The following is a 72,089-nucleotide window of genomic DNA, read 5'->3' on the forward strand; positions in this document are numbered from 1 at the left end:
TAAGATGCTAATTAATTAAGTCAATAGCAAACATTAATTAATTAATGGACATTTATATCTTAAGCGTGAGAAATAAATAATAAACAAAGGGGAAACCCGGATTACTTGTAATTTCGGATTTGGATGGGGAGAGTTCAATATTACTTCTGTAGTGGCTGCTCGTAATTTTCCAATATAAGCTTGTATTAAATTGTTGGTTCAATTTAATTAGTAAAAAGCTAATTGGGGGAACCCATATCAAAAACCTTCCATAGATCCCTGTCTGGGTCCAAAATGAACTTAATATAAATAGGAGAATAAAGGAGACAGAAAATACATTATTATTTTCTTGAAAATCACGCCACTCCCAAAATTAGAGAGGGAACGATTTTTTCTATTATTCTCCTCCGTGAGGAATTTTTCTGTCTTCTTTATTTAAGTCCTAGTATCCCGATGAGATCAGCCCACCCCGATATCGAGATACAGTTCGGGAACCAGAGAGAAGATCCGTGGTCTAGTATTGAAGATCATCACGTGGAGAAGGCGCGAGCAATCGACGATTCTTTGGAGAATCAAATCGGTAACTCTAAACCGTAGAATTCATGTTTAGGATTTACTTTCTTTGAGCATGAATTATTTGCGTTCTAGCATGCAATTATCTACTCCTCCGTCCCGCTTTAGCAGTCCCATTGACTTTTCTGTCTTCTTTTTGTAAAAATGATAAAAAATAGTTAAAGAGGTGAAATGGTAAATTAAGAGAGAGAATAATATAGAGAAGAGTCTTATCTACATTATTGTGTCTCTTACTTTACCATTTCTCCACTTTAATTATTTTTTATTACTTTTACAAAAAGATGGCAGAAAAGTCAATGGGACTGCTAAAGCGGGACAGAGGGAGTATTTAACATGTGAATTGATTGATCCCATAATCGGTCAAATAGATCCGTGTCTGATTTATTTATTTTCTACAAGTCTTCCGCTGTGCAAGAGGCACCAAACCCCAACAATTGGTATCAGAGCCAATTTTTAGCTCTGATTATGTGGATTAATTTCATGTTATGTGAATTGCTTGAACGTTTGTGTTTTCGTTGCTTATTATATGATTTTATAATATGAGAACTTCGAAAATCCTTCTTCTGATTGATTATGGGGAATTAATTCTCCAAGTTATTAATCATTAAGTTTACGTATTATGGTTTCATAATTCAGTTCATGTAAGTAATCATTACCTTGGTGTATAGATGGTTATAATTCGTTGTTGCAACATGAATCGATAGAATTCTTATTTTTTTGGCAAATTATGTGATTGCTTTTGCTTCGACGGCTACGACATCAAAATCAGTCACACCGCAGTTTCGGCTGCTTGAATTATCAATCGGCGGCGGTAAGACTTCGAGTGGGAGTCCTTCATAGGCAGTTTCCCGAACTTGAGGTGGATGACGCAGCTGAAGCAAGCACGCTGGGCAGGCTGCGTCGGCAGCCCATGCCTACGGGCTGGGAAGTTTGCGAGACGCACGGACTGCAGCACCGGCGGAGTTGCAGCGACGCAGCAGCGGTGTCTCCGTGCAGCAGCAGCGTTGAGTGGCAGCAGCAACGGCGGGCTGGCCAAGTTGTGTCGGCAGCCCATGCTCTCGAGCTGGGCAGTTTGCGCGACGCAGAACAACAGCAGTGGTTGTGGTGCGAGTGGGAGCCCTTCGTGGGCAGTTCCTGGACTCGTGTTCCGTCGCCTCGCATAGCTCAACGTGTAACCGCTTTCCAAATTTTGATTAGGATTTCCAAATCCTTGGATTCAATTTTGGAAATAATTTAAGATTAATTTAGAATTAAGATTTGAATATATAACTTGTGGATTTTATATATTATATAAGATTTGATTTAGTATTAAATCATGGATTAATGGTAGATTTTATCCTTATTTTATGGATTTGTAGGGATTTAATTCCTAGATGAATCTAGTTAAATTTGGATAATAACCCATCTAATTTTTTTTTATCTATATCCTATGGATTGATGCGGATTTATCCTAGACAAATCCTAGTTGTATTTAGATAATGGTAATATTATTTTATTATTATCCTATGAGTTTATATGAATTATATTCATAGATAAATTCTATATGGATTTGGATAGTGGTAATATAATATTTTATTCTTATTTTATAGATTTTATGTATTTGTTCCTAGATAAATCTTTGATAGATTTGAATAATTATAATGTTATATTACTATCTCACCGATGGTATCTACCCAAGGTGGTCGACTTTCGTGAAGACATTCAGCAATCCATAAGAGCCGAGACGGATTCTTTTTGAGCAGCGTCAAGAGTCTGTTCGGAAAGACGTCGAAAGCGCTTCTGGGGTCCTTCAAGGCTGATTCAACATTGTGAAGTCCCCTTCTCGGCTTTGGTACGTTAAGAATATCGCCGACATCATGTACACGTGTATTATCTTGCACAACATGATTATAGCTGACGAAGGACCGATGACGGCTAACTTCAAGACACACAATGCGCGATACAAGAGCCCACATTGAGCTACAAAAAGATCTAATTAATCACATATGTGCGAAATTCGGCAACAAGTAGGGGGTCTTTTTAATTTTTTTGGATTTTAATTACGTAATTTTTAATTTTTAGGATTTTACTTATGTAATTTTTAATTTTTAGGATTTGAATTATGTATTTTTTAATTATTTTGTTAATTTGTAAAATATTCCGGATATTTTTAATGCATTTTAATATTGTGGAAATGTTTTTATTTAAATTGAATAAGAGAATGGTGAGACCCTTGAGCTTTTCCTTAGCTAAGAGCACGGATGTGGTTGTTGTGCTCTTAGCTAAGGACAAGGAGTAAAAGTGGGTCCGGGCCCACTTCCGTGCTCTTAGCTAAGAGCACGGATGAGGATGCTCTTAAGGTCAATTTACAACAAATTAGTTGTAACTAACTTTTGAAAAATATCCCATAACTTTAAAACACATATAACTTTCTCGATTTAAATTATTTTTTCACACAACATGTATAAAATTAAAGATAATTTTATAAGGATGATAACTTGCATATGTTCCGATATCAAAATTTGAAAAAAAAATTCAAAAATTTTCAATTTTTTCGTACAGCAACAAATATCAACATAGTATATAAAATATGTAAATATAATGCATTGTGTTGATATTTTCAAAACACTATATTGACATTTTCATGCAAAATTCTAATTTGATATATTTTTTAATCTTTTTCAATTTAATTACTAAAAACAAAAATTATCGTGACAAATTTTAGACCACTAAATTTCTAAAATCCTATGATCTGAGTTAACAATTGACCAGCCTAAATAAATTACATATATAAAAAAAATAAATTACATCTAAAATAAATAAATTAAACATACGGATACATACCCGGATGGCCGGGTATGTATAGGGTTTCACTCAGAAGCAATTTGCCGAACTCAGAAGCAACACACAGATTCCTCCTCACTCTCAGAGTCTCACTCACAGAAAAACCTCAGAATATCTCTTCCACTCTCTCTCACACACGCTCACGAACTCACGGAACGGGATACTGAAAAGCCACGAGATTGATTATGGCTGAAGCCGACGGAGGAGGGGACGCCAAAGCACCGTTAAGCTCTTCCATCCCTTCCGGAAAGGACACCACCTGGTTTGATGTCTCGTCTCTCCTCCATCGTGCCTGCCACGGTCCGTTCCTCTCCATATGTGGTTAATTCTATTCAATTGCTGTATGGATTCCCTTTTTCCGGTGTAAACGATGAATTTTGCTGGGGAATATTTCAATGTATATGTATGTTTTTTCGATGCAGCAAAACTAAGCTGAGAAATATTTTTTGCTGGGGAATATTTCAATGTATATGTATGTTTTTTCGATGCAGCAAAACTAAGCTGAGAATTAACTCGGAGACATATTTTTAGTTTCTTATGTAACTCCGTTCTGCACCTTCTTCTTTTTTTACCCCTTCCACGCCCAACTTGGTGTGATTGATTTAATTTTCTACTTATATGCGCTCGCTCAATTCCACCCCCATCCCCTAGAAAAATTAATAAGGACCGCAGCATCTTAATGATCCTTTTCTTGTAATTTATTTTACAGATCTTCGAAATGATGAACTCATCAATGGGGAGAATTTCAATCTGTTTGCTGCCATGTCAGCTTTAGAGGTAATACTACTCTTCTTTTGAAAGACCTATGTAATTACTCCTAAGGTATATTGCAAGTACGATAAGGTAGAGCTCAAGTGATTCAGGAAAAAAATGAGAAATATCAGCAATGGATGTCAATTTTATTTGGTGAGAAGAGAATGTCAATGCAGCATATTTTCAGGAAAAAGAATGTTTTTATTATATTATATTCACAATGATAAATAAAAGGTGATATTTCTTTTCTCATTTCATTAGAAGTTATGATGATATTGTTTTTAGAAAGCGAATTTACAATTATCATGTGACATGACACATGAGGCTAGAGAGTGTATCCTGAACATGCTCCTATTAATTGGTTGAGGCATGAGGTTTTATAAATGTTATTTTGCCACTTTTAGATGATTGATGCTCTTTAAAACTTTGGTTGTGAGCTGTATTCAGCTATCCTTGTGCCTCATTTAAACTTCAGGTATCGATATGTATTCAGCTATCCTTGTGTATTCAATATAAGGAAATCCACACCCGAGGACTATTCAAAGAAACTTTGGAGGATAGAATAGGTACATAAGATTTACTCATGGCTACTGCCCTAAGTCGTTTCAATTTGGGAGACAGTTTTTAAATAACTATTTTTCAAAAAAATGTGTGAAGAAAAATTATGTTATCATGTCAAAAGTGGTTAGAAAGGCACATTAACTTTAGTTATTTTCTTTGCTAATGGTAATTTGGTAATTTCATCTTGCTTCATCTGGTTTTCCTATCCTCAAATTGAATTACATTACATCTAAATGTGCTGGGTTCAAACTTTAATGTAGCACTAGCTTGCTATAAACTTGTAGCAGTGTAATTTAGTTTATTCCGGTCTTCTTTATTTTGTGATTCCTTATCTTATACTTTTATAATAGAGAAAAAAAGTACCAACAGCTTATTAGCACATCTTCTTGTCATTGGTATGCAAGAGCAAGACTACTTGTTCGTCGTAACTCATAATTATAGAGGACATTTTTTCCTTTTCATGTTAAATAGCATGAAACATGTAATTTAGCACGATCATAATAATCTCTGTAATAGGCTGTAGTTCCTACTCTATTGTGTTATGTTTTATTGATAAAATTTCTTTTTTTACCAGATAATGGACCCAAAGATGGATTCAGGCATTGTATCGACTTATTATTCTGTTGATGAAGCCATTGAGAATGGTGCTGCTCCTATTCCACTGAGCTTTGATAGAACAAGTGATGTTCAATGTGTTATTGATATAATGGACCATTTTCTTGCTTGTGAGGTATTGTTGCACATCTTCCAGGAGAATCAGTAATTCAGCAGCCATTCTAGATAGCAGTCTATAAATGGTTACGATTATACTCCTCTTACTTTATTTTCTATTGATGCAGGCAACATGGCATAAAGGAGGTTCGTTAGCGCAAACAGTGTTTTCTTGCATCTACCTCTTGAGGCCTGAGAGAACATCATCTCATGCCCTGCTGCATTCTTTCTGCAGAGTTATACGTGCTACTTGCAGTGCTCTTGTTTCAGCTGTTTCAGAGGCACGCACAAATGAAGTAAAGTACTTCAACGAATCTTTGCTCATTATTTTCTAATTATACTCCTAGTACTTCAATATTTTGGCTATTGTTTCATAAGTACATAATTGAATCTTCAGCTCTTTTTCTCATGGGGATAAAATTGTCAGAAGTATCTCGCTACCTCATTAGCCAAAAAAAGAGTAAAGTTGTATGGGGATTGGGGGTAATTGTTTCAGCACTGTGAGCTGAAGCGCTTTTGAGTGTCAAGAGGAATACCTAGAGAAGGTATGGTATAGGCTAGGTTTTGACTAGCTTGGTAGATGTCAAATCATAATGAGCTCCAAGCCTATTTTGTATCAGATTTAGAGATGGAGTTCTATCATCTCAATAGGATGATATTTATATTTTGAGGGAATAGGGATGACTCGTACCTTTTCTTGCCTTTATTCTCAGTAATAAAAATTCTTTGTTTCTAATTTTATATTTTAGAAGCTAATACATTTAGCCCTTTTTGTGGCATCTTCTTCTCTCATATCATAAACTACCCAATAGGAAGAGAAGCAGGATATTGGTACTGGAACATTATTTTGTGTGTGTCTACTGCATCATTCTTTTAGTCTAAGTTACAGCCCTTTCTGGTTTTTTTTGGTATCATGCTCTGGTCTCCAATTTTTCACCTTCTGGATGGGTTAAAGATATGGTATTATCAGTCTTTGCTTCTTGTTTTCAGCAGTGTTTGTGGCCTGGTTATCGGTCCTTGTATTATTTTCCATCTTAAGTGTATTAGACTTTCAGAGTGTATATTTTTAATTCTGTCTAATAACAAAGTATGGTTGTACAGGAAGAAGATATTTTCACCATGGCTTATGGTCTACCATTGAAGGTCAATGGAGATGAAAAATGTTTATCAATGATACATGCAGTGGATGAAACACTTTGTCGACAACTGAAGGCATGTAAAGCACCAGTGTCGAAAAAGACGGTTCTCGAAGGTATGGACCTCACATTTCTTAGTGATTTTCAAGAACTATCAGAGAATTACTAGACTTCCAGTATGGTTTTGTACTGGCTTCTCAGTTTCCCTGGAAATAATTGTATATATGCAAATTGGCACACTGAGCTACTTCTGGCATAAGAAACATATACAAGAATCAGAATTATAATAGTAGTATGCTTTTTCGAAATGGTTGAAATAATTTAACCAAACTACTATATCTAAGTTTCATGGTAAATTTGGTTGCTTTGTGCAGATGTAGAGCCCCTGCAAACTCATCTCGATCTTGAAGAAGGCTTTTGCAAAGCAGTTTTGTGCCGCATACGTTTTCGTAAGGTCTTATCTTGTATTATCTTAATTACCAAGTCCATAGTATTTCCTTATTGTGAATGTGAGATGCATTTAGATGCTTTTGAATTTATTGCACATTTGCACTAGAATGCTTCATTAAGTGCCCCATGATGGATTTAGGTGCTAGCCATACCTGTTTAGTGGCTGGCTCCTGGGGAAGAATGGCCACATGCACATGCCTGTCATGCCCCCAATGCTCTTTATAAGTTACCACATAAACTTGTTTTCCTACCATTTTCCTTTCTTCCATGCCATCAGTATGTTGCCACATTGAAACATGTGGTAAGATGTTCTTTTGTCCTGAATTCTTTGCTTTTGTCATATATGTTTTTCAAGTATTGGATTTGTTGTCCTTTTGTCTCATCTGAAAATATTGCTCTTTCCTTTCCTAATGTGCTCTTTCGTGTGTTCAGCACTTTTACCATGTACTGACATGCTTGAGGAAACCCCAAGGAAGAGGCTTGGAGTTAGCAAAGAAACATATTATTTCCTGCTTATCTGAGCTAGATTCCATGCTTAGAACTGAGGAATTTCTGAGAGACAACTCTGCATGTGGAACTGTCGAAAATGAAGATGAGAAAACAACTGCCTCGGGTTGTCAACCAGTTGGTTTCGATTCTACATTAAACAGCAGGTCAGCAGCCCCAACTCCACCCCGTGCAATTAAACTACTAAGCTGGAAAAAGGTTGGTTTCTGTTGCTGTTATTTAACCTTTTAATCATCCATTCCAGACATGGAAATAACTTTGATATATTTTTCTCTTCTGTTTCTGTCAGGCAGTTGATTATTTCAGGAAGCTTCTGCATGATCTAGATGTTATATGTTCCTACTCATTGGATCCTGTTTTTGAAGGTGCCCTGCGCTTTGTGGTTGATGTGCAGAAGTTTCAACCAGATTTGGTTGCTCGAGCTCATATGCAGGTTCGAATCTGGCACTTCTCTTCTTCGTAATTTTGTTTAAATATTGATATTTTGATCCCAATATTTATAACTGTACCACTCCGAAAGAATAATAAAAATAATCATTAATTTATTGAGAGGGTTTCTTACTAGATAAGGTACTAGATAAAAAATGTCCAAGGCTTGTTGAAACGTTCTTACTGAAAAACATGGTTAAGGGAACATATATTGTGCAGCATTAATGCCAAGTATTGCATGGGTTCCATAAGTGCTTGTAACTAAAATCTAGAGTCCAGCATAAAGGAAGACTAGGATCTTGACGGCACAAGATAAGCAAGTACAATCAGAATGTTTTATCAGATGACTGCCTGCTAAACTTATAGCTATGGCACAGTTGTTGGAGCAACATCGAAGATATATGATAAAATGAATACTTGATAAATATGTGATACATCGGGTGGTGGCAAGTGCATAGTATGGCTGAAAGTTGTTATCAAAAGTAATGCCTGTCACCCAAACTCTTTCAGTAAAGCCAAGCTCACTCTCTCTCTCTCATTTGCCACTTTCTGCAAATATCTTGTTTAAAACTGTTCTGGAGTTCTGGAAATGGAAACCTTTCAGGCTCTACACTTTTTGCCTGCCTGTTATGTGGAATGCAAGCTCCAAATACTCCCTCAATGGCTCTGTCCCACTTTGAGTGAAACATTTCCTATTTGGAATTTATGCAGTTGTGCTTTGTGAGTTGAGTGGAGAGAGAATAAAGTAGAGATAATGAAGTTTCCATTTTAGGAAATGTGTCAATAAGAGTGGGACATCTGAAAAAGGAAAATGTGTCACTTATAGTATGGTTTTGCTGTCTCTTATTTGGACTACCCATCCGAAATCCCCTAGTATCTACATAACTTGAAAGTTATCTAGAATCCTACTTAGGGTCATTAGTTTTTACATGGAGCACAATTGCATGGTGATCTTGAAACAGGCCTTTAGAACATTTTTTGATGGAATAATGTCAGTGGAGATGATAATGATCAGATGATCTCATGGAAAAAAACAAGAGAATGTTGGTCAAATTAATACATACTATTAGTAAGTGGTTCTTGATGGTTGGTTGCACTGTTGCAGGTATATGCATTGACATTGTTTCGTCGCCTTTTACATCTGTGGTTTTTTTATAGTCCTTCTGGAACAATTCATAGATTGCTGTAACTGAAACATGGAGAAAGGCTTTAAGAATGTGACCTAAGATTTCCTGTAATTGCTTATTCAATTGTGTGCGCTCCTTAATGAATCATCTTTGTAGTAAAGGATGGGGGATTGCGAGGTTCAGTGTGGTACTTTTACAGAATGAGGCTAATTTTTTTGGAACACGTTCGTACTCAGACGTTGGAGTCTTTAGGTGAAGAAAATTGTCTTGAAACCAATCTACAAATTTGCAGGTTATGACAGACCCCTGCTGTCTGACTTAACGCTACTAAGTGAGCCTAGCTACAATTTAGTCAGTGTCCCAGGTTTAATTTGGGTGGTGGTCATTGCCTCCCATTTTTTTCAACCTTGGTCCATAAAAGTAAATTTATTGGTCAAGGATTTGTATAGAAATATACTGAGCATACTCAGCCAACACAAAAAGTGGCCAACTCAATACAATGATGCAAATGGACAACTTAGAATGTCCCTAAGCAACAAAAACAATGGAATAAAGCAAAAGTGCCTTAACTAACCAAGTGAGAATGTGAAATTTGTCTTCTTAAAATGCCCCTAAGCAACATAAGTCAATGGATTTAGCAAAGGTGCCTCAGTTGAACATGAATGCTTTCAAATGTTCATGATGCCTATGCAGATGCACATTGATTATGTTTGTACTATGTGGAAGAAGATATTAATTTAAAATACTTACGTTTGGGTTTATGAATTGGTTCCTTTTTATGCTCTTGTTAGACAATATATAATATTCTTATAAAGAGAGATCTGTTTTACTTATATGTGGTGGATTCATGATCCTGCCATTTTATTGAGACTTCTTTCTAAATAATGATTTATGCCTTATATTTCATTTTCTTATTGAATCTCGTTTTTGAATAGCGAACTTTAATGAGTTTCGGCCCCTTTGTTTTTCATTCATGCATGATATATGTTAGTCTTCAATAAGATTGTCCTTCCGCAATTCTACTGATTATTGATTAAAGTCGTATGCCACTATGCCTTATGCAATGTTTCCTAACGCGGATAGCTAATGAACAGCTTCTGCTGGTACAAGATGGGAAGCTTTATGGACGGGAATCTTTATTTGCTGTCATATGCAAGGCTGCCCTATTACCTGAAGGCGCAAGGAATCATGATATCCAGAAGAATGAGAGTGTTCAACAACTAGGGCAGGTAGAGTGCAACTTGTCTTCCTGATAAAGCTTTCCCGTGTATTAACAAATACTGCTACAATCTGAAGTTTAGATTGTATTTTAGGAATTTCTACTACATAACCAAGCTTCAAAAAGTGTTGCATGGGCTTTTAAAAATAACACACCCCCCCCCCCCCCAACAACACTGTTAGTCTCTAAACTTTAGCTGAAAGCATACCTTGTCGATGCTGTTACTTATCACTTTGTTCCTTCCCATATTGGCATAATATGGGCTTTTATAAATATCTTTCTCCTCAACCTTGTTAGCCTCTAAAATTTAATGAAAACATACCTTGTTGATGCAGTTACTTACCACTTTGTTCCGAGTCCTATGTACAAACACTGCATGGCAGAGGCGTAAACTAGGGAAGATCTTACAGGATTGGCGAATAATATATGTACAGGTTTGCTGATATTCACAATAAAACTATAGATCACAATGTATTGGTTCCATGAATCTGCTGTTTTTTTCCTTGTATTGTTTTTGTATCCATGTTCCATTGTGAATCTTACCTTTGGTTCATAACTCCTAGACTTGCAGGTTGTAGCTAAGTTATGGTATTCCAGAAATGAAAGCATTTTATCTGAAGTTTTGGTTTATTTAGTTTGAAGTGGTTGGTGCCAAGAAGAGATAGACATTTCTTTCCTAGAGTGGGTTAGTTGGAATAGGTGTATCTGAAGTTCAGAACTGATTAGATGCAGGTGTGATAAACAAGTTGACAATGATTGTTGTTGAAATTATCCAAATCCTGGGGTGTCCAACCTGAACTAAATCGTATTCTCTACCATCTTGATGTATAATTCAATAAATAGCAATGTTGGCCTTGTTTAATGTATTTGGTTGATGACTAGAGTTAATGCTTCTTCAGCTTCACAGCTTTATCTGATTGATTACCTATAATTGTGGCTGATTAATATTTTGTTTGCATTCTTCTCAAACAGCTTGAGTTGGCTTTTAGAAAGGAGTTTGGGGAGACTGCAAGCACTTCAGTTGAACAGGTCGATGTCTGCATATTTGTGATCATCATGTCGCATGTTATTTTCTGCACCAGTGCATGCCCGTTCTTTGTTGTAGTCTATCAAGCTTTTTAAGAATCAACTTGCATGTCCTTGAATCTTTTATTCCCTTCTTGCAGGACTTGTTGTTAAAGGTCTGCAAACATATCCTCATTTGGGTAGAGGAGCAAACATACTGGATAGCTTTACGTTTCCTTATGCTTGGCTTTGAATTAGAGCTATATTCAACTGATGAATATTGCATGGTATATTGGTACATTTATGTCATCCTGATCAAGCTAGCCGAGAAAACTCATCTCAAAATAATGCTGAGCAACGATTCTAGTGAGTAAATCCAAAGATTATCTTCTTTTCATGTCACATCATAATGTCAAATATTCACTTTTCGTATGAGCTTTATCAACTCTTTTGCTTCATGAGCAGGCCGACGGAAATCAAAAAAGAAGAAAGATTTTGTAAAGGATGTTGGCAAAGACTATCAAGTTCCACCTGTGGTCCTGTTCCTTCAGTGCTACATACATGTTTCGCAAGGTCTTATGATGGTAATTATCCTCTTGTAGTATGTCTTATATGTTATCTCAACCCAGTTAATTAGATCAACTAATTCTTTATATGCCTGATTATGTTAGACATCTATTAGAGTGAGTATGGTGTATGGATTTGAGACTGAGTAACAGTGGTCGGTTCAATCAGACGATAGCTTAGATGCTGTTATCATCAACTGTATATATATAGATTGACGCTAATCTTTAATTATGTTACATGGAGCTATGGTCCCCTTGTGTATTCATCAGTGGACTCTATGTTCTTTAACTTTAAAATATAGATTAATATTTGCTTAAATCAGAACCTGCTCTAAATGGCAATGCTATGTACCAGAACTTGGGTGTAGGAAACCTAAATATTATCATTAGGGTGTGTTAGTCCAAGTTGAATGACTTATCTTTTACAAAAATGATTATTAATTGCACACTAACTGTTCTGATTCTTATTGAACAGATACTAATGAAAAAATATATGTATTAGTTTGTGTAATAATGAAATCTTTTACATTCAACATATATTAATGATGCCATGGTAGGTAATTAGCATATATCAATTTTATAAACAACAGCATGCTTTGGGATTTGGACTTTTGTTGTGGGCCTAATGGGCCCTATAAAGATTACAATATCTACCAATTGGTGTGTTATTTAGTCAATCGCAATTTATAACCCGATTTATCATAAGTTTCAGTTAAGTATTGTTGATCATTAGTAACTACTTACTTTAAAAAATAAGTTAATTTTTATTAATTTTGAGACGCTGATGTCGTCTTTTATTTGAACTTTTAAGCGTTTAATAACTACTCATGATTAAACTAGTACTTTATACTTTTCCGTCTCATTTTACATGATATTCATTTCATCCCATAAAAACGTGTACTTTCTAATTTTGTCAGTCCTATAAAAATGTGTATTCCATTTTGTGAAAGTTATATTAATTTAATAATGTATGTCCCACTATCAATAAAATTACTATAACTATCATTCTCCTCCTCTCTCTTATTTTACCATTCCCGTCTCTTTCTCTTTCTTACTCTACCAATTTTGTCTTAATTTTTGTGCTATACTCATTGCCCATATTTTTATGATACGAAGGGAGTTCATTTTTCCTTTTTGGTTATTTCACTCTAAATGACATATTTTTTAAACTGGAAACACCACTCCTATTTTTAATCACTCTTATATTATCCTCTTTTGACTACTCACAAAATAACACTACATAAAATCTCGTGACGTAAAAGAAATGTTCTCGTCTCTTCATCTTTCTTACTTTACCAATTTTGTATTAATTTATGTGTTATACTCATTGCCCATATTTTTATGATACGGAGGGAGTACATTTTTCCTTTTTGGTTATTTCACTCTAAATGACATATTTTTTAAAATGGAAACACCACTTCTATTTTTAATCACTCTTATATTATCCTCTTTTGACTACTCACAAAATAACACTACATAAAATCTTGTGACGTAAAAGAACTGTTCCACGTAAATTAGAACGAAGGGAATAACATCTTCTTTCGGATAAACCTGACATTTCCACTTAAGATGGAGGTGCAAGTACGATTCTACAATCATTTAATTTTTAAAATTTGGTGTTTGGTGGGTGACTTGTAATTGGTGATGTATTAGATAGACTACAACCTAGCATTTGTTTAATTTGAGGAACATGCTTTGAAGACCATCTTAACAAAAGACTGTCAACGTGCCCGTTTGATTAATAATTTTGTAAGAAACGCTCGAAAATATTAAATAGATATATAGTCCATTCTTCTAGATGTTTTGATTTTTACTTCAACCACTTCTTATACTCTGAGCAAAAAGCATATTTTGTGTGCGTTCTCGATTTGTTCAAGTAAAACACTACTCCCTTTTTTACTTATAATTGACCAATCAAATAAAAATCCACTGAACCGATAAAAATAAATTAACGAGCACCTCTAGGCTCAAATATAAATATAAAGATAAAAGTTGTTTCGAATTTTATTTGGAAGAGTTATTTAATTTCTTAATTTTTTGAATTTAATGTTTATTTTGATTTTAAATTAACCTGGGAAGTACTCCCTCCGTCTTCCATTAGGAGTGTCATTCCTTGACGGCACGGGTTTCAAAGAATGTTAAGAAAAGTGAGTGAAAAAAAGTTAGTGGAATAAGAGGCCCACTTGTATATATTAATTTTAAATGAAATATGAGTGGAATGAGTTAGGTGAAGATGAGACCCTATTACTATTTATGGTAAAATTGAACCGCAACTTCTATTCGCGGACAGACTAAAATGGAAAAACGGGATTCCTATTCGCGGACGAAGGGAGTAAATAGTAGTAGAATTTTGAAAATATGAAAAGTAAGTACTGCTCCCTCCGTCCCTAAAAATTTGTCATTTATTTATATTTTTGTCCGTCATAAAAAATTTGTCACCATTTCACTTTGACTATTTTTGATAGTTGAACTCACATTCAACTAACTCATTCTTACTCATATTTTATTATAAAACTAATATATAAAAATAAGATCCACATTCCACTAACTTTTCAATCCACTTTCTATTACATTTCTTAAAACTCGTGACGGGTTAAATGGTGACAAATTATAAGGGACGAAGGGATTACAATTTTTCAGCATTATTCTCAATTTTTTCTAGGTATTCTTTTTCTCAGTTTTAGGATTCTAACATACTACCTTTGTCACTTAAAAATAAAAACTATTTTCATTTTAGGTCGTTCCTTAAAAATAGAAACATTCTAAACTTTTTATTTTAAGACGTGGACCGCACAATCCACTAACACTATTTTCACTATTTTATTATCTCTTCCTCTATTACGTTACCCATTGATAGGATGAATTGTGCTCCGGATTTCAGTTCACTTTGTGCCATAATGATAATATTTATATGGGTAGATATGACTTTTGGTGTTGAAATGGTGAAAATCTGCAAAGAGCACATAAAGGAGGCGCTGCTAGAAAAGAAGATGAAAAGAAGGATTTCCGCAAATTGACGAAGGATGACCAATCGGTTTCAGGTGCCCAAGCCAATGAAGTTGGCCAACCTGTGAATGGGTTCCAGTTGTGGCTGCATAGAGTAACATGCTTCTCGAAGACTGCCTGTTCAATCTCAAATTACGAGCATTATTAATCTTATGGTGACACACACATTCCTTCTAACTTTGATTAAACTCCTAGAGTTTGGAGGATATCTTGAGAAAAATGCCTAAATTTTAGTTGAAATTTTAAAAAAAAATTGTTTTTTGGTTGAGATTTTATACATACATATACAGGGAAGTTTTGGAGAAAATATCATAAATGCTATTGTGAAAATTTAGGATCATAAATTTATACATAATTTTTATAATAAAATTTAAATCTTAATTAGCATTAAACAGAATAATGAGTATTTTTTATTTTCTGTTTTTTTTCTCTATAATAAAATTTGTGTAATGTGTGTATTTTGTGTGTAGTGTGTGTATTTCGTGTGTAGTTTGTGTGCAATATGTGTATATAGTGTATGTAATGTGTTTATTTTATGTATAATGTGTGTGTAGAGTAATGTGTGGAGTATTTTTTTATAGTGTATAAAGAATTGAAAAGAACTTGATTAGAAAGAAGACATCACCTCACCACTATAACCACTATAGAACATTATCTATTTTCATTGTTGGTTGCTTATGGTAATAAATTGACATGTTTGTATTGTTGTTTGTGTTCTAAAGTTATTTTTATGATTTTGTTGCATAAATAATGTATCGACATTCTTACTTCAGCGGGGTATTATTGTTGAAAACTCGTGCCTAAATTTTTTTTACATCTCTTTTAATACCGTTCAAACACTCACATTTTATTAAAGGTTAATAGTTACTGAAAATTATTTTTTTAATTGTTCCAATTATACACGCAATATTGTATTAAAATAAGAAAGAAAAGGAGAAAGTATTTAATTGAATACTCTTTGGTTCCTTAAAAATAGATCAATTTTGAATAAGCACTAGTTTCAATATGTAATTGTATATGGATTGAACAATTAAGAAAAAATGAAACATCCTGATTTAATTTTCCAATTTTAAACTTCACGAATATACTAGAATTTGACCAAACTTTATGATTTAAATAGCTATTATCCCTTATATTAATTTAAAATATATGCCACATTTTTTTTATTCTTCTTCCGTGTAATGCATAACCCTATTTTTCTTGATTTCTTAGAAGCATCAATAAGTGGCTCAATCGTTTTTCGCGTTTGCCCTTATATATGTACAACTTATAATATACTATGATCAGATATTTTGAGGTTAATCTGGTGACATTTGTTGTATCTTCAATTTCCTTGATTTAGTGAGTTAACAAACTCACAAATATAGGTTGTTGTGTAACTTTTTTGATATCGAATTAATAGTTTTTAAAGTTACAATGGGAAATGACAACCCAGATTAAAATGACAACTGAAGAGCTGAGAGTTTAACTGTCAGCGATGGAGTGTTCAAAATTAAAAAAAGACTCTCGGTCCAGAAAATCCTCTAGACACTGGGTCTAGGAACTCAGTTTCTTGAGCTACTTGTCGTTGGGCACACAATCACTACCTTAACCCCCTTTCGAAACCCTCAACCCGCTTTAGCTAAAAGATTAGTACAGGGAAGCATGGATCGAATCCACATGATCGCATGCTCTTATTTATAGTGGATAGAGCTTCTAGACTGTTCATGTGTTCCCTATTTTGCCCTCCAATTTGATGCTGCTCAGTCTAGTAACTCTTCCTTCTTCCGCTAATTTTTCCCGCCAGCTTCTCCATCCAGGCAATCTTCGTCTTCTTCCTAGGGCTGGCGATTTCTCTACACACCTGGCTTATAAAACCTTGTTAGACCCATGAAATCACAGAATTTTACCCCATAACCAATGCATGAAATTAGCCTTATCAACAACCTACCACTAATGAGGACCTTTAGATTTAGGAGCAGATTCAACTTAGCTTGTGTCATGTGACAGGCTTGCTTTCCTATGTGTCGCAGATTGTTTGACTATATCTGATTTCGTATTGCAAATTACTTGGAACCATATGCGGTATGCCTAGTTGCTTGCTTATGTATCGTAATTGCTTGCATAGGTTGACATTTTAACTAAGGTGTCACCATAGTGCTATGATTTCGTATCGTAGATTGCTTGGAACCATATGTCGAGTTGCTTGCCTATGTATCGTAGATTGCTTACTTATGTATTACAGATTGCTTGCCTAAGTCACGATAGGCTCGAATCGAAGATTTTTTACCTCGGGCATTTACCAATCTATCACTAAATAAACTTGCAATATGTTGGACTCCAACGGCAAAATCCTCATTGTTGGTGATATCATCCTAATACTATTAGATTAACTAATTATATTAGGAAGGCACGGTCAGCTTAATTTGACCAACATCTTACCTTAATATTTGAATATTTGATTGAGTATTTTACAATATGCATATATGTTGGGTCGCATTATTAATCTTATTGTGACATGCACGTTCCTTTTAACTTTCATAAAAAATGACTAAATATTAGTAGTTGAAATTTCTAAAAGATTCTTTTTCGGTTGGGATTTAATTGATAATGAGTTGAGTGAACAATAATTGTTAATTTACTTAATTTGGAGTTAACAAATTAAAGGCAATATATATACTAAGTACCAATTGCATAGTATATGCATAACCAACACTTACAGCTATGCAATATCCGAATTTTATAGTATGCAAATATGTCATGTCGCATTATTAATCTTATGCTGGCACACACGTTCCTTATAAGTTTAATAAATACTGATGAGATTTTAGTCCTTATAAGTTTAATAAATACTGATGAGATTTTAGTCGAAAGGGGTGGGATCATATCATAACTTATATTTACGTGATAACCTAATAACCCTATCATTTTATGGTCAAAAGTATCAATTTACTAAAAATGATATTTATGCACGATAAAATGATATTTTTTCAGCATGCATAAAATGATATTTTTATTCCATAAAATGATATGTTGTTCCATAAAGCGTTATATTTCATCCATAAAATGAGGGTTATTAGGTTTTCACCATAAATATGGGTTATGATATGATCACGTCCCTTAGTTGAAATGTATAATTATAATAGATTATAATTATATTTATTTAATACTCTTTTTATGGTTCCCTACAAACAACTCGCCATTTAGTATATATCCATCACTAATTATCAAATTTCCGGCACTAAACAGCGTTGGTGACAAAGTACAATCGCAAAAATAACGTAATGTCACTAAAACTTGTGTTGGCTTCTCATATTAGTGACGGAATACTTTGTCACTGAGAGAATGACGTATCTCCATCACTAAATCTTTGTTGCATATTTACATATTAGTGACAGGCTAATCAGTCACTAATCTGGAATTTGGATAAAATTATTTATATAATGTACTCCCTCCTCCGTCCACGATTAAGAGTCTCGTTTCTAAATGGTGCAAGTTTTAAGAAATGTTAAGAAAAGTGGATGGAAGAAAGTTAGTGGAATAGAGGTCCCACTTGTATATATTAGTTTTAAATGATATGTGAGTGGAATGAGTTAGTGAAATGTGGGGTCTTTTTACCATTTGTGGTAATTATGAACCGGACTCTTATTCGTGGACGGAACGGAGGGAGTATATTAAGAAAAACTACAATCAATAACCAATAAAATTAAATATACAAAAATAAACGTTAAATCCAAAAATTACGATGAATAGGCATAAATGTTAAAGCAAGCATTTCGAAAGTTTGAAATGTATAATTGTATGATGTTCAATACAATATATACAACGAGAGCTACTAACTGCCCATCCATCATCTCTTTTTGTTTATCCAACGACGTCACAGTCATATTCCCTATATTGTCTGCTTTGCTCTGCAAGACACTCATCGTCGACCTCTATCATAGCATAGCTGCTTTGTTTCTCAGCTTGACAATTTCGACTCCAAGATTCTCGTACCGAGCGCTTAAGCAACGCCATTCCCTATGCCAGAGTCTCCTTCATCAAAGCTTGCCCCTGGATCAACTTCATTTGAGTTGACATTATCCCCTTAGCCTGCTCGTAGAATACTTTGGGTAGGTAGGATACTCGTATAAATTAATAACTATGGAAAAGATATGATTTATCAATAACTAAACTAAATGATAGAGATATGGTAGGTAGGATATATACTCGATCGTATCACTTTCGTGCTGAGTTGTGGCCGCTAGCAAAAATGAATAGGATCAATAGCTCCAAATATATGATATTTCTCAAATTGATTGTGGTATATGCATTGATAAAATGATTAATGTTTGAGATGTAATTAAGCTTAAATTTACCAGGAGCTTAATATTTGAGTCAATTTTAAAAAGTAATTATGTAGCTGTATATATAGAGCATGTGTATGGTAGTGATAGAGACCATTGAACAGATAAATATACACACATACGCAGATAGAGTCAGCATCATTAAGCAAGTTGACCATCATGTATATATTAATTCCAACATTAGGGCAAAATAAATTTAATTATGCAACTTTAGAAGGCTAAAACGTGAAATGTATACTATCTCCAAACCAAACACATTATAGTTATAAATAGAGCAAGCAAAATAGGCATATCATGTACAACAAAAATGGGGTCTTCCACAATTTCTCTCTTCCTAATACTTTCCTTCATCGCCGCAACTGCTTCCGCACAGAATTTGCAACAGGACTTCCTGGACGCCCACAACCGCGAACGCGAGCTGGTGGACGTCAAGCCCATGACGTGGAGCACCACGGTGGCTGACTACGCCAGCAACTACGCCCAGAGCCGCTCCAGCGACTGCAGGGAGGTGTACTCCCTAGGGCCGTACGGGGAGAACGTGGCGGCCGTGTCAAGTCTGGATTCGGCGGAAAACGCCGTCGGCACTTGGGTGAGAGAGAAGCCATTCTATGACTACGAAAGCAACAGCTGCATGGAAGGACAAGTGTGCTGGCACTACACGCAGGTTGTTTGGCGAGAGTCAACAGAATTAGGCTGCGCGCTGCAGCAGTGCGATAACGGCCTTGTGTTCGCCATCTGCTGCTATAATCCACGGGGAAATATCACCGCCCAACTCCCCTACTAGAACAGATAATGTTCACCACTATACAACATTATCTATTTTCATTGTTGCTTGTATTGTTGTTTGTCTTCTAATGTTGCATTATTCTTACTTCAGTGGGGTTTTATTATTGTAAACACGTGCCTGAATTTTTTTTACATCTCTTTAATGTCTTTCGAATACTCACGTTTTATTAGGGGTTAATAGTTATTTAAAATCATTTTATTTCAATTGTTCATTTATATAGTATAAAATAATAAAAGAAAGAAGTAAATATTTATTTTAATTAAGCATATCATTTTGAATATTCTTTCTATCCCTTAAAAATAGATTAATTTTGAAACAACACCGGTTCCAAATACCTAAATAGTAGGAGTATATGGATTGAACAATTGAGAGAAGCAGAAACTTCGTGATTTAATATTCCAATTTTAAAATCACAGATATACTAGAATTTAACCAAACTTTATGATCTAAATAGCTATTATCCCTTTTGTTAATTTAAATATATGGCTCATTTTTTTTTTCTTCTAGCGTGTACTACGTAACCCTATTTTACTCGATTCTTCTGTCGGTGCGACCCACTTTGTGGCAAAGATTTCCATTCCTAGAAGAATCAATTAGTGGCTCAATTGTTGCTGTTTGCGTTTGCCTTTATGTAGAACTTACAATATATACTATAATCAAATATTTGAGGTTAACTTGATGACATTTGTTGTATCTTCAATTTTCTTGAATCAGTGAGTTAATAAACTAGTAATAACAAATATGAACACATGGGGGTTGTGTAATTTCATTTGATATGGAATTAACAGTTTTTAAAGTTCCAATTTGGAATTACTGTATTCATAGATATATAGACATAAATATAAAAGCCATGTCACATTAGGCTCGAAGCGGAGATTTTTAACCTCGGGCATTTACCAATCTACCACTAAATAAACTTGCATAATATGCACTCAATATCTCGGGATCTCCAACGGAAAAATTCTCATTGTTGGTGATATTATCCTAATTACTACTCCCTCTGATTGGATCTGTTGGGCCTGTTGCAAAACATGAGTCGACATGAGGTGGTTCAGTGCCGACATTTCCACCATCTTTGTCTCTGTATCCTGAACAGCGTCTAACATCGTTGCTAACTCTACCTGCATCAACAATACACAAACTCAAAAATCAATTCGAGAAACTATGCCTTGACTAGTCGATTACCTGAAGGGCATGTGTCTCATCATCTAAGTGCTGTTGCTGGAATCTAATTGGCTCTGCTTGACCATCATCTTTCTGCCTCGTTTCTGCATTGCTTACTTCCCCCGACTCAATATTTCCAGAAGTCGAGCTCTCTGCAACAACAGTAGAACTGACTTTTCAATCCTATGAAAATTATGTTCTTAAATTGCATATATTATACATGTTGGTATTTTGACATGTTTGTTGAGAAATGATAGAAAAATGCAAAAGAAGGTGCAAAAAGCCCAAGGTGCAGCAACCTCAGTTCAAGCCGAGTTTTCCGGCAGTGTTGAAGTCCAATCAGTGATTAATTCATACCATTCTCTTCGTCTTTGAAAGAGCTTCGCGTGTATACCTTGCACGTCTCAATCGGAGTTCTGTGGAAAAAGTTATGACTATTCTATGAATAAATAAATTGCGGTCAGATTCTAGTCGTTTATTTACCGCTGATATCTGCTTATCTGTGATCATCATGTCGCATATTATAGAATAGATTGACGCTAAGTTTAAATTATGTTACCGGGAGCTATGGTCCCCTTATGTATTCATCAGTGGACTCTATGTTCTTTAAACCATAGATTAATGTATGCTTCAATTAGAACTTGCTCTAAATGGCAATGCTATGTACCGGAGAACTTGGGTAAACGTTGTTTCCTTTGGCATTAGTTTTACTCATTTCACAATTGATTTTCCTGACCTTCACCCTGAAAGTTGAAAATATGAATTGTATTATTATTAGAAGTTAGAGATTATTTAACTAATGAAGTACACAGCAATTATAGTCTAGAAGCTTCTATTGCTAGCAATTTTGTGATATTGGATTTGGCTCCTACTCGTCACTATTCTCCTTAACAATGATAAATTCATAATGAAAAAACATATGCATGTGTTTGACTTTTCTGTGTGTAATAATGAGGGAGGACATCGGTGTGTCGGAACTCTCACGAACACCGGATTGTTGAGGTCCATTGGAGACGCGCCGCTTTCGCTACTTGTATAATCAGCGAAGGTGCGCTTCGACGCCCTCTTCCTAGCCGCCGTCGATGGGGGAATCACACCACCAACGAACTTCTGCTTGTCCCTCAAGAGCGCCCAGGACTGGTAGTGCTTGAAATCGCCGTACAATGACATGTACGACTGCATCGCTTTGTCCCGCACATCCGCGAGACTCTCGCCACTATCCTGCTCCCTCTCGCACTTCTCGTACTCCCCCGCGAACAAATTTACCTGCTTCTTTATTTGATCCCAGTGCTTGCGGAGCTGCTCCCTGTGGCGCTTGTAGTCGTACGCCGTCTTGGCCGCGTTGTATTTCTCGGCAATGCGCTCCCATACGCAGTCACCTTCTGGTTGTTGGCGAACACCGGATCCTCTGAAACATCAATCCAACATCTCGTCAAGATGATGGATTCGGGGTCGGAGTAGTTCGTCCTTCCCGGGGCGAACTCTTCACACACCTCCGTTGAAGGCAACTTCTGGGCTCATGCCTTGGTCCGCTTCTTCTTGGTGGCGGAGCCAGACGCGGCGGCGACGGCGACGGAGGGGGCGGCGGCGGAGGGGCGGTGGGGAGAAGGCTCCATGTCGGACAGCCCGTACGAGTCGGTGCTGAAGTCGGGATCGTACTCGGTGTTGGTGTCGAATGACCGGTATTCGTCGGGTTCTATACCCGGCCATCGTGCACCACCGAACATCGGACTATTCGAATTTGAGTAATCTCCGGAATCTATTTTGCTTGAAATGTAGAAAATGTAGTTGAATTTGAGAGTGAAGAGAGTGAAAAATGAAGTGAAAATGAGAGGTATATAAAGCTTTTGAAAATTGAATAAAATTGAAAAAAAACGGAAACGCGTCGCATCGTCCGCGTCGTCCACAGTGGCGGACGATGCGACAGACGATGGGGTATCCTCCGCGCATCATCTGCGGACGATGTATCGGGCGCAGACGATGGTTAACCCATCGTCCGCACAATTGCGGATGCCCTTATAAAAGAAATGTTCTACTTAAAGTGGGACGTAGGGAATAATTTCTTTTTTTTGATAAACCTGGCATTTTCAGTTAAGATGGAGGTGCAAGTACAGCTCTATAATAAGGGACGGAGACACCAGCGGCCAAGCCACTGCTCGAGCGGGGGCTTGGTCGGTCCCGGAAGCCTCCCACCACTGGTAACCCTTTGCGTCGGCGCCCGTGCGCTCCGGCACCGAATCCAAACTATTCATGATTGAGTTTTGCGTCGCCCAGAAAGTTTGGATGAGAAGATGGATAGTAAATGGGTTTCAAATAGTAATATTCCAAACTATTCACGATTGAGTTTTGCGTCGCCCAGAAAGTTTGGAGGAGAAGATGGATAGTAAATGGGTTTCAAATAGTAATATTCTACTGAGCCTTAACCTTTATTGTATTTATTTAACAATTTTTCATTGAATTCTAATAGTACTATAATAAAATAAGTTTAAGTTTAAATACTAATTAAACCCACATGCGGAATGCCAAGAAGCCGATGAGAAATTCTTTTACATCAATTTTACTCACTTCTTTTAATTTACTTTTTTACTTCCCATTTTATTTTCAATTTTTAAGCAAAGGTGGATAGTTGTCACCATATTGTCAAAATTTTAATTCTTAAAGGAGTATAAAGTTTGCACACACTATAATTTCAATCTCCTCACCTTAATATTTCATAGATGAAATTCAAGTACAACAGTACAACACTCTAATTAGTTTGCACACAATCTCCATCGATCTAATCATCAATTATATAAATTTTATGATTTAAGTTACTTTTTGATTTTATTAAAGAAATAAAATTCAAATTTAAAGATAAATAACTAAATTACAACAGCTAAATTAGTTTTGATTCTAATACTTCTGTTTATTGATTTATTTTGATTCTAATATATCATTTAAGTTATTTTTTTTCTCTATCCCTTTAAAATAAGAATTTTTAAAAGCGCATGAATTCTAATGCGCAAATATATTGATAAAACACGATAGAGAAAAAAAAAGGTAATTTATATTATTTTTAATGAATAATACTCTTACCTCATTAAAGATAAAAATATTTTTTCTAAAATCAAAAGTGCCTAAATTTAAGGAACATATAGAATTTAGGTTTTATTTTCAAAAGGCACATAAATTTTTATTTTTTTAGTTTGGTTTGATTTTTAAAATAAAAAAAAATAAATCAAATTATATTTTATATAAATTAAATTTTTAATAATATTATTATAGTATAAATTTTTAGCACCGGCTAATTTATTTTTCTGGTTCCGTCCCTGTCTACAATCATTTAATTTTTTAATTATTGTTGGGTGACTTGTAATTATTGTTGAATATTTGATAGCCTAAGTATTTATTTAATTTGAGGAACATGGTTTGAAGACCAACTTAATAAAGACTGTGAACGTGCCCGTTGATTAATAATTTTATAAGAAACGCACAAAAAAATAAATAGATATATAGTCCAGTCTTCTAGATGTTTTGATATATACTTCAACCACTTCTTAAACTAATGGGTTTTAAATATTATTCTTATAGGTTTTAAATATTATGCTTATATACTCTAAGCAAGACGCTTATTTTGTGTGCGTTCTCGATTTGTTGAATAAATCTAAATACTATGATGCTGTACAAAAGGGTAAATCCTTTAAAAACTAGTACTACTAGAGTACTACTTTTGTACTTATTATTATCCAATCAAATATAAATCCACCGAACTCCGAACCGATAAAAATAAATTAACAACATCTCTAAGCTCAAATATAAATATAAAGCAAAAAAGTTGTTTCTAATTTTGAAAAGAAAGATTGTACGTTTTACACGTTAATGTATAAATAAATGTACATCGTGTTTGTTTATCAGGATTTTATTTTAAAAATCATTTAATTTCTTAATTTTTAGAATTTAATGTTCATTTTAATTTTTAATTAGACTAGGAAGTACTACTAGGTACTACTAGAATACTAAAAATAAGAAAAATAGTAGTAGTAGAACAATATTTCAGTATTCTAATTCTCAACTTTTTCTAGGTATTTTTTTTCTAGTTGTAGGATTCCATCATACTAGTAGTATTTAAGTATTTAATGGGGAGTATAATATATACTTCCTCCGTTAACAAAAATATACACTCTTTTATTTTTAGGTGGTCCTACAACATTTTCTAATTTTGGAAACTCTTTATTCTTTATTGAGGCGAGTTTCACTCTCTACTAACTAGAGTATAATTTAGTTACTTTTTCTTTCGATCTTTCTCTCACTTTATTTTTCACCAAAAGTTCATATTCTTGTGGGGCAGAGGGAGTATTGTTTTATAACACTATTATTATTATTATGATGATGGTATTATAAATTAATAATTAGTTTAACTTTAATATAATTTAAAATTATGAATCCTCCTTAATTATGTGTAGTTATAATTATAGTACTAGTATTTAATTATTAATATTATTATTATTATTATTATACTAAAACTACTAATTTACTAAATAATCAGTAATTATAAATTATATAAAATAATTAACAGTTATTTTTATTATTTTATTATAAATTACTCCGTCCTCTAAAAATAGACAAATTTGTGAATGACATGAGTTTTAATGTGCAATTGGCACGATAAGAGAAAGATGAGAAAAATAATGGAAATAGTATTAGTGGATTATGGGATCCACATTATTAATATTGTGTAATTTGTTAAAAACTTTCTATATTTAAATATGGTTTAATTTAAGAGAACGACCTAGAATGTAAAACAAGTCCATTTTTTTAGTACCGGGGGAGTAAGAAAGTCTTTTTAGTTACTAGTAATAACTATGACAGCCTTAATGAAATCTTATAATGATTATTATATTCAATTATACTACTAATAAATAACTATAATTATATGTAATTATGAGGTCATATTCTAATACTTATAGCACTCTAATCCAAAATCAAGATCAAATCTCCATTCTTAGATTTTAAAATGAGTGGATGTGATTAAATCTTACGAATCTCAATAAATAGTAGACAAAATATCAACAAAAGGGTAATATCGTCATTATGATATCATATGATAATTTTCTTGAATGTTTTTATATATCAACATAGTGCATTACAAATATCAACAATATGACATAAAAATATCAACACTATTACAAGAAAATATCAACACATATTTATTGAGATTTTTACACTGGTTTTATTGAGATTTTTTGACGTATACGTTGATAAAAATCTGGTTATCAACATTTACGAAAACTAAAATAAAAAATATTAAATTTCATCATCCGAACGTCGTCGGAATATATGCAATTGAGATATCGTTGGAATCCTTATAAAATTATCTTTAATTTGATATATTTTTTGCGAAAAAATAATTTAAATCGAGAGAGTTACGTAAATTTAAAGTTTTAAGATGATTTTAATGAGAGGGAATTGACATTAATACCCTCTAATTTTATTTATTAATTTTCTTAATTAAAAATAGAATCCATGTGGCATTATTTCAACCACTAGATCTTCTAATCTAATGGCTAAGATTTAGTCTTAGTTTGGGATTGCTAATTACTCCCTCCGTCCCGGATAATTCGACCCAGATTCCATTTCAAGTCCGTCCCACATAATTTGTCCCACTTCATTTTTACCATTTTTGGTAGTGGACCTCATATTCCACTAACTCATTCCTACTCACATTTTATTATAAAACTAATATTTTAAAAGTAAGATCCACATCCCATCAACTTTTTCAACTCACTTTCTATTAGATTTCTTAAAACCCGTGCCAAGTCAAAGTGTCCCAAATTATCTGGGACGGAGGGAGTAGTTAGCAATTAATCACTCCCCTATGATTATATTATTATAACGTTATAAACTAATTAACTCTTAATCAAATTATTCAAATTGTGCCTATACTCTAGTTTTAAAATCATTGAATTGATTATATGATTCTTATTAATATTTTATTACTTTATTAATGAAAATTTTATTTATTACTATATTTTTTTTATTTAGTGTTTGAATTAAATACTATAAAATTATAATTTTTGATAATTTTTTAAACACGGAAAAATAAAATTGTTAAATACTATCATATTCTTAGAATTCATTTTCCTGTAATAATTTCCTACCAACTTTATTTTTGCGTTAAACAAACATGGTCATACTGTATTTATTCAGGCTTAAAATATCTCCTTCAATAAAATATCACCACATACATAGTTTTCCAATTTAATAACTCGTACTATATAAAAGAAATTCCAAAAGAGAGGAAAAACAAAGCAGAATGGCATAAAATATTTAACATGCTATATTGTGCTATACATATTTTAAAAATCTTTAACAAATAGTTGGTGGTTGAATTCTTAATAAACCAAAGCATTATTTAAAAAGAGATTTTACTGAACTGTACCAAGTACTAGCTTTTATAACACCTATTATCAATTACTGCCTCTATCTAATTTTATCTGATATGGAGTATATTTTCTTCAGTGTTTTATTATCCTTCGCATATGTAATTATTCGATATTTTATTTCATATATACAAAGCATTTAAGTTAACAACTTATACCAAGAGCGATACAGTTCATATAACTCATTATTATTCATGAAATTGAATTACATCCGATCAAATCTCCAAATAATACAATCTTTTATAAACTCCTCTTAAAGATATTACTATTAAAAAAATGATTTTTCCATCAGATGATTCAAAGCATAATAAAAAATATTGTCATAAATTCAAGAAAATAATGATCTATAAATGCCCGAAAAATATAAATAAAATCTTATTTTTAGAAAATATCATCTATATTTAATCTTATTACTACTATCAACAATAATATTATCCTTTTGTCTATTTCCCACTCAGAAATTCTCATCAGAAAAATGTCAAAAATCACAAAAGCAGATCCAAAACATGTTTATCTTAAAAGTGAAGTCCAAATTTGTTTTACTATTTTAATTTGTTTTGGCAGAAAACGATCGATCTATTATTCAAATTCCGAATTAAGTTAGTGTTAGACAGGGACAGAATATAGAAGCTGTACATACAGAATAAGTTATCAACATATAATTAGTTACTATTAAAATAATGAAAGTATATAATTAATAGGTGATCGAAATAAAAAAATTGAAAATAATGACGCCGACGGCCAACCAGAACAGACTCACAGACTTTTCTTTTTCTACAGACAACAAACAAATAACACCACCACCATCTCTCTCTCTCTCTCTCTCTCTCTCTCTCTCTCCACCACATTTCCAAGCTAAAAGTCACAACATTTTTCGGCTCCTGATCTCTGTATTGCTTCTTCTGATTAAGGTGTTTTCTGTCTTTTTCTTTCTTTCTTGCGTTTGAGGCTGTGAAGGAAGGATTTGAGCTGAAAAAGGTGAGTGTTTGTGGTGAAATCTGCTATTGCTTTAGATCTTTTCTCGTGTTTGAATCAGTGTTTGTTAGTGATCTATATTTAAGTGTTTAATTTATGCAGATTCTGTGTTATTATGTCTAATTGCACATTGTTTTGTGGAGAATAGTTTTCTTGCTTCTGATTTCACCTTTTTTTCTCCTTGCATACGAGTAATGGTGTTTCTATTTTACAAATTTTGTCTGTTTCACTGTTTCGAGTGAGTAATCCGCGTTTGTGGTGGTGGAATTTTGTTTGAGATTCAATCCAGTGTATGAAAGCATTTATGTGTAAAGATCAATAAGCTTTGTTTATGGTATTTCGAATTTCGATTCTTCATTTTGGTTAGGGTTTACTTTGTTTGACTGAATGAAGTATTGCTGAATTTATTAGTCTATTTTGAGGAAATGCAATGGGAACATGATACTTAAATTGTTTAAATCTCTCAAGAGTTGTTATCTGTAGATGTTTGACATTTAAAAAAAGCACGTTATTGTGGATTTGTTAGAATGAGCTGTACTTATAAATTCATTTATTGTAGAATTAATTGAAAGCTGAGATGTACTTATTGAAGTAAGCAGTGGTAATATATTAGTTCATGTAATCCATGTTAATAGAATTTGGAGACACAATGTCACGAGGTGGTACACAGAGCAGTATAAGAAAAACTCTCGGTGCTCTCAAGGACACCACGACTGTTAGCTTGGCGAAAATAAACAGCGATTACAAGGTATTATTTAGGTGCTCTTGTGTAATCAAAAGTTCCATTCTGTTGTGATTGCTAAAGATTCTGTTTCATCCCTGTTTTACAGGAGTTGGACATTGCCATTGTTAAGGCAACAAACCATGTTGAATGCCCTGCAAAAGAGAGGCATATTAAAGGTTGTTATTCATAAAATATTTAACATACTTTTATTTATCGCGTTTGATTAGATTCCGAGTTTGAAGGTGACGTCTTTAACTGTATCTGCAATCTGACTTCCAGCCGTCTTTGCTGCTGTATCGGCCACCAGGCCTCGAGCTGATGTCGCCTATTGTATACATGCCCTTGCAAGAAGACTAGCAAAGACTCATAATTGGGCGGTATGTGATCATGACCATGTCGATCATTGCATGATAATGATTTCATGGATAGTTGTAGGTATCTAAAAAGATGGATGGCAATTTAGTTTGTAGCTCCTGTTCCAATTGCAACATGGAAGTTAAGTGTTGAAATTTTTTGTTAGAATTAATGGTATGGTTATGTATTACTACTACTTATTATGTTTGATGAACTTGCTTAATGTTTATGCCAATGAGTTAGGGGCTATCCTTTTTATTACATCCCTTTCCTGAGCCTTCCTTATCAGCACTTTTTGTTTTTAAAAATGTCAAAAGATTTCTATCATCATCTGGTTCAAGACTGGATCTACGCACCTCTCCTGATAGAATCCATAAATGAATTGTCTTTGTTCTCTGACTGATTCAAATATCAAGCCACCTATACAGTGATGTCAAATTCTGCAAATAGATGCTTTAGTTATGTTTGCAAATTCTGCAAACATGTTTATATTAACGATTTCATGCTTTAGAGATGCTGCTTACATCATGAAAACATCGTGATGCTTGTCTTTGTTATAAGAATGTACTGCCTAGTTCTGATACATGTATATTTCTATTTTCAAACTGCATAGGTTGCCTTGAAGACTCTAATTGTTATACATCGTGCGTTAACAGAGGTGGACCCAACATTCCAGGAGGAAATCATTAATTATGGTAGGAGCAGAGGTCATATGCTTAACTTAGCCCACTTCAAGGATGACTCCAGCCCTAACGGTATGGATTCATTTTCTTTTTAGCATTATAGAAAGTTAAAGAGAATAGGCTTCTTCATTACTGTATTGCATTTTGATCTTTTGAGCAGCTTGGGATTATTCTGCTTGGGTACGCTGTTATGCTCTATTTTTGGAGGAGAGGATGGAATGCTACCGAGTGTTAAAATACGACATAGAAACAGACCGTCCGGTAGGTTTTTCTAGTAAATATACATTTATTTTGTTTTTGTCCAAATAATTTATTTTCTTCCTTCACATACTGATGAAACTCTATTTCATCATGGTCTAAGTGCTGAGTTTTGTATCATCAATTGCAGAAGTTTCATACATAGATAGATTTCGTTGATGTTCTACCTTTTAATATATTTTATCGAATTGCAGAGAACAAAAGATCTCGACACTCCAGACCTACTCGAGCATTTACCAGCTCTGCAGCAACTTCTTCATCGTGTGATTGGCTGTCAGGTAGATCCATAGTTAATCAGTTCAATGATGGTAGATCACTTGTAAACATTATTCATATCGATTTTCAAATTGGTTCTGTTACATGTGGATTAAAATAATGACATCCTCGTTTAGTCTTTCCGTTCCTTAATAACTTGAAGTGCGACATTTTCAAAATGCAGCCACAAGGAGCAGCTCTTCATAATTTCATCATTCAATTAGCACTTTCCATGGTGAGTACCAGTTATACTCTTGCCACCAATAAAAGTTTGTTTATACAGACTGTCTATAATCCTCTACCTATATTTTCCTTGCTCTCGTAGGTTGCTTCAGAAAGCATAAAAATTTACAGCGCAATAAGTGATGGTACAGTTAACTTGGTTGACAAGGTGACAAAAGACTTCTTACTACAAATATCTCCTACTTTGTTGGCAACATACTTACGACCTTCGTTTCCGACAGTTTTTCGAGATGCAAAGGCACGACGCTCTTAAAGCTTTGGATATATATCGAAGAGCTGGAAATCAGGTACAGCCTTCAAACAGTTATGTATAATGCAGCATTAAAAAAGCAAGACTTTGTCCCAAATTAACTGTGTTGCAATGCGACTTTCTAGGCGGAGAGATTGTCAGAATTCTATGAAATATGTAAAAATCTTGATGTTGGGCGTGGAGAGCGATTTATCAAGATCGAACAGGTTTGGCCTCTGAATGCTATTTTGCCAACTGCATCACTTCTATTAGCTGTCAATATGTGTCTCATGTTGTTATTGTGGCGATGAATGATAAAGCCACCAGCATCATTTCTGCAAACTATGGAAGAGTATGTTCGAGAAGCACCACGCGCTTCCACTGCCCGCAAAGATCTGGTACTGATCTTCAAAATTCTCCAAATCATATATAGGCATGTCTATATATAGTATTATATATGTTCACATGAAACAGGGTGACGATAAGCCTAAGGAAATTTTGGCTATTGAGTACAAAACGAGTTCAGAGGTAAAAGATGAGCATCGGCAGTCGCCACCTCCAGCTGAACCCGAACCAGAACCTGAACCTGTCAAAGTGCAGACTCCAGCTTCTGAACCACCGCCCGATTTGCTGGTGATTATTCAGTATACTTTATGCATGGAAATACTGGTTCATTCAGCTTTCCTGTCTTAATATTTCCAGCATTTAGGTGAGTGACTGTATGCATCGTTCGTTGTGTAGGGCCTGAATGAGCCAGCTCCTGCCGCAACTGAGCTGGATGAGAGGAATTCTCTGGCTTTGGCAATTGTTACTACTGGTAAGTTTTCCTCGAGCCGGGTTTAGCTGTGTCGGGCTATGTCTTGGCTGCAACTAATGAAGGAAAGGGTTATTGATGGAAGTAACATACTTATTTTTAGTCGAGTTTTCACGACTTCTACAACCTTTTACAACTATAACACCACCTTGCAAGGCTTAGTTGCTTAAAGATTCACGAACTTTGATCTGATTTTAGTTTCCAACAGATTTAAAAAAATGTTGTTGCAATAGTTTTCAAATTGAGTAAAATAGGCATGCTAATTTTTTTTCAAAGGACTGAGAAAGTGATGTGGCATGAGCGTTTACTTGCCCCATATGACTCAAGGAATGACATGCGCCCTACAAATCACAATGGTTTTATTATAGCTACAAATTTATAAAACATTCAAAACCCGAAATTAGGTCACCTACACTGGACTAGCCTTAAGTTCTGGATATGGTTTGCAATGCTGTCTTTGTAACTGCTCGCTTTCTTGCCAATACACGTGTTTTAGAACAACCTGCCTCAACCGGACCAAACCTCTCAAATGGAGCATCCGGCTGGGAGCTAGCACTCGTTACAGCACCAAGCTCCAATGATACCGCTGCTGCAACGAGCAAATTGGTATGTTTCTCGTCACAGCGATTTTTCATCTACCTTTTAAAGCATTCTTCACTGACCAATTGAACTCTTTATTTGAAAAGGCTGGAGGGCTGGACATGCTCACACTAGACAGTCTATATGACGACGCAATCAGACAAAACAACCAGAGTCGCCAGGCCGCGAGCTACAACCCATGGGAGCAAGGCCCGATGGGGAACTCCATGATGGCACACGACCCATTCTATGCGTCCAATGCAGTGGCTGCACCAACAAACGTACAGATGTCAAACCAGCCGAATCCGTTCATGTTCCAGCCGCAGCAGCAGATGATGATGATGGGGCCGCATCAACCCTTGAACCCGTACGTGACTGGGGTCCAGCCCCACCCTTATGGCACAGGTATGCCGGTGCAAGCATACAATCCTTATTCAGGCCTCATTTGAACGAAAATTCATCATATTCATTTGTTGGAAATACTAGGATTATAAGATGGTTAGGTCTCTTGATTATTATTATAATATGTATTGGAGATAGATATGGTTGTTTGTATCATATGTTTTGCGAGTGAAATAGTTTAGATCAAAATTCATTCTTGAATAATCAAGTATATATCATTTTGTATTTTTTAGTGTTGCATAAAATTTGTACCGTCTTGGTCGGGAGGAATGTATTTGTTGTTGATGGAAATTGATTGGAGCGGTTGATGTTTTTCTTGTTTATCTGTTTGATAATTGCATTTGTTTCATAAATCTTGCTATGGAAGAATTATAATGTAGGATGAAAACGAATTCCAACGACTAGATGTTACGGAGTATATTTTTTATCACTCCCTTTGCTCCACGATAGGAGTTTCAATTGAGTCCTATACGAATAAAGTAATGTAAAGAAAGAAAAATAAAATAACTCAACTCAGTTGGAACATGCAAAATATTACTTCCTTTGTTTCATAGTAATAGAGTCATTTTGTCATTTCGGTAAAAACGGTACGTAGTAATAGAGTCATTTCATTTTTTAGTAAAAGTCAACATATTTATCCACACTTTATTTACTCTCTCTTATTTTATTCTCTTTTCATCTCTGTACTTTTTCCATTTTCCACTCTGTTCTCCCTTACTTAACTCACCTAATACAATTTTCTTAATCCCCGTGCCGAAAAGAAACGCCTCTATTACTATGGAATGAAGGGAGTAATACTCTTTTCATGACTCCGTTCCGTAGAAATAGGTTATATTTCCTTTTTCGTCAGTCTCATAGAAATAGAATATATCTATTTATAATAATTTTTTTTCTTTCACTTTATTATTTATGGATACCACCATTTACTTAACAATTTCAACTATTTTTTTCTTTTTTTTCTCTTATTTTATTAGTTATACGTTAAAATTCGTGTCAACCTCAAATGACATATTTCTATAGGACGTAGGAAGTATTCTAAATTGGAATTTAAACACCCGAATGACCCGTAGCTAGGCTCATTGCCTATTTTGCCAAAAACTCATTTGGGTCCGAATTCTGCAGCCCATAGTCATTCTATTTGCCAGCAGGGGCTAGCGCAGTTGGCAACAGAGGGACAGATGTTGCTGCAATGAGCCTGGCTTCGAATCCCACTGCTGTCGTATAGTTGCTTCCAAATCTAAGGCACAAGTGTAAGGCCTTGGAAGATGGGCTTCTGGCAGCCAGTAGGTTAAGACCTCTCCTTAACGGGCTACTGCGTATCCTGATTTAACCCCCTCACATGATGTCGGACCGGAGTATGAGGGCCGCTATGGCGACGATATCCCCTTTTTTCTGCAATTTAATTACATTTTTCCTAGTAACAGCGTAACGCCATTATCTGAGATCATCAATGGACGACAATATTTTTAACTAAAATAAGAAGAAAAAATTTTAAAACAAGAAGAAAATGATTATATCTTTTTACTAATTTTTTTATAAGTAGTATTTTTCATAAAATTTGGTAGTTCTATTTTGTGAAGCTAAATGAAGTTTCATATAAATCATATCCATACAATAATAAATTTCCCAATTTAGCGTTGCTTTATTATAAATAGAGATTGAGAGAGGAGAGAGAAATTGAAAACCTATCTGTGGATATTGCTTTATGGTTGTGGAATCAGATCATCGCGATTGATCTGATCTGATTCGTTTCGATTCATTTTTTCTGGAAATAATTTGCAAATTCTGCATGAGAAAATTGGAGGTAGAGGAACTGGAGACATAGTAGAGATAGAAATTTTCTTTTTTTGTTAGCGAAACATGTCTGCCGTAGTGTGCGGAAAGAGATCGAACATCTTTGAGGAATCGCCGTCGTCGCCGCCTGTCACTAAAAGGATCCGCTGCTCCTCGTCGTCGTCGCCCGGCCGTAATTTTTCTCCGCCGAGGGCCACCGCCTCTTCTTCTAATTATATCTCCTCCATCGATCAATTAGTCTCCCTCTTTCCTGATATGGACAGACAGGTTATTGTTTCTCAATTTCTTCTTAAATTGATGTCACGCTCGCGGAGCTAGACGTGTTCTTCCAGCTTTTTTTTTTTGATTGGGGAAAAGCTGTGGTGGTGAAATTTTGATCTTTATCTTTTGTGTGAATCTATTGGATATTAAATTAGTAGACTTGTGCGTTCTATATGAATTTGGAATTCGTATTAGGGGCTTTATTACTCTAATTATTGAAAATGAAATGTTATTTAGGCTCAGGAATCTATACTATCATCAAATTACATGGCCTCGCACCATTAATTCCCTTTTCATGGTCAAACTGTGATTATCTGATGTTATGAAATGGGGGGATACGTCCTCAGGAAATATTTCATGTTACATTCTTACCTTGCAAAACGTTAAGTGGATATGCAGATTAACTTGCTGCTATTCTACACACCACACTTGCAATTTGCAAACGTTTTAGAGTAGCTAGTTTGAAAGGATTTTGTGCTGGATTTTGATAATTTCCGGGCTTTCAGGGAACTTTCTTTGTACAATCAGTCATTATTTCTTCGGCTAATGACTTTATCCATATATGTTGATATTTTCTCGTTTTTTAATCGTTCTTTAGCTTATGACTTTCACCAATATATGTGATGCTTTCTTATTTTTTTATGCCCAATGCTTTGCTTAATGCCCATTACATGTTTAGTTGAATCATAATATAGTAACTTTAACAATAATCAAAATATGATGTGACTGTATGAGAATTGCTTTTCGTTCTATGTGAGTGGAGTAGGGTCTCATTAGGTTCTGATTTACTCGGTGAATGGAAGTACTCCTTAGCCATAATCTGATATACATTTTTCTTATTTCTTCTGCTTGAATGTTAAACTTATTAACTCGTTATGAATGGTTTCGGCTTCTAGTTTGTGGAAAAGGCCCTTGAAGAGTCTGGTGATGATTTGGATCTGGCTATCAAAAGATTACATGATCTTCGATTGAGTGTTGCCGCAAATTCATCAGATCTTACCCAGGATATTGACACTCAGTTTTTGGCTAAAGGTGTTTTTTCTCAATTTTTGTGCTTTTTTTGGTAATTTATGCTTCATATATTTCTATATGTTTTCTGAAATAACACTTTTCTAATTCTTGTAAAATCATGGTATATGCTACCAATTATTGGATGTTAAATTTATGAAGATGTTTAGGCTCTAGCCTACTGAGTGAATCGTCATTGGTTCTCTATGTATCCATTAAGTTCTTCTGCCATTTCCGAATTTTGTACGGCATGATGGCACATAATCTTGGCATGGCCTACCTCATTTTAATCCACTCTGGTTCTGGTTTATTTTGTTTCTAGATTACGCATGAAGCTTCTTCTCCTGGAGTCGCCTGGACTGAGTGATTTTTGCATCCTTTCATCCTTTGCTTAAAATTCTTTGTGATATTTAATTTGTTTTCCTTTTTTCCTTAGACTATTTAATGATTATTTTGTTTAGCGCTTCAAAGTTTCACATGCCATGAATGTCACTAACCCATGTGTTCTTTTGTTTAGTTCCCCCACACCCCCAATGCATAAATTTGATTTTCTCACCCTTCATCAAAGAAAGCACCCTATTCTTTTTCATAGTTGTCCTTTCATTTATATCCATTTTTCTGCTGCGTGCTTTGTAACTGGCTAAACGTGTACTTTATCATGAATAATTCTATTTCGTATTCATGTACAGTGGTGAATGATGGAGGGGTCACTTCAGGAGAGGAACCACCTGGTGCAAACAATCTTCCTGTAAATGGAGCAGAGTGGGTGGAGCTATTGGTTAGAGAAGTCTTGACTGCAGCCAGTGTAGAGGATGCTAAGGCACGTTTGTCCCAAGCACTTGAGGCGTTGGAGAAGTCTATTTATGCGAATGCTACTGCAGAGGCTGCAAAAAGCTTCCAAAAGGTGTGTGCTTATACCTACCTCTAGAAGATATATGACACATTCGTTAAGTAAATTATTTTTTAAGGAATCTCATCTAAGTACTTAAGGTAGTCGAAATGAGTATCAGCATGACTTAATATTTGGAAAATGATTATATACTTGAATTTACATTATTGTAATGCTTTTTAGGAGAACATAGTGCTGAAGCAGCAACTAGAAGCACTCCTACAGGAAAATACTATTTTGAAGCGAGCAGTTTCTATACAACATGAACGACAGAAGGAATTTGAGGAAACGGGCCAAGAGTTGCATCAGCTGAAGCAGCTAGTGTCTCAATACCAGGAGCAACTACGGACTCTCGAGGTCAGTTTTACGGTGTCATAAGCATGTTGATAGTTTGGTTGGCTAGTGAAACTACATTATTGTTCTCCTTGCTATAATCAGGCTATATGCAAATGAACAAAATATTCATTTCAAATTCACAACATAATTAAGAGGTTGAGACCATCCAACTTGCATGTGCAATATTCCAATACACTGGGTACTATTAAGGTTTTGTACTTGAATACCAAGCTCATGCTGATGATAGAATCTAGAAAAAATGTGGTGTTTTTAGGCATTAAGTTATCTTTATGGATCATCGTAATAGTATGAATTTTTATGGAAAGAAGGTTCAGTATATGAGTCATTCATATGTTTTCTCCAGGTCAACAATTATGCCCTTACAATGCATCTAAAGCAGGCCCAACAAAGCGGTTCACTTCCTGGACGTTTTCACCCAGATGTGTTTTAGTTATTCAGTTACGAGTGCTATACTAGAATCAGGATCAAGCTAGATTCCTGGCCCTAGTTGGTATGTGTAGTTTTTACGAGTGAGATCACATTATTATACGTGCTGGTTTGTGATGCCCGTCGCTACTGACACCTTAACAATCCCTGTTATAGTTATTAAAGTTAATTAATTGCTCCTTTTGGCTTTATTTCTTCCCCTTCACCCCTCTCCCTTATTATTGCACAGCATATTTATCATTAAAGCAGCATTCATCGAGCTTGAATATTCTCTTTTTGATTGATGTTAGCATCATCTCATGTCAATTTACTTCCATTATGGTTTATGCATTTCTCTTTTGAGAATTTATCCTTGTATCAAAGCGACAGCAGTACTTGGATTGGATACCTCTTGTGACACGTTATGATATTCTTTTTACTCAAACACATGGAGTATTATATTCCTACTGCCTTTTTCTTTTCTGGGTGCAGTATCTTTTTCCTTTTTGTGATGCAGATTTCGTCTTTTTGGTTGAACTCCCATTTACTTAATTGGTGTTTTGGTATGGAGCCCATTTTTCATTTTCTAAAGATGAGTATTTTAAGTTAGATATCAATCGGTCTAGCTCAGCAAGTTGCGGGCTAATCAAATAATGATTTTTATCAGGTAATAAATATTTAATACTAACTCTAAAGGATTGGGTTTCGAGTTAGCCAACCAGGCTAATGAGACTGTTATCGATAAAATTAATACTCCCTCCGTTCAATAGTAATAGAGTCATTTTCATAGTAGTAGAGTCATTTCCTTTTTTGGCAAAAGTTTAACACATTTCTTTCCACCTACTTTACTCTCTCTTACTTTATTCTCTCTACATCTCTATACCTTTTTCATTTCTTACTTTATCTTCATTTATTTAACTCACCTAACACAATTTTTTCTTAATCTCCGTGTTGTAAAGAAATGCCTCCACTACTATGGAACGAGGGAGTATATGTCATGTCCAATACATAATGAAAAATTAGTCATATTTTAATTTTAATTTTAATTATGATAATATTGATTTGAAATATATACTTAAATTCAAACATAAATAAATACTAATTTAAGATTTGTATAAATAGAATAAAACATGGTTAAAAAAAAATTAAAGCGTGAGAATTCAATTTTTTTTATAAGAATTAAAAATTTTAATATATATATTTATTATTATATTAATAAAATACATTGGGTTTCGAGTTAGCCAAACAGGCTAATCAGACTGTTATCGATAATATTAATATATGCCCTGTCCAATACGTAATGAAAAATTAGTCATATTTTAATTTTAATTTAAATTATGATAATATTGATTTGAAATATATACTTAAATTCAAACATAAATAAATATTAGTTTAAGATTTGTATAAATAGAATAAAATATGGTTAAAAAAAAATTAAAGCGTGAGAATTCAATTTTTTTTATAATGAATTAAATTTTTTAATATATATATATATATATAAATATATATATTTAATATTATATTAATAAAATACTATGCTCATACATATTAATTTTTGTATAATTATTTACATCATAAAAATCATCAATAAAGTGTCCAATTAGACTATCAAACAAGACTAAACAATAGACAATAGTTGCATCTAAGTCCAATCCGCTGGGTCAGCTCCACTCGAGTTGCAAGTTAATCGAGTGCGGGCTAATTGGATTTTAATTTTATCGGACTAGAAATTTTCAAACATAATCTCCTCGAATGTAAGTGGACTATTTCGGCCAAGAAGGGGAGGAATAAATTTGGAGGTGTTTGATGGTCATTCAAACTTTGTACAAACTATCCTCACTGTAAAATAAATATTCACCGTCCCATGATAAGTGAGTCGTCTTCATTTTGAATCGTTATAAGATAGTTGAATCATTTATATACTTAACAAAAAACTCCATTCACTTTCATGGTTTATTGTCTCTTTCTCTTATATACTTTATTTCTTTTTCATTTTAAACTTTAAACGTTAATTTCTTATATCTTAAGCCCAAAAAAAGTCTTCCACTATCTTGGCGTACTTCTTAAAGTCATTTGGGAAAATCAGGATAATTACAAAGCAAATTACTAGTACAATTCCATAGAAGAGACCTAGTGATAAAGAAGACCAATCCAGAATTTGACATAAAATCTGATTAGAAACTTACTCCTATTTCTTACTCCATACCAGTTTACCACTACACTCTAAGACAAAGTAGTATACTTTTATTCATATTGAGATTAAATAATTTAAGTAACTATGATACACAAATAGTGGGATTAAAAAAGTAGCTATGATACATAAATCGTGTAACTACATCATATCTACCATATATGTACTACTTTGGACTAATTAAATGCAAGTACAACAGGCTTCGTGAAAGAATTTTATTAAAACATTAATACAAATTAAAGTACCGAATAATAACATTGATAGTTTATTCAAGAAAAATATTATAAGTAGTGCCCTCCTAAGATCATACACGGGCCCTGTAGTACTGCTAATCTAAACTTAACTGTATGGGCCTTTGTGGCCTCTATTTATATATGTTTAATTTCAGTTTTGCTTTAAGTAGAATACGGGCTGGTATATATACAGAAATTTAGAACTAGTGTTAACTAATTATTTCGAACTACTAGTATTTATAAAGTGTGAACTTCATTCTTTGTCCCTAAACTTAAACACGAACCCTATTTGTTAAAAATATCCCCACACCTGAACTTTGAAATAATATTGCTCGGAAGACTTTTGAACTTTTTAAGACATTTTTATCCTTTCCCACTCTTTTACTCTCAAAGACATTTTGTACTTTAATATTCCCTCTATTCTAACTTCATCTTACAGCACAATTAATAAATGATATTTTCCTTTACCAAAAAAAAAAAATAAATGATATTTTTCTGCTCCGGGTAGTGATAAAATGCAAACTTATATATTGTATAAACTCAAAACTCTTCAACACAGCTTCAACACTATTTCAATATAATATCAACACAGTATAAAATTTTAAGATTTTAATGTCAACACAGTATCAACACAATATCAATCATTGACTACTGTTGAAATTCTGGTGATATTTTCATGTTGATGCTTTTTTTGTGATCTGTTGACATTTTTCAATGGTCCAGATCATAGTTTTGAGTTTGTATAGTATTTAGAGTTTTCATTTGATCACATTCCCTCCTACTCCTCTCATAGTTCTATTCATATGTTCTACTACTTTCTTTGTTTTGGAATAGAAGTCCCCATTTTGACCGGTCACGAATTTAAGAAATGTGAAAAAAATGAAAAAGTTAGTTGAATGTCTCTTTATATTAATATATGTTTTATAATGAAATATAACAGGAGTGTGTTAGTTGAATGTGAGACCTACGTACTTAACCATTTATAGTAAACTGAAATGATTGTGGCCATATTAAAATGACAAAAAAATGATTTTTATTATGAGAATTGGGATGGAGGAGTATAACATTATGTGTCACACTATGCCATAACACTTTATCAACAGTAACACGAGTTGAATTCTAGTTCATATTGTTCTATATAAAATAGAAACATAAAGTAGATATAGATTTACGTGGTTCATCAACGTTGCGTTGGCTTTATCCATGGGCAGAAACGAAGAACAAATATTATTCAGAGTGTTTTCAGATTGTGGCTACAAATTTCAAATTACGGATTACATGGCTACATATTTCAAATTACAGAATTATGTGTTCTACTCCCATATAAATAGGCACACATGAGATCCTATCCCAATTAGGAAATACAATCCTATCCCAATTATGAAACATAATCTATGCAGATTCAAGGCATACTAACAAATCTCCACCTTGACTTGAATTCTCCCTTGCAGATGCATCATTACAATGCCAGACGAACAGTTGCCTCAGATTTGCCCTCCTCGAGCAATTAACAGCTCATGAGATTAAGCAAGTCCAAACCATTATCAGTTCTCTGTCGCTTGATCTTCTTCCCTATCTGATTTTCCACCAAGGTTTTCCACTGTTTGAACTTCTTGAAAGCGTCACCTTTATGCTTCATCATGTACACCCAAGTCATCCTCGAGTAGTCATCAATCATCGACACAAAATACTTGTGACCTCCAATAGATTAAGCACGTGATGGACCCCAACAATCCATGTGAATGTAGTCGAGCGTCCCCTTGGTCCGATGAACACCCTTCTTTGGGAACTTGTTGCGATGAAGCTCCCTAAAACACAATGTTCGCATAAATCCAGTTTCTTTACTTTATGACCAGAGAGAAGATCACGCTTTGACAAAATTTGCATCCCCCGTTCTTGTAATACCCCGTTCTAATTACATAATTTATGCACTAAACTAGATACGTAAAATAACAAGTAATATTTGAATGTTTACAACAATAAAAGAAAGTTCGACATCGCGAGCGATTAGTAATCCCGCTTCCATTTCAGAAAAACCTCCTACACGAGAAAATGACCACGGTAATTAGTAAAATATATATATCTACCTATGGGCAAAAAAATAGAAAGTGGGGAAGAGAGGAATAGTACCTAGACTTGACCTTCTTTACCACCTGCACCATCCCGGGAGCTCCGCCATTAAACACTCCCCGTATTTCTACCTCTGTAAACGTGATGAAATTAAAGAAAACAATGATGATGTTGGGATAATTAACCGAGAAAAACGCGTAGCCATAACTTGTGTAGAGAGTTAGATTATAAAGGAAGGTATCAGTTTCCATTACCAACGCCTACCCAAAAATTTTCTTTCACCTCCAAACTTTTATTTTCGGGCAAGTAGACGGAGAAGTTTCCAACCTCCCGATACCAAGTGTTCTAGCTTTCTTTAGGAAGGAGGATTTCAAGTCTCATCATAGAAATCTCTTATCATCCTTTCGAGGTAATGATTATAAGCATGTCATGTTAGCATGAATTCATATAGAACATAGAATCACAACCAAGCATGCTCCTAGATAATCAATCTTCAAATTCATGTTGAGCCTGAGTTACGTACTACTTGTGCAAAGTCTTGGAATCACATAAAAAGTAGGAAAAACTCCTAAATGTTTTCTCTTTGAAAGACCAGCACCTTTGAAAATTTATAATGAAAAACTCTAGCCGTTCAAATGAAATTTCCTTCGGTCAAAGTGAATATAGGAGAGTTGTTTACCTTCGTTTAAAATTTCAGAACGATCGGATAATGTTTGAACCTCCGATCGTGTACAAAACCAACGCTGGTACTGTAGAAACCGACAGCCACTTTCGAAATTATTTCTGGAAAATCTGACCGTTAAAATTTGATCTCCTTTGGTAAAAATGATGCTTTATGAGTCTTTTACCTTCGGTTAAAATTTCGTGACGATCGGATATTGTTTGGACTCCTGATCGTGAAGAAACTCTAGACTGCATCTTGTGTGGCGAAAATTTAGAAAAGAGAAAGAAAGAGAAGAGAGAGAGAGTTAGAAAGAGAATAGAGATAGATGATGATAAGAAAGAAGTTACGCAGCCTAGTTTGACACAGTAGGTAATTGAACTAATGATTTTGCTCCCTTGACTTTTGGACCTTTCAAATATCAAATGAGTGTTAGACTAAAATTTATTAGTCCTTATTTGGAATTTATTATTAAATTAATTGCTTGAGATTAAATTTTCTTGAATTAATTTAAGTAAATGAGTTTGTATGTTTTTCTCAAGTGAATTCTCAAGTTTATTTAATTTTAATCTCTCGATTAATTAATACCAATAATTAAATATTCAAATTTAATTAAAGTGAATGAGTTTATGAAAGAGAGAAGGAAAGTAGGATGCATATCCTAAGAACACATCATCTGCTATTGTTATTTCCTTGAAGCTGAATAGTTTATTATCTTTTATTGGACAAGGTCCATCGCAAGGAATTTAACTCCAAGTGAGTTAATATTGTCATACGGAGTAAGAAGCATACGAGGTGCACTTTCCTATCCTACAATGGATAAAAATATAAAGTATCGTTTTATGATGATAAATTATGAAAAAAATGTTGTCATGCCTTAAATGTTTTGTTTATGTATGATGCCTATCTGTTTGGTTATACCGAATGTGCTATGCCAAATAAAGTAAGAAATCGAATTCGGGTCCCAGCAAGGGGAGAGTCCCTACTCGGACTAGTGTACACGTGGACCGTGTGTCATCGAGAGGGTTGGCCGGTCCGGTGTTCGTGGAAAGTGGCCACTTTCCCGGCACAAGAAGGAAAGTTAAGATATGGCGAATTACATAAGGAACTAAAACTGATCAGTCAACTTTTTAAAGTAAAAGAATTTAGTAAGCTTGGGTCTTTTTTCAGAAAACGCCTGAGTAGTACTTGTATGATGGCTTGGCAATATTATATATATATATATATATATATATATATATTGTAGATTTCGGCAACGTGTGCACTGAGTACCCTTGTACTCAGCCCTGCATGTATTTCTAAATGTGCAGGTTGAGCTCTGATGGAGTGGAGTGTGCTGAGTCAAGTATCTTATCCTATTATTGTGTGTGTTGTATCAAATATCTTATCCTACTATTGTGTGCCGAATAAAGAAATCTACCCTACTAGTGTGTACTACTCTCGGAGGTTCATGTTTCCATACATGTAACCTCGTTCCAGTCGCTTCCGCTGTTTTATTCCATAAATTGAGATCCCTATTTCTAAAGAAACTCTGATGTGTGCTATGTCGTATTGTAAGAACCTTAACTCGATTTTGCATAATCGACCGTTGATTAAGTGTGTATTGTTTGTGAAAATCCCTTTTATCTAAAGATTGTCCTTCTATTCCATCCCAGGTCATAACCCAATGAGCTTAGTTATACTTAGCAAAGTTGGGTCGTGACAATTCTCCCATACGACCAAGCCTCATATGCCATAGCTTTGTCGTATTCTCGGCCGGAAACTCGGATGATGCAGTATCAGCAGAGCCTGTCATGATGGAACCTCTTAGAATATACAAGGTACCTCGTTTCAAGGCCGTCAGAACCACCTTCGAACCTTTCATAATATGCATTACTCCACATTCACCTTTGAAGCTGAGTCCCTTACTGTCAAAGGTACTCGGTGATATCAGATTCTTGGTCATCTGTGGAACATGCCTGACATCATTCAAGGTGCAGACATCATGCGTCCTTATTCTGATAGAGCCAATGCCAACCACCTTGCAGACAACATTGTTGGCCATGGAAATATTGCCTACATTTATCTGTTCGTAAGTGGTGAAATACTCCCTGTGTGGACACAGATGGTACGATGCTCCTGAGTCAAAAATCCACACATCGTTGCAGTGTGGTTGGTCATTTGCAACCAGCGCCAGGCTTACTTCAGAATCTGAGTCATCAACTTCTGTCATAGTTGCTGAACCATTGGCATCTCCTTTCTTGCCCTCTTTCTTTTTCTTCTTTGGACAATCATGTAGGGGTTGGCAGCGGAAGCGCTCACATAAATCAATTACATAATAATTCAGATCTATTTAGCGGATTATTTAGACAAAATCTATTCGCGTAATTATCACATGTATCATGCTCATAACTCAAATAATAACATGCTTTAAATTAATTGAAACCTAAAACATGCTTTTCTAAGGTTCAGCCATTATACCTTGATGATTCTCCAAAGAATCGAAGATAGCTAGCGCCTTCTCCACGTGAAGAACTTTAGTACAAAACCACGGATCTTCTGACTGGTTCCCGGACTGTGAACTGATATCAGGGTGGGCTGATCTCACCAGCGCACTAGGACTTAAATAGAGAAGACAGAAATCCTTTCCCACGGAGGAGAAAAATTCGACCTCTACTAGGAGTAGAGGGGGCCGAAAATTTTGAGAGAAAAACAAGTGTATTTTCTGTCTCCTATATTCTCCTATTTATAATAAGTCACAAATTGGGCCCAGTCAGGGATCTATGGAAGGCTTTGGATATGAGCTCCTCCAATTAGCTTTTTACTAATTAAATTAAACCCAATTTAATATAAGCTTAAAATTGGAATATTACGAGCAACCACTACAGAAGTAATATTGCACTCCCCATCCAAATCCGAAATTATAAGTACTTCGGGTTTCCAATACTTTATATTTATTTTCCGCGCTTAAGATAGAAACATCCATTATTAATTATTGTCTGCTATGGACTTAATTAATTAATATCTTATTTATTCCAAGAGAGGACTCAGCAAGAAAATCTTATTTATTATTCATAGAGTAATTAAACTCCAACTAGCTAGGTTCCGAATAATAAAACCTTATTTCAAGCTTCTCTTGAGGATGTTATCAAACGAGACTCACCTCGTGGATGATTCAACATAATAGCAATCCTAGCACCGCTAGATATTAATCACCACTACCCAATATACCAGGCTTATTGGGTTGCGAAAAATCCGCACCATTTGGTAAGTCAAAGTAGTGCATAATCAATATCGTATGCTCAATGCTAACGTACATTGATTGAGAAATAATTTACGAGACCTCGTCTTTCAGTAGATAGCATAAAGACTGTCTCGTTGTTAGATCCATTTAGTGCTATACCACACCAACGTCATCTTATTTCAGTAAGGCTTAGAAATAATCGGACTGACATTGCAACCTTTCACGATAGGTAGTCTAAGCCTATCTAGGTTGTGAAATTATTCTTTTTCTTTGTTTAGAACTGACCGTGTTACCTTAAAGTGGACGACGCCCACAACCGGTCTACTAAAACAAAGACTTAGACTTTGTTAAGTTACTTATACATTTAAATATGCAATAAACATCCATTAAATGTAAAACATAACAACATTATGACAAAAATAATCTATTTATTCATTTGGAAAATAAAATAAGAGTTTTAACAGTATTCAATCACTCGAAAGGTGATTTCTAGTATACAAACTCTAACAAATCATACTTCCAGTGCTCTGGTTCTTTACAATATCTGCAGATGTCGCCGGGCTGGAAACCTTTCGGATTTGGACTTCTTCTTTCTAGATTTCTTCTGACCCGTACCCGTAGCAGATAATCCCGAAGCCTGACTTTCTGTGGTTGAACTAGTTGCCTGTTGCCGATCTTCTCTGATGTGGAGAGAAGATCAAACATCTTCCAGAGACAGAGTTTTTCCCAGTAGTAAAAGACTCAACGAAATTATTAAATGACTCAAGCAAAGAAACTAACAGAAATAAAGCAACATCCTCATCTTCTACTTTAACTTCAACATTATACAAATCCAGCAAAATTTTGTTCAGATTTTCCAGATGGTCCCGAAGGGGCGTACCTTCCTGTATGCGTAATCGGAACAGACGTCGCTTCAGGAGCAACTTGTTAGTTAGAGACTTCGTCATGTATAGATTCTCCAACTTCGTCCAGAGGGCAGCCGCAGTTTCCTGATCAGCTACTTCAATGATAACATCGTCAGACAGGCACAACATGATTGTCGAGTGAGCCTTTTCATGTAGGGTTACCCACTCGTCATCCTTCTCGTCTGCATTTTTCTCCTTTCTTTTGCAGTTAGCGGCGCCCACAACCCTTGCTGCTTCAGCAAAGATAGCATCTTGATATGCCATAGACCGAAACATTTCTCCCAGTAAATTTGTCGACCTTCACGTTTTGAGCGGACATCTTGATCGATTAACACAAAAACCCTAACAGATGTGGAATTCAGAATCCTAGTCTGAAAACTAGGCTCTGGTGCCAGTTTGTTGTGACAGAGTAGAACAATTGTGTAATCGAAGTAAGTAGAAACGTAAAGTAGACACAGATTTACGTAGTTCACCAACATTGCGTTGGCTACGTCCACGGGCGGAAACGGAGAACAAATATTATTCAGAGCGTTTTCAGATTGTGGCTACAGATTTTAGATTACAGATTACATGTCTACAAATTTAAGATTACAGAAGTATGTGCTCTACTCCCATATAAATAGGCACACATGAGATCCTATCCCAATTAGGAAACATAATTCTATTCCAATTAGAAAACATAATCTTTGCAGATTCACGGCATACTAACAAAACTCATATTCATACAGTAAAATATACTCCCTCTGTCCCATTAGAAATGAAACGTTTTCCTTTTTGGTCCGTCCCATTAAAAATGAAATGTTTCTTAAAATGGTAACAATACTCTTTCTACTTTTTCTTCTCTCTTACTTTACTCTTTCTTCATTAACTCACAAAACAACACTAAATAAAATCCTGTACCGAAAAAGTAAACGTTGTATGTTTAATGGGACGGAGGGAGTAGTGTTAGCGAGCCTTGCCAAAAGAATGAGAATGATTTGATCACTGAAGATCATAAGGATAGCAATTGCGTGCCTGTCAATGAATCCTCAGATCGCATGAATGAAGATCTCCTTGTTAGAATAAGGAAACAAAATAAATCACCGAAGGAAGAGGATGTGATTTAGCATGAATCAATCTTTGCATTAATATGTAATATTTTACTCCTAAAATATATATAATTTTCCCTTGTATATTTAGCAATCATCTCTATATAAAGAGATGGTCTCTGCATCACATTCCATTGACAATACAGAACGATATTCTATACAAGACACTCTTTCTCTAACAATATGAAAAGCTTCAGTTTTCTTCATGGAATCAGAGCAGGATCGTCCTGATCATGTCTCTTTTACTCCCCTTCTTTTCTATTTTATTATTCATTATAAATGGCGGATTCTACAGAATCAAACGCCACATCAAATCAGTCATTCCTACAAAATTCTCAGATACCGGCCTTGCCGCAAAATCCCCCTATCTCAGTAAAATTAACTGATGATAATTTCTTGATGTGGCAGCAACAGGTGGAAGCCACCGTGTGGGGGTATGGTCTAGAGTCATTCCTGACCGGAGAGGTGTCTCCTCCATCTCAAATGATACCGGGAAGCTCCGATGGGCAGACAATAATGAATCCCGAGTATCTCTCATGGCGGCGCCAGGATCAAAGACTTGCAGCATGGCTGCTTTCCTCTCTTTCGGAGAGTGCAATGGTTCTAGTAGTTGGCCTCAAAACAACTAAGGACATCTGGACAACACTGTTAAAATTTTTTGCCAATCGATCGAAGGCGAAAGTGATGCAGTACAAGTTGTTGATTCAGACAATGAAGAAGGACTCCCTTTCCATGAAGGAGTACCTCGCAAAAATGAAATCATGCTTTGATATTTTAGCATCAGCTGGAAGCGCAATACTAGAAGAAGACCAGATCTTACATATTCTAGCTGGTCTAGGGCACGAATACGATCCAGTGGTGGTATCCATTTCAACAAGAGTTGAACCATGGACTGCACTAGATGTTGGAGCAACACTTCAGAGCTTTGAATCAAGATTGGGATCTGGAGCAAATATTGCTGGTAGTATGGAGGGATCTCAGCCCTCCTTGAATTTGGCTCAACATTCTTCCCCAAGAAGAGACAACAACTCTTTCCAACAAGCTAGAGGAGTACACAATAATTTTTCAAGAGGTGGCTCAAGATCTTTTAGAGGAAGGGGAGGTCGAGGATATGGTGCTGGAAAAATCATATGCCAACTTTGTGAAAAACCGGGGCATAGTGCTAATAAATGTTGGCACAAATTTGAACAAGGATTTAACTCACAAGGCCAGCGAGGACCTGCACAACAGCAGCTGCAGTACAATTCCAATCCTTCGGCTAATTTGGCTCAAGCTAGGCCTCAATCTGGTGGAGTTGCTCACTGTGTTGCTTGTCCTTCAGAACTGAGCTATGACGGAGCAAGCACAACCTCATGGTACCCTGACTCAGGTGCTACAAATCATGTCTCTCATGATCTCAGTAACCTAAACACCAGTGCAGAATATTCAGGAGGTAAAAAGCTTCTTTTAGGTGATGGTTTTGGGATGAAAATATCTCACATTGGTGAAGCACATCTTAATTCCAATTCTTCTTGCTCTAACAGAAAACTTCTACTTAAAAATCTTCTTCATGTTCCTAATATAACCAAAAATCTGCTTAGTGTGTCTCAGTTTGCAAATGACAACAAAGTATTCTTTGAGTTTCACCCTTCAAATTGTTTTGTCAAGGATCAGGTGTCCAGGGAGGTCGTGCTTCAGGGAATCCTTGATAAAGGTCTTTATCGTTTTCTAGTAAAGAAACCTTCAGTCCAGAAAGGGCGGGTCTCCACTTCTGTTTCAAATCAAGACAAGTGTTCACCCACTGTGCTCACTTCTTCTTTGGGGTCTGCTGCTATTCCTAGGTCTGTTAGCAATGTTTCTTCTGGTTCTAGTATAGCTTTATGGCACAAACGGCTAGGACATCCGGCCTTAGACATTGTTAAATCAGCTCTAAGCAGTTGTAACATTCTCTTTATATCAATGAATTCCAGTGCACTTTGCAACTCTTGTTGTGTCTCTAAAGCACATAGACTTCCTTACTCTCTTTCTCAGTCTGAGTACACTACGCCTCTTCAGCTAATTCACAACTTTGGGGTCCTTCCCCTGCTATATCAAGAAATGGTTATACCTATTATGTGTCATTTATAGACCACTATAGCAGATTTACTTGGATTTATCTACTGAAGTATAAGAGTGATGTATCTGATGTGTTCAAACAATACAAGGCATTGGTTGAGAATCTATATTCCAGAAAAATCAAAGTGTTGCAGTCTGATTGGGGAGGAGAGTATCAAGCTCTAACCTCCTTCCTCAAGGAATGTGGAATAATGCACAAAATCTCTTGCCCACATACTCCACAACAGAATGGTCTTGCTGAAAGAAAACATAGGCATATCGTGGAGGTTGGTCTTTCTCTGTTGGCTGAAGCAGGACTGCCTAACAAGTTTTGGGATGATGCGTTCATTACTGCCGTGCACCTTATAAACCTTCTTCCTTCTAAGACCATCAATAATATTTCCCCTTTTGAAAAACTTCACAACACCAAACCTGATTACTCTACACTTAGTGTTTTCGGCTCTCTCTGCTACCCCTTCATCCGACCTTATAACAAAAACAAATTACAGTATAGATCAATTCCAGCCACATTTCTTGGTTACAGTCCCTCTCATAAGGGTTACAAAGCTCTTCTACCTCAAGGGAAAATCATAGTAACTAGAGACATTGTGTTTGATGAATCATCTTTCCCTTTTAAAGTTGCCTCACTTCATGAAATTCCTCTTCCAAATCAAAATTTCGCTGCTGCTACTCCCACGTTCAATGTTTCCCCTCCTACACATTTTGCTACTATTTCTACACCCATTCCTCAATTACCTCATATATCTTCTACCGATGTGCCCTCTACTTCTGCTGCACCAGAAACTCTTTCACCACCCTCTACTTCCGCTGCACCAGAACCTGTTTCACCATCTTATCATACTGATAACAATTCCCCTAATCTTGATACATCTTTTCCACCTTCTGATATGAACTCTCCTGCTGCACACTCACCCTCTCATTCTACAAGCTCACCGCCTTCTGCTCTAGTCTCTCCCATCGCCCCCCCTAATCCCATACCTTCTACTCACCCGATGATGACAAGGAGTAAAGCTGGGGTATTTAAACCAAAAATTTTCACTCTTCATCTATCTTCTTTTCTTCTGCCAAAGTCTGCTCTTGAGGCCTTGCTTATCCCTGTATGGAAAAAGGCTATGCTTCTTGAATTTCTTGCCCTCCTCAAGAATCACACATGGACTTTAACAACTCTCCCACCCGGTAAGAACTTGATAGGCTGCACCTGGATCTTCAGGCTCAAGAAACACATTGATGGAACTGTTGCTCGACACAAAGCGAGACTTGTTGCTCAAGGTTTTTCCCAAGTGCCTGGTTTTGATTTCAATGAAACTTTCAGTCCAGTGGTTAAACCTGCCACAATACGATTGATTCTAAGCATTGCTGTCTCATGTGGATGGATTGTAACTCATTTAGATGTCAACAATGCTTTCCTTAATGGAAATTTGGAAGAAGATATATACATGCGCCAGCCCGTCGGTTTTGAGCAAGGTGGACCCCATCTCGTATGCAAGCTCAACAAAGCTCTCTATGGTCTGAAACAAACTTCTCGAGCTCGGTTCTCTACTGTATATTCTGTGCTTATCTCTCTGGGATTCTCTCAATCTCGTTCAGATGCTTCTCAATTTTTCAGAATTAAAGGGCCAGAAGTTATTTATGTTCTCATCTATGTAGATGATATGTTGGTAACAGGTAATGTCTCAACCTCTATTCAGCAGATTATTACTCAGCTCAACAATCACTTCTCTTTAAAAGATCTTGGGGAGGTGAATCTATTTCTTGGTGTTGAAGTTATCAAAACTGATAAAGGCCTCCATCTCTGTCAATCGGCCTACATCAAAGATCTCTTAAAGAAAGTGAACATGGAAGGAGCTAAAGGTTGTCCAACACCAATGGTTTCCAACTGTGAGTTGAGTAAAACAGTTGGTGATCCAATTTCTGATGAGAAGCAGTATAGAAGTACAGTTGGAGCTTTGCAATATGCTACGATCACTAGACCCGACATAAGTTTTGCTGTGAATAAAGTTAGTCAATATATGTCAACACCGTTGGATACTCATTGGCAAGCCGTGAAGCGAATACTAAGGTACCTATCTGGAACTATTGATTATGGTATTCAGATACAAAAATTAGTTAGAAATATAGTGGGATTCTCAGATTCAGATTGGGCATCAGACTTGGATGATAGGAGATCGACGAGCGGCTATTGCACGTACCATGGTTGCAATCTAATTTCATGGTGTGCGAAGAAACAATCTGTGGTAGCAAGATCAAGCACCGAAGCAGAATATAGAAGCCTTGCTCATGTATCTTCTGATGTTGCTTGGACAAACTCTCTTCTAAATGAACTCAGAATCAAGAAGGAAAGGACATCGGTTGTTTGGGTTGATAATTTAAGTGCTATAGCACTAGCTTCAAATCCAATGCTTCATGCAAGAACAAAGCACATCGAAATCGACGTTCATTTTGTTCGAGACAAAGTGCTGGCCAAGGAATTAGAGTTGCGGCATGTTCCAACTTCTGATCAAGTTGCGGACATCTTTACTAAGCCATTGGCTCGACAATCCTTCAAGAGATTGCGAAGTAAGCTGGGAGTAGTGTCGCAATCTGTGCTTGGATTGAGGGAGCGTGTTAGCGAGCCTTGCCAAAAGAATGAGAATGATTTGATCACTGAAGATCATAAGGATAACAATTGTGTGCCTGTCAATGAATCCTCAGATCGCATGAATGAAGATCTCCTTGTGAGAATAAGGAAACAAAATAAATCACCGAAGGAAGAGGATGTGATTTAGCATGAATCACTCTCTGCATTAATATGTAATATTTTACTCCTAAAATAGATATAATTTTCCCTTGTATATTTAGCAATCATCTCTATATAAAGAGATGGTCTCTGCATCACATTTCATTGACAATACAGAACGATATTCTATACAAGACACTCTACTCTTTCTCTAACAATATGAAAAGCTTCAGTTTTCTTAAGTAGTACATTCTAGTTCTAGTATAGAAATAGGGCATACAATTTTAAAATAAAGCAAATAGTTAGCTAGATTGAAGAGAATTTATGTTTCAAATTCTATTTCTCTCCTCATCCACGTGCGCGGACAATTCAAAATTATGTGTAAACAAATAAAGACTATTCAGAATTATGTGTAAACAAATAAAGTCGACATATATATATTACTAGCAAAGATAACATTTGTTACTCGGATGAATGTGTACATGTATATAAATATATTATTGTGCGTGACAAGAAAAAAAATGCAAATATTGGTAGTCCCAAAATTCCCCCATGCCTTTAAAACCAAAAATAAATTGTTGGGAGATCATTTATATATGATGCCCACATGCTAGCATGTGAATAGCCGGATGGTTTTATCATTTTGCCTTTCTAATTTAACCTTTTTAAATTAGTGCCGTTACACCTCATTTTATTTTCTGCATATATTCTTACTGGAATGTGATCAAATGAAAACTCTAAATATTGTACAAACTCAAAACTATGATCTAGACCATTAAAAAATGTCAATAGATAAAAAAAAAAACATCAACAGGAAAATGTCAACAGAAATTCAACGGTAGTCAATGATTGATGTTGTGTTGATACTGTGTTGATATTATGTTGACATTGAAATCTTGAAATTTTACACTATGTTGATATTATATTGAAATTATGTTGAAACTGTATTGAAAAGTATTGAGTTTGTACAATATATAAATTTATATTTTATCAATACCCTATTCTTAGTATTGTGTGTGTATATATAAGAGGTTGGTCCAGAAATTGAACACCACATGTGATCGATGTGTAGGATCGATTACAGCTATTGATATCCTAATTACCCCAATTTCAAACCAACCAATTGGATTTAAGTTATTTAGCTCAAGAATCTTGGATCCTACTTCTTCAATAGTATTAACTGTCGGGGGATGTAGGCAGAGAATACACGTGTCATGATATGACTGGAACTCATATACATTTTATAGATTAACCAAATTAGTACTATAAGACTGAACCATGCATATCTTATCACATTAGCAATTACTTACATTGTGTAGATTATGATATCGATAGGTCATAGTTTTGAAAAGGAGTTACTTATATGATGATGAGATAAGTAAACGGGTGCGTTAAAATAACAACACCTCTTAAAATAACATCATACCACCATTCCTAGTCAATTATTTGTACAGATGGATGAATAATAAGCTGTCACGTGGCAATGAAAAAAAAAAAGCTTAAGTGTAAAAATCTCGGCCAACAATATACAACACTGTATACAACAATTTTTTCTCGGTCATCAATATCCAACACGCTATACAACAACCTATAGGTTGTTGTGTAGCGTTTATAATATTGCTGAATATGTGGTGTCACGGTGTCACTTTAAGAGATGTTGTCATTTTAACACAAATCGGTAGGTAAATATACATATATATACCCCACAATAAAATCAGGCTACATGTGGGGAAAATTGGACTTGTTTGTGAGTGAACCCTACTTTGTTCCATCTCCTTCCTCTATACAGTTGCTTTCTCTCTCCCTCTCACACATAACAACAACACACACCTTGTGCTATAGTGGTCCTTCTCACTATGCATGAGCTTGCAATTTTCAGTTTCTTCCTCTCTCATGTAAACGACTGGCTAGTCAAGAAGAATTTTAAAAAAAGCTCACTTCATGCTTTTCCACAGCTTTCTTGAACTACAAATTGCTAATTGATCAAGATCAAGAATTGGGATTTTAAGTTCAAGAAAGCTGTGGGAAAACATGGTAGTTCTGGGCTACATGTATCTCCACCATTGCAGCTAAATTCTTCTATAATTCCACATTCTTGGAGAGGTATATATATATATATATAATGCATGATTTATAATTTTTCCTTTTAAACTGAAGGTTAATTGTGGCACTGCAGTTCTTTGTCATCAACAGTTCTTTGTTCCTATTGCAAACATAAACTTCAATTCTCAACTGTCACTGCAACTACCCAATTATGATCCCTTTTGTATACTCATTCTACCTCTTATATACTACTACTTGCATAGTTGCAAATTAAATATGCATGAATTTTGTAACTACATTGCTTCATAAGTGCTTAGATAATATTTTTTGAGATGATTTTAGACTATTAACGAAAATTGAAGAGAATGTACTGTATTTTCATGCGAATGAGACAGATGGTTAGTTGAAAATGAATGACTTAGTTTGAGAAGATCGGACAAAGAGGTATGGCTTATATTTTGCAAAGGTCAGAAATAGTACTAATAATAGTTCTGTTGCAGAAAGCAATCGCCTTTTTTTGTTCGAGCTTTCCCTGTTATTTCTGGAGGGATTTATAATTTGTTGGACCACTTTAGGCTTTCAAGTGATCTCAATTACTACTATTATTTCATTTGTGTTACTACTCCTTGTCATTTTTTAAAAAGATTTATTGGGCTAGGTGATAATCTTTGAAACTAGTTTGATCTTGGACAAAGTTTGATGACTATCAGTGATGTACACAACACAGCACCCCCAATTGCACTCTTAAAATTAAGTTGGTTTGAAACACAATTTGGGCTGTAAAAAAAACAATTTTAGATCCCTTTTAACTACTACTCCTAAATAAATTGCATGGGTATGAGTTGGCCCCACTCAGACTCAGGTCACATTTTCCATTTGACCTACTAACTGTTTCACAGTGAACTTGAAAGCTTGACCAGAAAAGCTAGGTCAGCTGCATTTACTGTCACTACAAAAAAATTTATTTAGGACAAAAAATTGAGACTCAATCACTAGTAATTTAGGACGAAAAAAAAAAATCGTTCTAAGTTGAGGGAAAATTATCTTAATCTTTGCTTTTTTAGGACGCTTCTATTTGTGTCACCTAATTTTAGTTGGGACACCAACAATAGGAACATTTTATGAAGAATTGGTGGTATAATTAGATACACAAATTAACGTCCTTAATAATTAAAAAGTGTCGTTATCCATTTTTTTGTTGTAGTATGTCCTAAATTCCCAAAAGAATTTGAATTATTTCCAATCGGGTCACTTTTTCTATTTCAATATCACCCCAAAAAATCTCTTTTTTAAAATCATGACATTTGTAAAGATGATATGTAATGTTGTGGGAGTGATCGCTTATGCATAGACATGGACAATTCGATCGTTCTAGGTAGTGAACAGTACTGGTGCATGGGCACAGGCAAGAAGCGGCTCATACATCTAATTAAAGCGAAGGGAAACAAGAAAGAATCAAAATACGAATTTTAAAAGTGTAAAAATATGAGAGAGAATATTTGAGGAAAACTTTACCATATTTAATAAATGCTACTTATACCAACAAGGTGTGTGTATTAAGTAATTAATCTATGTTGCAACGCTTACATCTTATAAGTTGGAGTGAATTGTTGTGTGCCAACAAGTTGTTATCATAATTATAAAGGAAAATTGAGTAGCACCTGCTGAAATGTTTGATCTATTATAGCCCTCGTGAAATGTAGTGTATTAGAAAGTTATTTGATCAAAACTTGTTTTTATAATCACTCACACGAGACGAAATATCGAGTTTATTATACATATATACATGTGATCAAGGCCCAAAATTAGTTAAACTTCGAGCTCATTACAATGACAAGATTAAAGCTTATACGTCTACGGTCTATACACATTATAAAATAAAACGATCCCTATTTTTTCTTTTTTAAACTGTATTGCATACATCGCTATGAGGCTATTATAGTTTGAAACTTTTAAGTACTTCCTCCATCTCATAATAGATGTCACACTCTCCTTTTTAGTTTGTCCAACAAAAGATGTTACATTTTCTTTTTTAGAAAAAGCTCTCTCGCTCTCACAATAAAATAAATATATTATTTTCTCTCTTTACTTAACACACAAAATAACATCTCCTAAAATCCCGGGCCATTTCCTAAGTATGTCATCTATATATTATGGGACGAGGTAGTACTATTTTATTTGTAATATCCTTTGTTTTAGTTAGGCTACTAAAATAAGATTTTTTTTTGTAATTAAAACTCTCCAATGTGGTGATAATTAGGTTTATCCAACTTTTACATATACAATTAGTATGTGAAACGTGAAATATAAAGGTGAAAAACGGCGTGGGTTAATACCGACGGAGAGCCAATAATTCCGTCCCAATGTGTTTGGAACGTTATCACAGAGTCATTGTCACATCTACTCATCCATCCAACTTGTAATCATTCACCATATTAAGCCTCACAAAAATTATGACAACCACAAATCTGTTTATATCTATATGCTATTTGGTTGTGGTGGATCATATTACACGTAGTTTTCGAAATTCTTAAAAATGCAATGTAGTATATATTGAGACATGATATGATAATCCATAAAGTTTTTCTTAGAGACTAACTACTACAAATTCACTAGTAAACAATAAAAGAATGTAAGAATGTAATTGTTATTAAACAATTAAGGGGATTAATTTATCTTCACAGGAGAAAAAATGATTGTACAGTGTACACAATTAGTTAGATTAAAAGCAGCAACTCAACAACAATATTGCATTGTTGAATCAATCAAAATGCTGCCTCAGAACAATACACCATAAATGGGCAAAAGGTAGATTAATTTTCAAACTATGTCTCTTAATTTATAGCCAAAAGCAAAGATCTCTCTTTCTCTCCTTAGCAAACGCTCTACCAATCCTAGTAATTGAATTAATGGGAAATGGAAGAAACTTATTGTATGCTGCAACTACTAACTCCTAACTCATTTCTGCACCAAGAAAAGGTGAAAAAGTACAGACAAAAGACATGTACTGTAATTGAATAGTCTTGTGGTAAAATAATAAATAGTACTCCTAACTAGTATAATTGTTCATTGATTAATTAATTTAAACTAAAACCCATGAAATCATACAGAGAACAAGAAATTAAAGATTCAATGCAGACGAGATCCATCCCTCACTGCAAATCTTAAAGAACCAAGTGACAGTCAATCACAAATTAATATGAAAACAGAGATCAATGTTGCAAAAATGGAAATCTGAACACTTAACTCGATAATTCTTGAAATAAATGATGTAATAATCAAGATTTGTACAAATATATGAACACTAATTAATCAGGAACAAGTTATTTAACAATGTATTCCAGACTGGCTTACATACAAGTAAATCAAGTTGTGAATATATTAAGCCGACAATATATATATATATATATATATATATATATATGTTAGTAATGTCAGCCAAATAACGGGCAGAAGAATTAAGATCAGATACATAGTCATCATGAAAGCCTCAATAAGATTCATTAATTCGAGAAAGGAAAAAAGCATCAGGTGGAATTTTTTTTTAAAAAAACCCTAGTTTTCCAAGAATTTGTTTGGTTTTCCTATACAAATTAAATTTCTTATGTTTCAGTTTCCCAATGGAAAATCTAAATTTTTTTGTGAGTGAAAAATGCTTGGGCATGGAGGGTGCTTGAATACAAACTTTGTGGTCCAAGAGACATACTAAATGAGAAATTATTGAGAAATTTATGGGGTGTTGTTGCAATTTAGTTGATGATCAGATCAATTGATTGCATCAACTACAAAATTCAAAATCATCATAAATTGATGTTGAGTGAAAGTACAGCCTGTGCCAAAGGTTTTCTGTATCTTATTGAAAACAACACGGGTTAATTTTATCTTTTTTTGGAAAACAAGCAATTAAAATCATCAATTAATAAATTTCAGCTACTGAGCCCTTTTCCGTTCATAATTAATTAGCACAACATAATTGAATATCTGAAATCACAAATAATCTGATCCACCAATAATGTGCGGTTGAGGAAACACCATTCGATATCATTCTTTTAAAGATTTATAAAGGAATAAATCACAAAAGGTTAGTAAACTGATTGTAAAATAACAAATAAGTGTAAAATCAAGATCCGAATCTAAAAATTTTATGGCTGTATTCGCTTTCAACATAGAAAATTGATGAATCGAAGAGGGTCTTACCAGATCTACTCAAAACAGGAGAGAGAGTGAGTATACATATTAATATAAGGGTATGAATTGAGATATAGAATTGTGGTTAATTTTGATTTTTGACCATCATCGTATCTTCCCACAACTTTATTGAACTACAGAGATGGTTATTGAGTGATCAACTAAAGTGATCTGCAGTTCAAGAAAGCTGTGGAAGAATAAGAAGAGGGCCATTTCTACAATCTGATGCAACCCTAAATAGGGTTTCTACAACCAACATATATATATGTATTATATACACACAAATGACAAAACTATACTTGTGATTGTGAATGTATGTATATGTATAGAGAGATAAGAAGCGTGTGCGTGTGTGTGTGTGTGTGTGGAGAGAGAGAGAGAGAGAAGGGTTGTGAAAATTGTAGGTTTAGGGACAGAGAAAAGCATTATTTATAGGAGAATTGCAAGTCTTTTCCACCAATCCCGAGAAGAATATTGGCCTATTCAAAAGCTGACTACTTCATCAGTATTTTTTTATATATACATTTTGTTTTTTGCTTTTTTTTTTCTCTTTCAATGTGTTATTACTCCCACCGTCCGTCACGAAAGAATATGCAGACTTTAACTCACTTAACACAATTACTATTACTATTATTATTTAAATGTTACTCCATTCGTCCCCGATTAAGAGTCACACTTTTCCATTTCGATCCGTCCCCAATTAAGAGTCACACTTCATTTTTACCATAAATGGTAAGTAGGTCTCATATTCCACTAACTCATTTCACTCACATTTTATTATAAAACTAATATAAAAAAGTGGATCTCACATTCCACTAACTTTTTCAACCAACTTTTCTTTACATTTCTTAAAATCCGTGTCCGGTCAAAGTGTGACTACTAATCGGGGACGGAGGGAATATATAATTTCTTCTTCTTTCTCTTCTTTTTATTCATATCCCATGTCTATGAGTCTATCTATCTCTCATCATCACTTATTTGAAAAAATTGAAAAAAGATCAATTTTATTTAGAATTTAAAAAAAAATACTTGTTTTAATAAAAATAACGTCGTTTTGAGCATGACAAAGCATTATTTTGTATGCAAATCATATAATTGAAAAAAATTAAAACCTCTTAATTTAATATTCTATTTTATAAATTCTTACAAGACATGCCAAACTCGTTTTTAAATAGTATAGTTGTTAGTTAGTACTCCCTCCGTCCGCGAATAGGAGTCCCGGTTGGCCATTTTCATCCGTCCGCCATTAGGAGTCCCGGTTAGACATTTTATCTTGGAAGTATAAAAAATGACCTCACTTTTCCCTTAATTTAGAAGCTGCAATTAATTTTAATCCCACTTTGATTGCAAATAATAATATAAATGGGTCCCACATTCCACTATCACACACTTAAATTATTAAACTCAAACATTTCTTAAAACTCGCACCCAACTCAACTGGGACTCCTATTCGCGGACGGAGGGAGTACACATAGGCTACCGGAAAATTTTGAATGGGATAAATTGCTAAAATTTCAAATTTGGTGGTTTTGTTGTTCTATTTTTTGAAAGTATGAGTTTAACCAAAATTTGATGAAATTTCATGATTCATTTGACAATTTGTCCTAAACTATAATATAGTGCCACTTCAGTCAACCAAAAATACTTTTGAAAATGGATGACCTTGATTAAAATGCAATTTTTGTAAAATAAGAGAAATATTAAAATTAAAAATAATTAAAATACTATTAATGTAAAATAACATTCATTTCATTATAAATAATTAAATAGATAGACATTAACTAATGGTGAAATAACCCCTTAGTTCAGGAACTGTTTTTATAGTTCATTCATCTAAAAGAATAAGATAATTTTTTTTTGAATTTTTTAGGTACTACAGTAAATATTTTATGCGGATTTACATAGTTTACTTTATCAATTCAATTATAATGAATATTGGTAAAAAAAATGAATCCATTTTTTATTTTCTTAAGATTACAAATCATGCATATATTTTAGATATTCGTCCTCTCTATCTAGCTACAGTAAGATAAAAATCAGATTTGATTTTTTAATAAAAAATAAATTTGTAATTGAAATTTCTGGATTTTACATTGAATGAAATACGGAAAGGAGTGTGAATTCTTCAATATAATTGTGGTGGCAAAGATTTTTGAGATACTTTATTTATTAATCAATAAGTAGATAAATAATTAGTGGAAAGTAAAGAAAAATGATGTTGGGGGTGGTAATAAATTAAGAATAATAGAGATGAATGAAGCACATGGTGGCATGTGAGCGTGTCCCACAGATGGTACATGCGATGCAATCCGTATTTACCGGTCTAAGGTCTCTCTGTCGGATGATACTCTTCTAGTCTAAAATGTTGAGGAAATCTTCTACTAAAATAAACTTTTCGAAGGGTTAATGTCCATATTTAATGAATAATATTTTTAAATTTATATCAAACTTAATCAAAGTAAACGATTTTAACGGTGGACAGAAGTACCTTAAATTTTCTAGACATCATCGAACTCTATATAACTCTGACTCTGAGAATCAAATAAACAATGCTTATAAATATACTAAAACAAGAGGCGGATTTTAACTTTTAACATAAATATATTACTAAAGGTGTCTCTCTTCTAAAATTCAATCCATATATCTGATAGGGATTACGATTAATCGAAAGGCGAAAAAGCCTACCCGGTCAAAAAACCAGAAAAAATTCCATTCATTTCCACTCATATACCCTGTTTTTTTAAAATAGAAACTTTGAAAATGACACGTGTTTTAATGTACAATTAGTAAAATGAGAGAGAATAATTGATAAAGTAAGATTGAGGGGAGAAAAATGACAAATAATAGAGAGGAAGAGAAAAAGTAGTAGAAATAGAGTTAGTGGATTGTGAGATCCACTTCCTAAAATAGAAAGTTTAGAAAGTTTCTATTTTTAAGAGACGGTTCAAAATGAAAATAGTTTATATTTTTAAGAGAATGGGTAGTAATATATTTCCTCCGTCCCAAGAAAGATGACCCTTTCCTTGGGTGCTACAAAATTTTATGCAGTTTTATTTTGTATGTTGGATGAATAGAATAAAGCAAGAGAGTAAATAAAATAAAAATAAAAATATTTTTATTTTTAATAATAAATCAATCTTGAACGAGACAAAATAAAATAAAAAGTTGGTTATTATTGATGGGACGAGGAGAAGAGAGTATATATTTCCCCAAAATATATATGATTATGAGATCCGACAAAAGAAACTTAAGCCGTCCAACAGGCTTACACAAATTTTCATGCAATTGTTGAGTGTGTTTGAAAGAGAGAGGTTAGAATGTGTTAATGGTTTGGATTAGGCTGGCAAACACTAATTCTTGGCACATATACTATGTATTGAGCAGCTGTAACATTATAATTAAATACTTCCCCTTGGATTGATTAGATGTTACAACTAATCTCTTACACCCTTTTCCAATAACCATCCTTTTCTATTTTAATTCTTGTTAGTTTATCTGTCACTAGATTACCGCATCATCACTAAAGTTGGTTCGTTTAGTGGGGAACTAATGCACATGGATCCGATTTGGTTTTATATCGTGTTTTTCTATATTATATCCCCATTTTTTTATGGTTTTAATTTCGCCAATCGGGTTAGTTTGAATCAAAATTTGACGAAACCCTTTCTTAATTTTGCTTATACTCCCTGCATCCCGATGTGCATCCGATTTGGTTTTATATCGTGTTTTTCTATATTATATCCCCATTTTTTATGGTTTTAATTTCGCCAATCGGGTTAGTTTGAATCAAAATTTGACGAAACCCTTTCTTAATTTTGCTTATACTCCCTGCATCCCTAAAGATTTGTCATCTTTCACTTTTACCATTTTTTATTAGTAGACCCCACGTTTCACTAACATTTTATAATAGTATTTACTCATTTAACATGTTAAACTAATATATACACATTAAAAGAATAATTATAAAACAAATTGTATAAGTCTAACAATAACTATTATACAAATAATTATTTTTTTTATATAAAAATCATATTTCTCAATAATTGTTTATTTTTATCTATCAAGAATATATTCAAATAATAATTTTATTTATATATTATAAAAAAATAAAGAAAAGTAGAAGACAAAAGAAAGTATTGTATCCCACATTCCCACATTGGAAAAAGATGAATGAATGATCTAAACATGTTGTTATAAAAGAAAATACTTCAACATATTTTGTCCCACATTGAAAGTGAAACATAAAACATTCAAGCATGTCTCTATAAATGACAAAAACAAGAATGGTTTTATAAAATTCATAAGCCAAAAAAAAAAGTGAACCGCAGAACCAGCGGTTTTGGCCGAAAACCGGAACCGCCTAAACCCTTGGCGGGCCGGTTCAGGTTTAACATTTTTTTGAACCGTGAACTGCCGGTTCCGAACCGGAACCGGCGGTTTTTGAACCGTTTGCACACCTATGCAGGGTTCTTCTATGTAGTTAACGCGTCTAACTGTTCTCAAATTCATGACTGCAATGGTATAACTAGGGCTGGGAAAATATACCGAAAAAATGGTATATTGATCGTATCGTACTGAAAAATATCGAATTTTCGGTATACAAAAATTTTCGGTATGATACAATACCGTATCGTAAGTTTTCGATATTATAACCATATGAATTTTCATATACTGCGGTATACCGTTTTATATCGAATATACGATATATATCGATATTATCGGTACACCGAAATATATCAAAAATCAATACATCTTGAATTATCGATACATACCATTTATACTGATTATAATAATAATATAATTTTTTTTTAAGATTAAAAGTTTAAAATCATAAATAGATATCCATTTAATTTTTTTTAAATTTTCAAAATATATTTATTGGAAACCCTAAAATCATAAATAGATACCCATTTAATTTTGATATACCGTTCAGAACGGTATATCGAAGTTCGGTATGATATACCAAAATTTTGATACGGTAACGATATAGATATTATCCATATGAAATTTCAGTATGCCGAAATCCGATATACCGAAATTTGCGATACGGTAATGATATGAATTCATTTATATCGATATTTTCGATACGACAACGATACAAAATTTTTAGTATAATATACCGTATCGACCCAACCCTAGGTATAACATCCGCGTCAATGATTGATATATCTCGTTGTACTACTAAACTAGAGTTACTAATTAGAAATAGCCCGGAAAGGCTTAACATCTCTTTTTTTAGTGATCAATTATTTCATTAGTCGTTAATGGTACTTGTATCAATTTCAGAAACTCAAGATTGACAATTGCAAATTCTTGAAATCAATAAATTTGGAACCAAAGTAGCTACAAAGCATCAAGATTGTTAATTGTTTCTGGCATGTTCTATATTCTTTATCGTATAATTTTGAAAGTGTATGGCTTTCTCTCATCTTTGCGTCTAATGACTTTCTCTCATCTTGCAGTTTAATATCTGTAATGTTGACAAGTTCTAATGCATTGTCGTCAATCACAATTTTTAACTGTCCTTCTCCAGAGTCAATCTCTATCGTATCAGAAGTCCTAAAAGTATATTGGATTTCTTTTACAAATCCTTTCCTTTCAGTTTTTCAACAATTGATTTTATCTTGATTAATAATATGTTCTTTCTTTAACTGTTATTGTAGAAATTAACTCTGCAAAAGCAACAAAGCTCGCGTTCAGTAAAATTAATGTGTTGTTGCTTGCAAGAATTAGATCTTATTGAAGCTCCAAGACCACTTTCCGAGGTTTGTATTTCTACTCTGTTTATGATGTGTTGTATAGTTTATTATGTCTAACTGCTACCATTGTTTCCTGTGTTAGGAGTATTAGAATAAAAAATAATTAAACTTGATTTTTGTAGTAGAATTATATAGCTTTGATAAATATCTAGATATTATATATAATTCTCTAGAATTGAGTAGTAGAAGATCTAGATATTTTAGGAGAATGGTCTAGATTATAGATATTATTTAAGAAATATCTAAATTTTTATAGATAAATATCTAGATATTTAGAATATAAAAGTATTAAGTAGATGATTCTAGAATAGGAAGTGGATGCCTATAAATATGGGTAAGTTGTAACATTTTGTACAAGTTGAGAAAGTTCGAGAATAAAAGTGTTCATTTGCTTTCCCACATAACCAACCTCTCCTAAATCATTTACCACATATTCCACTCATTGACCTCTCAAATATTTCCTCCAAACTAAATTACTTTTCCAACATATATCTTTTATATTCCAACAAGGAGGGCACGCAAATAATAGAATTCTACTCCAAGTCATTATTTACCCTTTTCCTCAATGGTTGTCGTGCAATTAATTCTCTGGATTTCGGCCCTTGTCTTGAGGATGGCTGTGATAAATGCAAGATAAGTCATGTAAGTTTTTCACTTCATTATATAATACATTTTAAAATACCTCAGAGTTTAGACTAGTACAACTTATGCATTTGCCTTTGCCTTGCAAGTTGCTTATAGGTTCTGCCCGATACTGGAGATGGTAATCTTGGTATCACTTAAGCTGCTTGATGGTGAAATTTGGGCCAAGGCAATTATTGAACCCTGCACTCCAAAGCAATGATTAAACCCTGCTCACTTAAGCATCGTCCATACTTCATATATGAAGACTTCATTCCTTTAGGTACATTACATCTATGTGTATGGTTAGTGTAGACAGATGCTTTAAAACTGACATTAGTATATATTACTTAACAATCTTCTGGTATCCACGACCACGACATATCTGCAACAATGATCGAGACACTTGATACGGGCCTGTTTGATAGAGTGGTGACAAGAAAATGAGAAAATGGAAAAGAATCAGAACTTCGACAGAAAAAAAGAAGTTATTTTTTTGGTATTTTGGTAGGTTCTATAGTGAGGCTTGACATTATTATCCTCAACTATAACTTCGATTTCTGTTTTCGTCCAATGTCTAGTGAGGAAGCTAAGTTGAGTTCAACACACGAAGTACAACTCAAAATTTTGGGTCTATATTCTTATTGCAAACAAATATTAGCAAAATTTTGGGTAGGTATTCTTATTGCAATCAAATACTATTAGGAAAAATTTGCCCTCAATTTTAGCCAAAATTTAGCAAAAAATTACTCCATCCGTCCCTCTTTAGGAGTTCCGGTTGAGTCGGACACATGTTTTAAGAAAGTGTTTGAGTGTGTAATAAATAAATATTGTAGTGGATGTTGAGACCCACTTTTAATTAAATTTGCAATAAATATATGTTGTAGTTGATGTTGGGACCCACTTTTAATACTTTTTACTTAATTTGTATGCATTTTTTATTAGTTTATCCCAACCGGGACTTCTAAAGCGGGACGTCCGAAATTGATCAACCGGGACTTTTAAAGCGGGACGGAGGGAGTAATAGATAATGAAAATTCCATTAAAGGTTTAAACATCCCACAAAATTCAACCGCATATGGCTACAACTTCCAATTTAGTTTCAAACTTGAGATATTCAGCCAATGCATAAGCATTTGCACATGTTCCGCAATGGAACTAAGCAATAATCACTACAAAAAAGTTGAGAATAATGTACATTTATCACTGCTCTAATTGTATTTATGTTATATCTAATGGCACTATCACCATATCCAGTGGTTTTTGTAAAACGTACGTCGTTGTAACTTGATTATGTTTTTTTGATAAATTAAAAAGGCTCAAGCCAAAAACGGCGAGCAAGCAAGACCAGAGTACAAAACTTTCAAACTAAAGAAGCGTCAAACAACAATAGTCTACCCGACAGACCATCAAAACAAAACACATCAACGGCCAAAAAACCAACACACCCGCCCAAGCAACCGAAAAACTAAAAAGAACCCACAACCAAAAGAGCCCCATAAACAACAACACGTACAAAAAGCAAAACAAGAGCAACAAAAACATCCGCAGAGCTAGATACCTGGTTCCAACTCATAATCCCGGTCTCTCAAGTTCGGACTTTCTGACTCTTTGTGTCTTCATATCTCTCGCCCACTCTCTAATGCAACTTAACTCATCATGCATTTGCCCCGGAGAGAATGGAAAGTTGGTACACCAACCTGTTATCCAAGCACCTAAGCGCCAGAAGATAAGTTTCTTCTTGATCTCCAAATTGTGTACACAAGCTTGGAAAACGGTTCTGTTTCTAAGATACCAAATCAACTATGCAGTCACATAAAAGAGGGCGATACGTATCCTCTTTTCAAGATTTCGGAATGGGCCACCCATCCAAGAGAGGAGGAAAGAATTTGGATCTTTGGGAAGGCATGTGGAGAGGTTCCATTGACGACGACAATAGTACCAAAGGCTGCTAGAAAATCTGCAGCAGAAGATGATGTGCTCAACAGATTCAGGTTCCTCCTTGCATAAGGCATATCGATCCTCATCGACTCCAAGAACTCCAATTTTGACCAACCTATCTTTAGTGTTGAGTCTTCTTTGGAGAATAAACCACACTTGGAGTTGGCTTATGTGGTGCGACATTTCTCCAAGCTAACTGTCCCTGAGTGCCAATAGGAGTTTCTTCATTTTGAGCATGTGTGGCCTGCAAGTAAAAGTTAGAAACAGAAAAAGAGTTTGAGCTGTCGAAAGACCACACTCTCACATCCCTCCTATTCTCTCTTAAAGAGGTACTGTTAACAAAGAAAGTTGCTCAACCAAATCCACTTCCCATGCAAACAAATTCTTTCGCCATTTGAAGTTCCAACTCCAAGATCCATTCTCCCAAACTCCCATATCATCAATGTATCAGTTCTTCTGGTTAGACACAACATAAAGTCTAGGAAATGTGTCTTTCAAGCTCTGGTCTCCCGTCCAGTGATCTAACCAAAACCTTGTTCGATTTCCATTGCCTACTCTCATCTAGATTCCTTCGCAAGCCACCTCTTGGATTTCTTTGTTGAAAAAATTGAAATCAATAATTTTTCTCCAGATGCTTGAAGAACTTCTCTTATTCAATAGTTGAAAATCTTCGACGCGGTTGAGGTTATGGTTTGATTTGATGATTTCCTTCCACAGTGATTTTTGATGGTCAGCTAAACGCCACCACCATTTAAAGAGCAAGGCTGCATGCCTGGTCTGTATGTCTCCAACACCCAATCCCCCTGTATCTATTGGCCTTTGGATGACGTCCCAAGCTATCAACTTTCCACCTTTTTCCCTGATATTCTTACCCCAAAAGAAACATCTCTGCACCTGTATAATACACCTAGCCAACTTTTTCGGCATACGAAACAAACTGAGATAGTAGGTGGGGAGATTATTGAGGACTGACTTAATGAGGACTAGTCTCCCTGCCTTTGAAAGACACTTTGCTTTCCAAAGGGATAACCTCTTCTCCATTTTTCCAATAATAGGCTTCCATGTTTCGAACCTTCCCGGACAAGCTCTAATAAGGCTCGTTTCATGCATCGGTTTAGGGTTGAAATTCTGTGCATTTGGGGCGCTAATGTGCGTTTATGAGTTCAGGTGCGTAGTAAATCTGCCGGACCTAGGAGTTGCCGTTACCCGACCTGGCAGATGCAAAAGAGATGGAATTGAAGTAAAAATCGAAGTCGTCGTTCGGACCTGGGAGAATCAAAAGTTGATGACAGGAGCAGAATGGAGCGAGAGCAGATTATTTTAAAGATTCTTACTCAATGGCAAGAGCGTCAAATCACCAGAGAGATACCCTAGGGATCAGAGCCTCACATATATAAGGAGCTCAACCTTGAAGAACAAGAGAGACACTTACAGCCACTTCTACACTTTCCTAGCTCTAGCTTTCGTTCGATGCTTTAGTTCCACACTTCAAATTTCTCATTTCGTCTGCTGCGCACTTGGACATGGAGGATTCTGGCCACCGTGGTTCTCATCATCATCGTTATTTTGCTGTGTAACACCGCCTTGTGAAGGCGAAGAAACAATCTTACTTGCTTTCGTTTAGCACTTTGTGGTTTTTAAGTTCGCAACTCTAGTTTCTGACTTTGATCTACTAGATTCAGACTTATTTCGAGTTATTATGGAAGTTTATGTTTGCTTTTGGTTGGATATCGCTGAGTTTATGTTTATCTCTTGCTTTTAGCTTTCGTTCTTTTTTATTATTGGATGTTTGGAGCTGAAATATGTTGGTTTGTTGATGGAGGCTGGGGATTTGCTATGGAGATGTTTGGATTTATTGAATCTTGGTGTTTTTGAGTTGGAGTTTCGCGTATTTGGTGTTTGCTGTTTATGTTGTGCATGATCATGGCTGTTTACTTTCTGTTTCTGCATTCCTTAGGTCCAGTAGCGTAGATCTGTTAGTTTAGGCTTTAATTTCTCGTTTTAAGTCTAGATCTAAAGTTTGCTCTGTTTTCATGGTGTTTAAAACTCTCTTTTATCTGCTATTCTCGTTTGATTCCCGAAGAAGATGAAGTTGTTGGTAGTTAGAACCAGATCTGCTTTATGTCAGTACTTTTCAGCATGTACTTTGCTTTTTCTGCATGTCCCCTAGACCCTGTTCGCAGTACGATCTGCTTGTCTTTTTACTTTTCTCGCATGCTTTTCCAGACCCTGGTAGTTTAAGGAAATTTGTCTTTACTTTTCGCTTTATGCTTGTCTGTCCAAATTAGGAAAGTCTGTCTAGTTAAGTTTACTCCAGTTGTCTTAGAACTTTAAAATATCTCTAAGTCATGTATGTTCCGTACGCTCTCAGTTCTTAGACCCAGTAGGTAGAGTAAAGTTCTTCTTATCTATTAGACCCAGTAGGTAGAGTAAAGTTTTTCTTATCTCTCAGACCCAGTAGTTTTAAGTTCTCGACCCACAAAATTGCGTGGCAGCAGCCAACCCCTTTTCCCAAAACATCCTCAAATGCAGTTTCGTAACACCTTCGTCCTTGTGTGATCGATCCTTTACTTCCCTGTGCTAAGTTGTAGTATAGTGGGTTGAGGTTTTTGAAGGAATAGAGTGCACCCAACGACCCCTTTCTGATAGTTTCATGATCTTCTAGCCTCTGAAGTCTAGTCGAATCCTCTGGACCTGTTAGATCGAGTGAATTAACACCGCACCTGCACTGCACTTCTAGGACCTGTCAAAATGGCGCCGTTGCCGGGTAATGCATGGTGTTATTTCTGTGTTTGCGAATGGTTTGGTGTAAATAGTTTATTTACTATGTTTTCTTTTGTTTCTTTTTTCGGTTTATGAACAGGAGCTACCGGTTCGGACACTGGAACAACTCACCTGGTTGGAGAAGCGCCCAGACTAGTTGATGGGTCAAGGAAGCGATATTCCCAGTTACCACCAGATCGGGGCTTACAACAGGGGATCCAGTTCACCTGAGTTCGGAGAGCGACGAGGAGTCAACTTCGTCAGTTAAGAAGGAACCAAAGTCAACCTCAGAAACAGAGGAGGAAAGCGTTGAAGATATGGCCAACGCAGGCGACGATGACCCGGAGATTGGCTCGCTCACTAGCTATTTGGATCGCAAGCCCGCCCAGGCTATCGTCTCTAATCAACGCCAGAGGGCGATCGACATCAAAACTAATGTGCTGGGTAATCTCCCCACTTTCTCGGGTCGGAGGAATGAGTGTCCATATGAATTCCTCAACGAATTCAGTAAGCTTTGCAGTATTCATAAGAGGCCCAACGATGCAACAAAGGAGGATTACCGACTACGCGCGATCCCGTTTGCGCTAAAGGGAGAGGCTAACACGTGGTTGTTAAGGCTGCCGCCCGACTCAATCAATACGTGGAAGGATTTCAAGTTGGAGTTCCTGGATTACTTCTTCCCTTCTAACAAAACGAATGCTCTTAAGAAGGAGATCCAGGAATGCAAGCAAGAATATGATGAATCGTTGAGTCAATACTGGTCCAGATTTAAGGGGCTGCTCGATGCTTGCCCAAACCACAGGATGATGGAAGCCGAAACCTACTATCTATTCTATGAAGGGGCAAAACCTGAGTCCAAAGACCTGATGAATACCGCTAGTGGAGGAAATTTCACCAAGAGGAAGGTGGACGAGGCCCGAGAGATATTAGGAAGATTAATTGATGCAAAAAAGGCATACGATTCACCTCGTACCATCCTAAGGAGCGGAAGTGCAGATGTAGTAACAGTGCAAAGTGAAGAAAGAATGGATGCCCAAGTAGATGCAAGGATGGATGTTAGAATGGAGCAGCTGGAAAAGACTATTCTAGCCGCCCTTGGGAAAAACGACTCACCGGGTCCAACAGAAAAAGATAAACAAGCACTGGGTCCAGAGGATGGTTACAATTATTGCAGATCTCCAGGAGGGATGGATTGCCCAGCCCATGTAAATGCCGTGGAAAATTGGAACCAAAATAATCAGGGCAGTAATTGGAACCAGTGGAAAATTAAAGACATTCCATGGAGGGACAATCCATGCTTCCGGTGGTCCGATGGGAATCAAAATCCTCCACTCCAGATTACTAACTCAGAGGGAAACCAAGGGAACCAATCCAACTGGCCTGGAAGAAATCAAGAGGGACAGGACAACTGGAATTAAGGAGGACAAGGTAATTGGAGTCAAGGAGGTCAAGGAAATCAACCCAGCTGGAACAATAGGAATCAAAATAACCAGGGAAGCTCATATGTACCCCCACACCAGAGGAACAACAACTATCAGGGACCAGGGAATCAGTACAACAATAACCAAGGAGGTCAAGGAAACTTTCGTCCGCATCAAGGGGGTGGACCAAATCATGGTCAAGGACCAAGTGGCAGTCAACCGAACTCCAGGACCCAGAGGAATCTGGATGATATGGTCCATGACCTAGTGAGTTCTCAGCAGCACATGCAGAACAACTTACTGGCAAATAATGACGTGGTCCACAAGCTCCAGGATGCTCAGCAGGAACACAAAGCCGCGATGGATCTGATGTCAAAGCAATTATCTCAGATCGCGACGTCC

General features: G+C 35.1%; 5 protein-coding genes and 2 long non-coding RNA genes across 8 annotated transcripts in view; 6 read left to right on the plus strand and 1 right to left on the minus strand.

Moving 5' to 3' along the window:
• The first annotated feature begins 3,416 nt into the window (after positions 1-3,416).
• LOC125195084 (N-alpha-acetyltransferase 35, NatC auxiliary subunit) lies at positions 3,417-11,875 on the plus strand. Its single transcript, XM_048093284.1, has 13 exons — positions 3,417-3,675; positions 4,085-4,152; positions 5,264-5,419; positions 5,529-5,696; positions 6,502-6,652; positions 6,911-6,990; positions 7,419-7,691; positions 7,783-7,926; positions 10,144-10,278; positions 10,604-10,702; positions 11,241-11,297; positions 11,435-11,639; positions 11,739-11,875. The coding sequence occupies exons 1-13, from the start codon at positions 3,561-3,563 to the stop codon at positions 11,873-11,875; spliced, it is 1,788 nt and encodes a 595-aa protein (XP_047949241.1). The 5' UTR covers positions 3,417-3,560.
• Positions 11,876-19,477: 7,602 nt separating this feature from the next.
• On the plus strand, positions 19,478-20,088 carry LOC125191700 (pathogenesis-related protein 1B-like). The gene has a single exon (XM_048089106.1). It carries the CDS (start codon positions 19,478-19,480, stop codon positions 19,952-19,954), a length of 477 nt encoding a protein of 158 aa, XP_047945063.1. The 3' UTR covers positions 19,955-20,088.
• An 8,232-nt stretch (positions 20,089-28,320) lies between these two features.
• LOC125196521 (putative clathrin assembly protein At5g35200) lies at positions 28,321-33,379 on the plus strand. Of its 2 annotated transcripts, none has more exons than XM_048095068.1 (16): positions 28,321-28,518; positions 29,075-29,263; positions 29,346-29,415; positions 29,519-29,616; positions 30,207-30,348; positions 30,437-30,537; positions 30,729-30,812; positions 30,974-31,024; positions 31,115-31,180; positions 31,254-31,319; positions 31,408-31,488; positions 31,582-31,659; positions 31,736-31,894; positions 32,003-32,078; positions 32,572-32,681; positions 32,762-33,379. In XM_048095068.1, exons 2-16 carry the CDS (start codon positions 29,141-29,143, stop codon positions 33,101-33,103), a joined length of 1,647 nt encoding a protein of 548 aa, XP_047951025.1. In that variant the 5' UTR covers positions 28,321-28,518; positions 29,075-29,140; the 3' UTR covers positions 33,104-33,379. The 2 variants fall into 2 exon arrangements, with proteins under 2 accessions (XP_047951025.1, XP_047951026.1); XM_048095069.1 differs by having other exon boundaries at positions 29,151-29,263.
• Positions 33,380-34,710: 1,331 nt separating this feature from the next.
• LOC125196997 lies at positions 34,711-37,982 on the plus strand. Its single transcript, XM_048095687.1, has 5 exons — positions 34,711-35,117; positions 36,008-36,143; positions 36,809-37,023; positions 37,192-37,365; positions 37,709-37,982. Exons 1-5 carry the CDS (start codon positions 34,917-34,919, stop codon positions 37,793-37,795), a joined length of 813 nt encoding a protein of 270 aa, XP_047951644.1. The 5' UTR covers positions 34,711-34,916; the 3' UTR covers positions 37,796-37,982.
• A 3,422-nt stretch (positions 37,983-41,404) lies between these two features.
• LOC125197028 lies at positions 41,405-43,279 on the minus strand. The gene is made up of 4 exons (XR_007171981.1): positions 43,113-43,279; positions 42,944-43,047; positions 42,325-42,397; positions 41,405-42,234 (listed from the first exon to the last, which is right to left on the minus strand). It is a non-coding gene; the product is annotated as an uncharacterized LOC125197028 (long non-coding RNA).
• A 22,043-nt stretch (positions 43,280-65,322) lies between these two features.
• On the plus strand, positions 65,323-66,196 carry LOC125191708. Its single transcript, XR_007171209.1, has 2 exons — positions 65,323-65,583; positions 65,673-66,196. It is a non-coding gene; the product is annotated as an uncharacterized LOC125191708 (long non-coding RNA).
• A 4,387-nt stretch (positions 66,197-70,583) lies between these two features.
• Positions 70,584-72,089, plus strand: part of LOC125195085 — a 1,710-nt gene continuing 204 nt past the window's right edge. Inside the window, exons 1-3 of the mRNA XM_048093285.1 lie at positions 70,584-71,471; positions 71,617-71,694; positions 71,760-72,089. The exon at positions 71,760-72,089 is cut by the window's right edge and continues 204 nt beyond it. Coding sequence (XP_047949242.1) covers positions 70,584-71,471; positions 71,617-71,694; positions 71,760-72,089 — 1,296 coding nt within the window. The remainder of the gene's footprint in view (positions 71,472-71,616; positions 71,695-71,759) is intronic.

The sequence above is a fragment of the Salvia hispanica genome, chromosome 6 (assembly GCF_023119035.1).
Source record: "Salvia hispanica cultivar TCC Black 2014 chromosome 6, UniMelb_Shisp_WGS_1.0, whole genome shotgun sequence".
NCBI lineage: Eukaryota > Viridiplantae > Streptophyta > Magnoliopsida > Lamiales > Lamiaceae > Salvia > Salvia hispanica.

What these genes read in the sequence shown, in the direction of transcription:
- LOC125196997 (XM_048095687.1), top strand. Translation starts at nt 34,917, where the DNA reads ATGTCTGCCGTAGTGTGCGGAAAGAGATCGAACATCTTTGAGGAATCG. An exon ending in TTCCTGATATGGACAGACAG is followed by an intron (nt 35,118 to 36,007) that starts GTTATTGTTTCT and finishes TTCGGCTTCTAG; the next exon opens with TTTGTGGAAAAGGCCCTTGA. An exon ending in CTGCAAAAAGCTTCCAAAAG is followed by an intron (nt 37,024 to 37,191) that starts GTGTGTGCTTAT and finishes AATGCTTTTTAG; the next exon opens with GAGAACATAGTGCTGAAGCA.
- LOC125196521 (XM_048095068.1), top strand. Translation starts at nt 29,141, where the DNA reads ATGTTAATAGAATTTGGAGACACAATGTCACGAGGTGGTACACAGAGC. An exon ending in ATCGAAGAGCTGGAAATCAG is followed by an intron (nt 31,320 to 31,407) that starts GTACAGCCTTCA and finishes GCGACTTTCTAG; the next exon opens with GCGGAGAGATTGTCAGAATT. An exon ending in CTGCTGCAACGAGCAAATTG is followed by an intron (nt 32,682 to 32,761) that starts GTATGTTTCTCG and finishes TTATTTGAAAAG; the next exon opens with GCTGGAGGGCTGGACATGCT.
- LOC125195084 (XM_048093284.1), top strand. Translation starts at nt 3,561, where the DNA reads ATGGCTGAAGCCGACGGAGGAGGGGACGCCAAAGCACCGTTAAGCTCT. An exon ending in CAGAGGCACGCACAAATGAA is followed by an intron (nt 5,697 to 6,501) that starts GTAAAGTACTTC and finishes ATGGTTGTACAG; the next exon opens with GAAGAAGATATTTTCACCAT. An exon ending in GTGTTCAACAACTAGGGCAG is followed by an intron (nt 10,279 to 10,603) that starts GTAGAGTGCAAC and finishes TTGTTGATGCAG; the next exon opens with TTACTTACCACTTTGTTCCG.
- LOC125191700 (XM_048089106.1), top strand. Translation starts at nt 19,478, where the DNA reads ATGGGGTCTTCCACAATTTCTCTCTTCCTAATACTTTCCTTCATCGCC.